Below are 72,089 nucleotides of genomic sequence, written 5' to 3' on the forward strand. Positions count from 1 at the left end.
CACTCCTCCACTTTTCTGTTGGGTCTAAGGAAGAAAGAGCCGGGAGGATGCTGGTAAGACTGTATAGTTCTTTCCCATATCAACTCAATTTTTTAATTTCTCTTTATATCGTCTCATTTTTTCCCCACCTGATATAGTGCTCCCAGAACCAGGATATCACTTGCAAGTGCAAAAGCAAGATGGTTCTTGCTTAAAGCAAAAATGTATAACTATGCCTTTGAATGTTTGTACCAAAATTCCCAAGGTCCTGATGGGATAAATGCTGCTTCATCTCAGACAAATAAGGATTGATGATGAATGCAAATATTCTGCCTTCAAGCAAGATAGTCCACATGTTCTATATTCAAGAAACCCCACCATGTACGGATAAAAGTGGAGTAGACTCACAGGGAGGTATTTAGCTAAACTAGTGTTGCTGCTGTCAGTCTAGACCAGTCCAGTGACTGATCCCAGTATGTCTTCCAAAGGGAAAAAGTGTGACTTTAAGTAAATAGAGGTGGGAATAGAGGATAAAAAAATGCATGAGTGGATTATGCAATAACAGAAATTTACTATAACATTAAACACTTTGAAAAAGGCTCAGAGTGAGACACTGCACAGTCTCTTATCTAAATTTATGCCAGATGTTCAAGAATGTGAAGCCATGTATTGTACTGAGCCACTCTTGTTTTTGAAATCAGACAAGATCACATGGAAACCTGCCTTAGTATCCTTGACTGGGAGATATTTTGTTCCTATGATATAATGATAAAGTGGACTAATTGCCAATGACAAAGGAAGATTCTAGTAATACATCAGGATCTTTTAACTCTTGTTTCTCAGGTTCCATCTACTGTACTGTGATTTGGTGGAACCTTTCCATTTTTGGTAAAATCAAAATATAGTGTAATGAGATTGATAGTTAAGTTTGGACTAACTGTGAGTATAATGCCATATGAAAAGTTAAGCAGGAAAGGCAAGCAGTACTAATGGTAAGGAAGTTCAGGAGTACAATTTTAATTGAAGTCGTCAGGGAAGGACTCATGGAGAAGTTATGAAGATGGCTAGGGAAAGACCATTCTACATCCAGAGTAAAGTATCTGTGGTCCTCAGGCAGGAGTTTGACCTGGGTGGTTTAAGGACAGGGAGAGAGAATGAGGGGAGGGGACAGAGGGGAGAATGAGGAAAATTTAGATTATGGCTGGCTGTAAATTCTACTGTGATATATTTGGCTTTTATTCTGAGCATGAGGAGATGGATTTGGGGCATGAGAGTAATAGGGTCTCACACCTTTTTAAAGAGTCTCTCGGGCTTCCATCCTTAGAAGTCAGGAGAGAGACTACGTTAGCAAGCTCTTGCAATAATTCAAAGGAGAAACATTGGTAATTTGAATGAGGATGATAATGGAAGAGGCTGGCATAAGTGGTTGGATGGCAAAGGTGAACTGACAGGATTTGTTGACAGAGGTGCTATGAAAGTAGGACAAGAAATAAGTTGAAGATGATGATTAAGGTATTTGGCTTAAGGAACCAGAAGGATTGAGTTATCATTTCTTTAGTGATAGGGGATACTCCTGCTGGAGAAGCAAGAGTGGGGAAAGTCTGGGTTTAGCTTGGAGCATATTAAAAATTGAAGAATCTTTTTTAGATATACAAGTTGAGATGTTGACTAAGGATTTGGATATTCAACAGAGAAGTCATAAAATAAATCTAGGCTAGAAGAAGAAATATGGATGTCATCAGTATAGACATGATTTTTAAAGGCAAAAAAGAGAGAGAGATCATCAAGAGTGTTAGTGAAGAAGAAAATATGGGAGATCCAGATGTTTGAGGTCTGGGGAGCTTCAGTGTTTAGAGTGTGCAGTTGCAAAAACAAAAATAGCAAAAGGGAATGAAAAGGTATAGATTTTTCTCATTATTAATATCATTTTAATTGACAAATACTAATTGTAAGTCAGGTGAGAGTATAATCAAAGTAAAGTGCCCTGGAATCTCCAGCAAAGCTGGGTTTCAAGGAGGAGGAGTCATCAAGGGGAAAAAAAGGCTGCTCAGAGGGAGGTAAAAGGACCAGTTTGGTTACCAGCTCAATAATCTCCTCAACTAGAGCAGTTATTAAAAAGCAATTTGGGGCCAGAATTACAGTTAACAATAGACACTTGCCTAGCATAACTGAGGCAGTGGGTTCAATTCCTAGTACCACCACAACAATAAAAACAAAACAAATTAAAAAAAAAAAACTTTCCTAAACCAAAGGCAAACTTGAAAATGTCAGACCTATAAAACCAGTACCTTCAAAGCAATTTTTGAAAGTATAGTTTATGATCCTAATATTCAGATGTGCAGCATAAGGCAAATAGAAATACAATTAATAATCTCCTTTGAAACTTATTTTATCTATTTCTTAAGTTACTAACTCTTGTACATACATTTGAATTAACTTTTTTTTTTCTTTTTTGTACTGGGGATTGAACTCAGGGGCACTCAACCATGAGCCAGATCCCCAGCCCTGTTTTGTATTTTAATTACACACAGGGTCTCAGTGAGTTCCTTAATGCCACACTGTAGCTTTGAACTCTCTATATTCCTGCCTCAGCCTCCCAAGCCACTGGGATTACAGGTGTACTCCCTTGTGCCTGAATTGAATTATCTTTTAATATTTTGGTACTGTTCCTTTAATGTTCTAATATCAAAACTTGCTGTGGGATTTTTACTTTAAAACTCCTTTTAGGATTATTTGATAAAGACTGAAATGGAGGGTTAGTGTAGAAACATTTATGTTGGTTTTACCATCTTATTAACTCCTAAGTCTTATTTAAACTATAAGAATGGCTTGTGTCCTTTATCACTAAAACAAGACATTTTATTTCAAAATACCATGATGTAGAACACAGCTCTATAATACTGTCATTAAAAATTTTCTGAGCTTTGCAAGTTATGTGCTCTTCAATATGTTCAGTTATTTCTACTCCAAATAACTCTCAGTTTCCTTGGACTGAGGGGTTTACAAAGATGCAAAACTTCTCATGTTAATTACAGTACCATCCCAGGCAAACCATCATAGTTATTTGGTCACTGAATACCCAAATTTCACTTCCTGTGTCTGTTTCCCCATCTGATTATATAACAGTTAAAAGCAAAGGCTCTGCATTCAGAAGACCTGGCTTTATTCCTTACTTTGATGAGTGACCTGGACAAATTGCTTTATTCATAGTATTAAATGGAAGATATTAAAAATGTCAGATCTTGGATATATACATGGGTAATGAGTTGCAATGAGTTGCAATGATGCAACTTCTTTTCCATGAAGAAGTTAAGGCTACTTGTACTCCTAAGCCTTAAGCAACTTGTGAAAACATGAAACATAGAAAGCGTGGAACTTCAATTAAATATGTGAAAGATCCCTACCTGAATTCATTAGTAACTGAAGTGTGGAACTCTCTTTGGAATTGTGGGGACTGGGAGTGACAGAATGTTGTGGGAACAGTTGTTCATTTTAAAACACAAATCAAATTTTAGATTGGAGTGGGTCATATACTGTGTAAGATCTAATCAAGACTAGCGGGCATAAAATCAGGTCATTGAATAACCTCCTCATTTATATACAAAGAAACTGAAATCCAGAAAGATTAACATCAAACCAGTTAGCAACAAAAGGAAACTTCAAACTTCTCAGGGGCCAATCATGGCCAGTCATGGATTTTTTTTAAGTTGTCAATGGACCTTTAGTGTATTTATTATTTGTGTATTCATTTATTTATTTATATGTAGTGCTGAGAATTAAACCCAGTGCCTCATATATGATAGGCAAGCACTCCAACACTGAGCTACACCCCGGCTCCAGTCAGGACTTCTTGATTTCCATATCCTTAGTGCATTAAGATTTCCTGACACATGATGTGTGCCAAATGAATGTATGTTTACTGACTGACTTACCGACTGACAGAATGAATGAATGGATGAATGATAGCAAAAAGTCAAAACAAAGGTCTCTTTGTTCTCATTTGATACTTTTTTGATTGGTTGTTCTATCAATCCATTGATCCAGAGACTTTCTCAATATGGCTCTGACCTATTTCTCTCCAACCCCCTCTTGAGATTGCATACAGAACACAAAGCATAGAGTAAAAATGAACACATTTAACAGGGGATAGGTTTTCTACTATAAGCAGGAAGTGATACTGAAAGCATAGGTATTGATAAAATGTTGATGGATGAAACAAAAAAAATTCAAAGATGTTTGGGATGTATGGAGAAGAGGAACCTCCCACTGTGTTGATATACTTCTACAAACATCTCATGTGGCTGCTGGATTCATTTCATTTATCTAGTCCTCCATGAAGTCCTTAACTTATATATTTTTTTCTTTTTCAAGAAGGAAAGATTTCTTTACAAACCCCCTGTATGATTTTCATGGTGTGCAAAGACGTATTAATGGAAAACTAAATTCTGAACGCAGTTCTGGGCCCTGGATAGAAGCCTACACTAGGAGCCAAAGGCAGCTTTATTCCTCAGCATGCCTAAATATACCTGTGTGGATTGAAAAAGTTGTCATTGAATTACTATTCATGCAGAAGAGAGAAAATTAAATGGGAGGCTATTTAAAGAAAATTACAACTAATAGAAACATCAGATTTACAAAGTCACTGCTCTGCTTCAGAAAGCCTTTAGTGTCTCTTAAGTCTTAAAGCACAGACCCCCTAATGGATTTGGATATGTTTCAATTTTAATTTCCATATTCTTGCTGCTTTGCTAGAGGGATAGAGAAATGGTTATGTGTAAGAGTTGTTTTCTTCTTTCTATAAATCATGACCCTAATATTCAGTGGTATAAATAAAACTAAGTAATCAGTAAAAGATTGTTTACAACACTCTATAATAATATCATTCTTGTCTATTGTAATAAAAAAGGGAAAATGTTATGCTCAAACTTAATATATTAAAGTAAGAAAATCAAAAGAGGCAATTTTTTTCCCCTCATTTCATGAAACATCCTGAACCCTATGGTTTACTATGCCATAACTAACATTTTGTATACAGAGTGCTTAGAATATTTCAGGATAAATTGTTGTCAAGGTAAATGCAACCTATTTTTTGTCATTTTACTATTGATTCTATAAATAATATTCTACCAAATGACATGCAAATACCTATGTCCAAATAACTGTTGTAAATTACCTTCAATGGCATGTATATTTCCAGTCAAAACCAACTGCTAAAGATTGAGAGCAAAGCCAGTCACCTAAAAATATAGCTGATTTGCTTCAATTATTAGGAATTGGGGAGATGGCTACCATAGGAGACTCAGGGGAACAGGCAAGGTGGTGAGTGGACTAGAGATGCAATATAGTAATGGAGCACACAAGATCTTTGGTCAGGAGAGATATTCCAATCCCATTTTCCACACTTTCTGGCTGTGTCACCTTGAACATGTGTCATTATTTCTCTGAGCCTCAGTTTCCTTGATAGAATTATTATGAATTGTAAACCAAGTAATAAATGGGAATCACTTAAAACTGTGTTGCTATATAGAAAATATTCAATAAAAGTTAGGTCTTGGATTAGTGTTAATGCTTCAGCTACTGCTATATTTTATAAATTAAATGCTTACAATATTTCCTCTACTAGCCCTGAAAAAAGATGTGGTTCGAAGTTTTCAAATTGGTGGGTTAAGTACTAAATGTCATTCTCAGTATGTGTCTTTGCCAGAATGTCTCTGGAAGTTTTATGACTGAAGGATTCAGATGGACTAAACCTGAAAAGTCATATCAAAAGGGGAAAATAAGGGCTGGGTTGTGGCTCAGTGGCAGAGCACTTACCTCTCATGCATGAAGACCAGGGTTCCATCCCCAGCACCACATAAACGTAAATAAATGAAAATAAAGATATTTTTAAAAAATTCTTTTATAAAGGGGGGTGGGTGGAGGATAGAGGCCAGAAGGATAGGCAGAAAACAGACATAGACTGGTTGGAAAGGTGAAGTTGAGGGAGGTCCCCGCTGGCTGGTCAATTGTGCTATTACAGGTTACCGGAGAGGCGAGAGTGTGTGTGTGTGCTGACAGAAAGAAAAGTGGAGGAGCCAATTGAGCACTGTCCTGCCAAGAGTTTACCTTGGAGGTTTCTCAGAATACAACTGTTCATGCCTAAGGCTGTCAAGACCAGTGATTCAGTAAACAAACTGCTACTGAGATGGTAGTCTGTGCCAGGAACTAAACTAGGCTCCTTTCCCCCAAGAACCCACCAGATAACAACATGATTCTCTTCAACTTCCACAAGGGAAGGGTGAATACGAAAAAACAAACACTGAAAGGAAACAAGTTGTCCTGAAAATGAGGCCTGCTGGTCGGTGATGATGGGTCTCAGCATGGGTGAAATTATGAGGGTCAAGGAGGCTGCTCTACCCCTTCTCATAGTACTAGCACTCATTTTAATTGCCAGATGCTTGTCTATCTACTTCACCGGACTCTGAGCCCCTGGAGGGCCCAGTCTGTGCTTGTTCAACATGACTTACCAACCAAAATAGCACTGAATCCTTCTGTAGTTTTCTTGGATTAGCCTCATTCTAATTAAATGTGTTTAATTTCCTTAACTAGGATTGGAAAAGTCACCAGCTTTAAAATGACAGTGACTATTAGTAGGATTGGCAAGAATGATATGAGTAGAGAGGTGAGAATATATAAAGATTTTACCAACATAAACTGGAAGAAATCTATAGGTGAATAAGGAATAGAGAAACCCAGGAATTCTGAAAGCAGAGAATTATCACCTTGTAATTGAAATATGAGAGTGGCTGTGTAGGATGTGTGTGCTCATTTATAATGCAAAGCAATAGAGAGAACATGCTGGAACTTCTTTCTCACTGGTTGTGTAATTAAAACAAATGAGTTTCCATTCACACTAATCCTGCCAGAGTTATTTCAGAAGGTTCTATTTAGAAGAGAAATGGCTATGTTAATGTTTTTCAAGCACTAAAAGATAAGAAAGAAGCATGCTTGCTTTCCCCAGTGATGATTGTTTCCTTAATAAAGGACCAAGGTTAAATTAAACAAAAGACAAAAGAAGAAAGAAAAAAAAAAGAAGAGTTCTAATTTTAAAAATCATTTGGCAAGTATACTATCATTTCCACACCAACATGCACACATGGTTAGTTAGCAACCCATTCAAGGAAAAGAAGAACATCATTCCCCTCCCCCACCAACTGAGAATGCACTCATTATTTTCTATCAGTTCTCTGTAGAAACTTGGATTTCTACAGAGCTCTTGTTCAAATGGCAAAAGTACAAGGGGTCCCAGAAGAATCTGAGACTTCTCAGGAAAGAATATCAAGAGAATATGCCCAAAGAAATATAGTCATAGGCCATAAATTCCAAAGCACAACCAGACCCCCTAAGGAATCAAGACATGAGATTTATTAAGAGGATAACTCTAATTGAAAGTCAGGTGTGTCATGCTTTTCTTCAACTCACTCAACAAATGAAAAGAAAAATTTAACTAACACCAAGCAATTACAAGTTCCAATAACATGATACCCAAGGATAATTGCATTTTGGAGATAGCAAAAATCATGAAATCTGAACATTTCATCATTCCAATTTTATAGTACAAAAGGCACATTGCTGGAGGACTCTTAAATTGAGGCCTTGCCCTGATCCATTATGGGAGCTTACTTATTTGTTACTTTTTATGCACTTCACTCTAGAGGGAAAGACTATATTTATCTATAATGCAATGCTAACGAATGCAAATGCCTCAAGACCATAAAATAATGCTTTGCTCAGACATCACAAGATAACTCCTAAAGGAGAAAGCAAATCAAAAAGATAAATAAATTCTAGTTCAGGGAAGCCTATACTGCAGCATATGTTTCATTTGTAAGAAACATAGACCAAAAGCCATAGGGCTGACACTGAAAGACAAGGAATTTAGGTTGGATATCAGAACGACTTCTTAACTGATAAAGGAAATGTAAAACAAAAAATCTTTAACCAAATTCTAAACTTGAAACTGCCCTCATGAAGAATACTGTTTACATGTAATAATCATAATTCAACACAAGGATGACAATATGCAATCTGCCCCTTAGAATACTTGCCTAAAAAAATATAATACTTTGCCTAAATTTGTGTGAGTTGTTTGATTCCTAGGAGTGTGTGTGTGTGTGTGTGTGTACATGTGTGGACATATTTTAAGATACATGTTAAGAAAATAGGAGGGAGGGTAGAAAGATGACTTCTTTTTTTCAAAAATGGTAGACCTACCTTTTGATAAGATCATATGTATAATCCTCAAAGCTGTTTCAGTCTCTACTATCTTTAGTCATTTACTCTAATTGGGAATGTGTATTTCTTTCTTCCTGTAAATCTCATTTTCTATTCCTTCCCTCTATGGACAAAGGAAAGAGAATCCCCAGCTTGGCTTCTCTTTACTTTAAGGGCAGAAACATTAGACCTGAACTAAGAAAACAAGATATGAAGGAAGAGAATAGGTACGGTTTAGCAATTAAATGATAGGTTCAGGTAAGGAGTTGGAAGTAGTTGATGAGAAGCACAGAAATAAAGAAGGAGTAGGTTCAAAGGAAAGCTAATGCTTTCAGCCTTGGACAAGAACACTAGATAATGAGATATTTTGCTGTATCAGTAACAATTGTATCTGGTTGGGGTCCAAAATGTCCTTTCCTTTCAGCTGTTCTTTATGTTATAATTATATTCATGAACCAACAAGATGTCCAAACCAAGGCAAAATATTTTATATTTTTTTCTTTAAAACCAGTAATATATGCCACATTTCTGCTTACATTTATTAAATATAAAAATAGGGACTGGGGTAATGGCTCGGTGGTAGAGCGTTGGGCCTAGCATGTGTGAGGCTGGGTTCAATCCTCAGAACCACATAAAAATAAATAAATAAAATAAAGGTATGTTTACATCTACAACTAAAAACCTTTTTCAAATAAATAAAAATAATTCACAGCAGATTCTACATTAATAAATATACCATTAAAAATATGTCATCCACTTTCAAAAAAACATATCCTGAATATTGAATTCTCTAAAAAGGGAAAAAAATATTGCTAAACTCAACAGGGATGAATTATCTCCACTTACACAAAGAAAGTTTCTGAATCTTAACTTCTCTGCAGCAATAGACTGAGAAGACTTCCAATAATACCTTATCTGAAAGTGTAGCACACACAATGACTACCCTGCAATGCTTGTAAGAACTGAAAATCTAATACCTAGCCAAGGATGTGATACTTCATTTGTTATACATAAAATTCTATGCAATGTGAATGTAACAATATTATACAATGAAAAGCAATTTTAGGAAAATCTAAGACAGTTCACTGGTTTTAAGATTCAGCATAACCTGGCTGCCATTCATTGGGAATATGATCAATACCATAGACTTTGCTCTGCTTTTCCCTCAGTGGTTATGATATCATGGCCCGTTGGTGATATATGCCATTAAAGGATCCTGTGTCTAGTTCTGTCTTCCCATAGTCTTTTCTGTCCAATAAATGGTATGAAACTCCTGCATATAATGCCATTATTTTAATTGCTCCTGCCAATGGGGATGATTTCCATCTTAAATGATTCAGGTAATGATTTCGTACTTGGCATGCAAAGGGGAGATAAGCTTCTTTTTGCCTTATATTTCTCACTTCAGTGAAGTGTCATGTAGATCTAAATTTGACTAAAGATATGTACAATGGCACTTAAAAATAGACATGTAATTTCCTGTACAGTGTAAAAGAAAATATTTCTCGAAATGTAATGGTAATAGCACTTTCTAAATTGGTAAAGGCAGTAGGGAGAAGGTTTCATTCTCAAACGATGAGAGTTGTCATAAGAATTTCCTTTATGGGCACTAATTAGAAGAGTTGATCAGGCAATATAAGAAGATATTTTGTTCTTGTCCAAAGAAGAATCTTTCGAAAGAGAAATCAGTGAGCAGAGAAAATTTAACACTTTCAAATAGCTTCACTCAAAAAATTCTGATGCTCACTTTACAATCAAATACATTTAAATGCATGAGGAAAGAAAAGTGAGAATTCCTAAACGTTATATTTAATTCTCGAATTCTAAGAGGGGAAAAAAAATACTTTTTTTGAAGTACCAAGAAGATATTTAGGGAACTCTTTTTTTTTTTTTTTTTTTTTTTTTTTTTTGCTTTAGGATACAATCATCCCTGGTATCCACAGGAAATTGGTTCCAGGACGACTAGCTGAGAATATTGAAATCTTCAGATCCTGAAGTCCCTTATATAAAATGACACAGTATCATAGTATTTACATATAACATATGAATATCTTCCAATACAATTTGTCACCTTTAGATTACTTATAAAAAGTAACATAATACAAATAGTTGTTACACTGTACTGTTTAGGGAATAGAAAAAGAAGGGCAGGGGAAAATTCTGATCATTTTCAATACTGGCACAATTTTTTCCCAAATAATTTCAATCTGTATTTGTTTTAATCTATGGTTGAGAAATCTGTGGCTATGGAGGGCTGAGTGTATGACTTTTTTGCCTTAAGACCACAAATTATTAAATGATTGTGAACTCTTTATATAGACAGGAATGTATACTAACTTTGAATCAGGAAATTTAATCTTAAAATAATAATTAATCTAACTGCCAGACCCATTATCCAGATAAAAATTTTGAAAACTTTCAGACTCTTAGTCCCACAGCCATCAAGACATTAGAAGTCAAAGTATTTTTCTCTTCTAAAATGTATTGTAGTCTCTATTGTAGTTTGAGAGAAACCTCATTATAAGCCTATATTCTGTAGTGTAGTGATTTATGCACACCTTCAATGGACAAAGGAACTGAGTGTTTACCTTCACATAAAGTGTCGAAAAGTGCCTGATTTAGTCAACCACAAAAATACTGTACTCTGTGACTTAGTTTTCTCTAACCTAAAATAAAGCTAATCAGACTTACTGCCTAAATGGGTTGTCATGAGAACTGCCTCATTTAGATGCCATGAAAACATTTGAACAATTTTACATAGTGACTTTCAGATAATATGCTCCTCTTACTACGTTAGCCTTAAAAACAATGTAAACTACATCAACATAAAATTATATTTGTATGTGTACAGATAAAATCACACAAATTATATTTCTTGAGCAGCCCCCATTTTTCTCATTTTCTATACCCCTATTCAAATTCCTATAGAGTTCAGGCAGTGAACTTGAATGAAAATCTTTCTGCCAGGTTTGATTTTTTTTTTCTGAAACTGACATTTTTTGCATATTAAACACATAGGGATGTCACCTATTTCCACAAGGAAAGATGTTTTTCTATTTTTGTTCTATGTGTTCCACTGAGAAATGACTTCCCTCCTCTTTCATATAGTACAAGAAAAGAATTAACAGTGCATATGCTGAGATGAAAAGGCAACTGGACTTGGCCTGAGTTGGAAGAGCTGGAGTGAGAGAGGATGGTGATGAATTGGATACACACATCAGCAAGGGTGCAGCCAGGACACAGCCCTCAGGATTGCAAACTCCCAAGGACATGAGCTTCCAGATCATCTGATATTTCTTTTTTTGAAAAAAAAAAGAATTATTATACACAAGTGGGATGCACTATGCCATATTTGTATGTGCATGTAACATAATTTTATAAAATTTATAATTTATATAATTTTATAAACCTCGTTGATTTTTCAATAGGTCAAGAATCTTATGTATAATTTTTGATATTTAAATATCTGCAACATATTCAAAATAGTCTTAAGACTTGTATTCTAAATGCAAGAAGAATTTAGAATAAATGTAACAAGGAACAATGATTTTAAAATTGAATTTATATGTGATCATTTAAAAATATTTCCCATTCTTATAGAACTAATGTATTTTTATGGTCTTCAACTGAGCTATTTTGAGTTTTAGTTAATATTTTCCTCCATCACATGCACACACACACACGCACACACACACCCCTATAAATTTTCACTAATATTATTTGGGGGAATATATATACAATGTTCATAATACAAATTGTGTTGTATGTCTCTGTGTGTGTGTCTGATGTATAAACACATACACTCACACTTTGCCCTTGATATATTTTATATTGTTTCAACTTCTTTTTACAAAAATAACCAAATATTCAGAAAAACTGCAAGAATAACTTCATAAAAACCACAAAGCCTCTCCTAGATACTGTCAAGCACCTCATAACTTTCCAGGCAGTGACAGACTGTATATTACAGTGCTACTACCATAAGATTGTAATGGAGCAGAAAAACTCTTATTGCTTAACAACACAGTAGCTCCATGCATTGCTGACGTGTGTTTTGTGATGCTGGTGTAAACAAACCAAGGCTAATGTGTTTATTTTTGTCTTAGTTCTTAATAAAACATTTAAACAATAAAAAGAAAATAAATAGAAAAAATGCTTATAGAATAAGAATGTTAAGAAGACAATACTTTTTGTACAGCTGCACAAGGTATTCATTCGTATGTTAAATGATACTGCAGAACAGTCAAATATTTAAAAGTTTTAAATGTTTATAAAATAAAAAAAAATTTACAGTAGAATAAAATTAATTTATTATTGAAGACAAGAAAATAATATTTAATAAATTAATACAGCATAAGGGCACAATTTATAAGGTCTACAGCAGTGTATAGCTCCATCCTCAGCCTTCACATATACTCACCCTCACCCCTCACACATCCAGGCCAACTTCCAATCCTGCAAGTCCCATTCATGGCCTGTGCCTAATAGAGCTGTACTATTTTTTTTTGTCTCTTATCCCATATTGTACTGTACATTTTCCATGTTTAGACACAAATATGTAACATGGTATTACAACTGCCTACCATGTAATATACCATGTAGTTCTGTAGCCCAGAAGCAACAGACTAAACCATATATCTCTGATGTGTAGTAAGCTAAACCATCTCTATTAATGTAAGTAGATTCTAAGATGTTTGCATAATGACAAAATCACCTAACTACAGATTTCTCAAAATACATCCCCATTGTTAAGTGGCATGTGATTGCATAATGGCGGTTATTTTACCATATTTGCTATATTTTTCCCTAATCCTTTGAAAGGAGTGCTAGCTATTATAAATCCACATTTCTCAATTTTTCACCACACATTTCCTCAGGATTTTTAAAAATCTCAGCATCAATCAGGCAAAGAAGATCCTTATTTTTAAAAAATCATGACTATTATTGTGTCATTTTTATGTTACACTTACCTGTGCATTATTTATATACTGATGCATGTAACAAGCAGTATTATGTGTTTTCAGTTTGATGATGTACTAGGCCCAGAAATTAAAATATCTCTCACCCAAAAAGCTCAGAATGTAGTGACAAGGACAGGCTTTATGTTATGAGACATCAGTATTATGAAATAGCAAAAAGAGGGCAATATGGAATTCCAGGAAATAACAGAAATTATAGGTAAAATCTAGTGGACAGAGTCTCAACTGAATCTGTTTTGAAAAGCACTTTAGCATCATGAGAGTTAAAAGTTGACATAAAGTTGGGCAATTGAAGAACTCAGATGTGCATATTCTAGTTCTAGGAGGAATGTGTTCCAAGGCTTGAGATCAAGATGACATAGCATGATATAGTCAGGACCTAGATGTAAGATCTTAGTGCACCCAAATGAGTCTTTATGAGCCAGGCGGAAGTCCAAGTACTGGCTAGTCATTTTAAACTACTTTCTGTATAGTTATGAATAAACACCAGAGTCTAGTGTAGAAAACATTCCAGTATTTTTGGAAGGAAGGGATGGATAAAGAATGTACACAATAGAATATTACTCAGCATTAAAAGAATAAATTATGGCATTTTTCAGGTAAACGAATAGAGTTGTAGAGTTGTGCTAAGCAAAGTAAACCAATCTCAGAAAACCAAAGGCCAAATGTTCTCTCTGATAAGTGAATGCTAATCCTTAACAGGGATGGAGTGGAATGGGAAAAATGAAGGTACTTTGATTAGGCAAAGGGGAGGGAGTGGAGGGAGGGTACATGGGGACAGGAAAGATGATGGAATGAGATAAACACCATTACCCTAGGTACATGTATGACTGCACATATGGTTTGACACTACATCATAAACATCCATAGAAATGTGAAGTTGTACTGCAATTGTGTGAAATGAATTAAAATTCATTCTGTTGTCATATATACCTAATTAAAATAAATAAATTAATTTTTAAAAAGCACATTAAAGACTTTTTTGTGCATTAAGGAATTTTAACACATTGGAAAGTTTGAAGCAGAAAATCAAAGCTTGGGACTCCAGGAAAGACCCACAAAACTGTACAGTTACTTCCCCTGAGGACACTTCAAGAACTATGTTGAATCAGCAGCTATACCCATGCACAGAACTCCATAGGATGGGCCTATGTATATTGTTGCAGAGATTCCCTGGATTCCATAACCTTACCTGTCAATGACAACAATTAAATATAGGTCAAAAGATAGACTCACCCTCATTTCTACCTTGCCATATTAAAAAAAAATGAATCTAACTGGCAAAATATTTTACTTCTAGAATCCCAGACACAAAAAAGTTTGGGAAATGCAGCCTTTTAGCTTTTTAATTTTTTTCACTAAAATGAGTGTAAAATGGAGATTAATATGTCAATAAAGTATATCAAGTAATATTCTCAACCACTCACATGTTCTATCTAGTTTCTTTTTTAACTGATTGTACTATATAGACCTCTGATTAAGTATTCAAAGGTAAAGACTGTAGCCCACAGTGTTTCCTTTTATTTTTTGTTCAGTTAAACTGCATCAAGTTCATGCAGAAAAATAAACCCATGATCTTGACCTTTAAACACAATCATGGAACAAACAATTTAATAATCCAGAAAATTCATTCACCCCCTAGTAAACTTAAATATATAACCTTTTATTTTGAAAGGTGACAAAGCATAAAAATGAGAATAAGAAACTCGTCACATTAACTTGAATTTTTAGTTAAAATAAATAAGTATTTACTGAAATAGAATTATTGACTGGTAGGAGTGTTACCACACCAATAATATGAATAATTCTTTATACATCTGTAAGACAAAATGTTACTCTCTGAGATACTGAGATTAATATTGGAAGCATCATTGCATATAAAAATAATTAATAAAGACCTTTGAAATTATGTTTCCAAACCTACCAGATTATCAATTTTCCTAAAATACCTACTTCAAGTGAAGATCTAATTTCTACTTTCATATTTGAAAACAGACACTATATGCCTACCTGTTAGTCTACTCCCTTTGTTTTACTATAGTAAACTATATCCCAAATTCTAGTCTCCAGTCCTACTACTGACTCTGGAGCTATTAAAATTATGTTTCTCTCCTCTTTGGATTATGAATTTTTAATATTTAAAGTCTGCAATCATATTATCCTTAGATATCCTCTGCTGCAAAATAAATAATTATCTGCAGTCATAGTTTTAGGATATCATGACATATTTAGTCAGAATATTTGAGAATATAGCTCAACTACATTTAGTGTAGGTAAAGCATGGACTACAAATTTTGGAGGTGACATCACATACAGCATTGCTTAGAATTAAGATTACTACCAAATAATGTACAGTATTTTTCAAAGGCACTGCTCTTAAGCCACATCTCTTTATATTACTCACATACAGCTATAGCATCTGTAAGTAAGTCTCAGAGTTTTATTACTATAAATATGAATTTACTGAACTGTATAAATCTTTAGCTTATTGATTTATAATCTCACAAAGACAAACTGCTATACTTTCAAGCAATGCATCCTAATCTCAGTCCTAAGAAATAAAAAATATAAAGAAAAAGAGTAATGGAAACAAACTTTATCTGTCTTGCATTGATCCAAAATATGTCAAATGTCTACCCTAATCAACTAAGGAGGTTCATTTATTACTAATTAAAACAAATTTTAAAAAATCAAGTATTTGGTTTTCTAAGCCACTGTTGGTGTAGATTAGGAAGAAAAGGTGGTGACCAAAGTCGAACATCAGCCAACTTATATGCAATAACAAACAACATATGCACTTACGCTGGCTCCTCTGATCTCCGTTACTTGCAGTAATACTCATAGCGTATCTTTTTAATTATTTGTTCTAGAATGTTTCCTATACTTATTATTGTTTTCACTATACTAAAACTCAGTGGATATCACTTTCTTGCTTTTCTTAAAAATAAGGATAATTGTTGCCGGTGTCCAATCTTACAACACTTATACCTGGCTCTATAATTTTTGAGTCCTTCATTACATGGGTGTTCAGTGATTTTCATTTACAAGTTTTTTTTTTTCAAGAAACTAGTGTGCAATTAATCTACTCCAAGCAAAATAGAACTCATTTCAAACAATTATGGGTACTTTTGCGCTCTCTTTAAAAACTTGGTTTAATTTCTCTATTACCAACAAACTTTCTATCTTTCTAAAGTATGAGGTTTATTCTATCCAACAAAGAGTAAAACGCTAGTAATAGTTACTTACAATATTTCAATTTTGTCATATTTTTCATGACTATTCCTAACCCCATACCTAGGCCTGACTTTTTCTTCTTCCAAATCCAAACACAGAAAAATCTCTATTCAAACTTCTTCTTTAAATCTTAGAGCAATTCGTTTGTTTTATCTGACCTTGTAGAAATGTCTTCCTGGAAGTCTGAAAATCAAGTCAGATTGACACATATCATCATAGCACCACAACTAGCATAAACTCCAATAAGACTTAACTGATTCTCCGTTTTGCAACTGATGCACAGAATTAAATCTAAAGGTGTAGCAGGCCACATCACTTCCTAAACTCCTAAGTTAACACATCACAACCACTGCAGGTCACTATAGTATACAAAAAAAAAATTGGTGGATTAGCTCCAACTGTATTTTTGTCACACTAGTTTCTTATAAAAAAGTTAGTATAGTACATAAAGGTATGGAGATACAATGGTCACAAAACAACAAAATTTTCCTAAACACCAGTGTATTATACCCAGGATGAATACAGGAGGATATTCTAAATCTCAGAAATCAAAACTGTATGAAATTTAACACATTAATGAAGTGTCATAAATAATATTAAGGTAAATAAATTTCCTTTATGCTCTCATTATCCTGAGAACTTTCTGGAAAACAATCAAAATGGCTACTCTCTCCCCCATGGTTAAAAATCTCTGCCAAATACTATAATAAACATATTAGGAATAAGTAAAAACCCTAGTTGATCAAGAGTCTTTATAATAACAAGCCTATTTAGTGCTCTTCACCTTGAAAAAAAACACAAAGCATTAGTATAAGATTAATGAGTCTGAAATTTTTAGCTTCATTAAAATGTTAGCAAACCCAATTTTTTTACATAGTCCCAGCAATTAGAATAAAAAAGGACTCTACAATTGATAATTTAGAAAAACTCAGTTCTATAACTAGATAAAATATTTCCAAGTCCTAAAATGTATTATGCAAGTTGTATGATTATTCATGCTAATACAATGGATACTGCAAACAATTGTGTGTACATTGCCTGACAGTTTAGGTCAGTATCCTTACATATATTTAGAGAGATCTGTGCTTGTCACAGTTTCTATTTATTTAATGTATAATCAAAATGAACCCAGATAACATAAGTACACATTGATACTCATTAAGATAGGATAGTTTGTTTTTATATTATGAACTTCAGAATATTATGACAAATTTTGTTGATATTTATAAGATAATAAAACTTGACTCTTTTTTATAATGCTCACCTTGAAAATTTTACCCAAATTACAATAGCATATAACTTACATATATTTAATGAAAAATTAGCTTTAATGAGTAGAGAACTTTTAATATTTCCAAGACTATTGTGTACACATAAGCTTAAGGAAATTGAATCAATTTAATATTATTGAATAGCAAGTTAGTTTTTTTATTGTTTTTTTGTTTTTTTAGGGAACTGATTTGTTGCTCACTCTGGTAAAAAAAAACAATAACTACTCCAATTTATTTGTATCCTATATTTTGAGGCATTATTTCAAATTCTCACAAGAATCTATAAGGATGGCATTAGTATCTCCTATTAATGACAGAACTTCTGAAACTTAAAAATGTAAGACACTTGCATAAGGTTAGTAATGATTTAAATGCATGATCAAAGTGAAGACATCATGCTATATACCATGATACCCTAGGTACAGCCCTAATCTAATGAATGAAAGGTCAGAATCTCATAGACTGACCATGTATTTCTAGTATAATTGCCTCATTTATTAGTTTTGTGTGTATCCATGTTGTCCATCAACAAGTAAACTCCTAAATTCTATAGACAGTATCACTTAAGTATTCTTTATTCTTCTCTGCACTAAGAACAATACTAAATATTGATTGGACATGTGATTAATGACTATATCTAAGAATCTATCTTTTTTCAATAAAATACAACAATTGTTTTCAATTTCCTTACAATTGCCTGGAGTTGATAAAAATGAGACTTTTGGGAAAATAATTATGTCAAATATGTGAAAAGAATTAAAATCACAATATTTTCCTTAGACATAAAAAAATATAGAGGTGGGGTAATTTTAAATACCAAGGGTATAATTAATAATAAAATACCTGGAAATGAAGAGTTGATATTTATTTAAATATCAAGGCTTTAGTCCACAGTCGTATGGCACTAAGAAATTTTGTGAATTTATTGCTTAACATACTCATTATTGTGTGAATTACCATAGCAGAAAATAAGAAAATAGAAATGACCCAAAAGTACAACTTGGTTCTGTTTAATAAATTGTGAAATGCTGTATACTAATTAAAATGAAGTTATAGAATTTTAAAGTGATAAATAATGCCCAAAGCCAGGCACATGCCTGTTACCCCAGAAGCTCGGGGGGCTGAGGCAGGAGGATCATAAGTTCAGAGCTAGTCTCAACAAAAGTGAAGCACTAAGCAACTCAGTGAGGCCCTGTCTCTAAATAAAATACAAAATAGGGCTGGTGATGTTGCTCAGTGGTCGAGTGCCTGTGAGTTCAATCATGGGTACCCAATAAATAAATGAATGAATAAATAAATAAGCCATGATCCAATTATATTATATATTGTACATGTGCAGGCACATGTGGGGCTGTGTGTGTGTGTGTGTGTGTGTGTGTGTGTGTGAAGATAGAAAAATGAAAACATCTCTATATCAGTTTTGACTTAGATTTCAGGACCATAAGCAGCAAATAATCTCACATTCCAAAGGCAGACACAGAGGTACAAGAGGAGTGAATTAATATTACCTTACTCTTAGAATCACATCCACTACTTCTGACTCCCAAGTATCACCAGCAGCTCATAATCTCCCCATGTGAAAGTTCTCCATGTTCTGCTCATTGAGGATGAGAATGGTTCGGAAAGACAAGTGAGACATCCTGCTATGTGATGCAGGAATTCAAGGAACAAATTTACACCCAAATAATTCTGAAGGGTCTAAGGCTGGCTGAAGCAGTTTATGGGCAAAATGTAGAGAGCTATTGGGGGAGGCAATTGCAATCCACAAAATTAGGGGGGGGGGTATATATTTTCTGTTGGCCTGTCTTGGGTCACATGAAAATTATTTGGCCTTGGTTGCTATAGATCTTGCCATTAATGGACACCTATTGCTGCATAGTAAGTCACTACAAAATTAGTAACATACTAAAATAAATATTTGTTTTTTGAGATCTGCAAGCTAGCTAGAGATCAACTTGAGGTCACCTGGAAAGTTGTGTTTTAAGCTATGGTGAAATTGAGTTCTAGGTCAATTCTGTTCCACATGTTTTCATTCCAAGGCTCAGGCTGAAGAGGTAGGAATGCCCAGTATTGGCAAATGGAATTAATATTCAGAAATATTCACTCTTCTTCACTTTGCCCATGGAAAGATCTTCTGCCTCATCAGTATAGGAATCTTCCCTGGAACTTCCTTCAACCAATGGGACATTAACAGTTTTTCAACACCAGAGGTCAAAAAGCATGACTCTATTCTTATGTCATTCCTCTGTGTGAGCTCTGAAAAGGACCTCATTGGGCTACCTTTCACCCCAAAGAGGTCAAGAGAATTGGAGAGCAAAATAAATTTAAAAAGAAAGGGAAAAACTTCTCTTGCTCACTTTTCCCACACAAAGTTTTTCCATGGAACAATTCTGAGTTGGGAATGAGGAAAGGCTACACTTAAAAAAAAAAAAAAAAAAAACTTGGTGGGGCCTGACATTTTGAATATGAAAATAATTGTCTGAGATGAATTTCCATGTGAATATTTCTTATTATCTAAGAATTAACAGAAGTCCTACTTCTATTAAAGATTTTACTGTACCTCTGAGGATTTTGAATAAGGAGGTAGGGAGGAGGGGAAAGGAGAAAAGGTCTTCTGATTTTACCTCATGAGTCCTGATTTTTCTATGAAACATTAATAGTTACACAGGTGTGTGTGTGTGTGTGTGTACACATGAGTGCACGCGCTAAAGAGGTAGGAAATGAGAGTAAAAATTTAATAGTGAAATTTTGTGGTTTTCATTATACACTTAATATAAACCAAGTCGTTATTACCTTATTAGCATAAAAACATACTTTTAAATTATGCAGTTCAGTAAAATTCTACACCCATCCTTTGTTTTACCCCAACATAAGCAATAATAAAACATATATTATAAACTACTTAAATTAAAAAAAAATAAACATTTTTTGGAAAAAGAAGACAGAAAATATTCTAACAACATTGACAATCTTTAATGTTATCCTGTGGCAACAGAAAACTCAGTCCTCAACATGAGGGTTGACTTGCATGCTCTATTGAGTGGCTTTTGTAGAATCTAATTAGGTATATGAAATATAAAAATAACTTTCTTACCAGTACTAAATTCTCAGGCTGTATACATCCCACAGGGTCCTTCTGAGACATGTGTTTTTACTGAGTAATGGTATTAAATGCACCAGATTACCTGGGATAAGAAAGGATTCCATTTGGTTTTTCAATAGCTAAGGCTGCTTTTGATTTTTACACATTTTTATTAGGGCATTACAGTTTCACATAATGGTAAAATTTGTTGTTACATATTGATTCATGCACAGAATATAATAATATAATTTGGCTAATATCACTTCCCTGCACATTCCCCCTTTGAGGTTGTTCTCTTTGTTGAAACCTAGTGGAGCAGTGGATAGGGCCTGGAAGCAAGGGTATGTGGGTCATTTACTATAGGGAGGAAGGCAATGCAGAAGATCTTGGGAATGTCCTTCCCTAAAGATGAGTTTAGGAGGCATTCAGGCAGCAGGGGCAGGGGAAGGTAGGAATAAACAGTGACAAGAAAAATCATGAAAAGAATAAAATGCCTTTACTCAACAATTTTTTTCTCAGATTGCCCTGCCAAAGAAGCCAAAATGAGGTATGTTACAATCTAGAGTATAAATCAGACTGTAACTGAGAGATTATGCGTAGAGAGTTGAGATGATTTAGAACTTCCTGTGATTTACCATTAGGAAAGAGGATATGGCTATATTCTGCAAAAGAGTGGGATCCACTATGGTAAAATATGACAACTGAAATGTCACTATATCCTCCACTCCCATGTTTTCAATGGCTGCTGCCACCTGAGACAAAGGCTGAAACAAGAAACACTGCTATGTCCGTGCCTGAACGGAAGCCATCAGATCCCAATCCAATACAATCCCTTTTTAGTACCAAATTTCTCTCCAATAAAATGTCCAGCTCATAAATAAATGAGAACTGTTCAAGTCAAAGCCATCCATAGTCTGTTCTACACAGCATTAACTTTAACAGGTTATTAAAACAAATGTCTCATTTCAGTACTATGCTCTGGCTAAGACCATAAGGGTAAAAGAAATGAAATCTTCTGACACTGTGAGGAGAAACAAAATCAAGTGAAGAACAGAATCAGAAGTGTTTCTTACCTTAATTTGAGATGTTTGCCTGAAAAAGTATATGACCATTTTGAGTACTACATTTTCATTTCAGCTCTCAAAAGTCATAAATCCTTGATTCTTGTTTAGATTGACTCTTACTTATCTTATGCCCTTTGTCACAAAGGGGAAAATATCTTTTTAAATCGTATTTACACTAACAGAGAGAGAACAAAATTTAAACTCCATTTGTGTGAGGGCCTCATTATCTTCATATGGAAACCATATTGCACATTTTACATGCTGAACAAATAATGAACAATAATAATAAACAATCAAAATATACTAATGGTTTTATTGACTTTCTCAGTGCTGTCAAATCTCAACTTTCTAGATAGATGTAAGAAACCTTGGCAAAGACAATCCATAAATAACGATCTTCTTGTAATGAAATCTTAACTGACTACTTTGTATTTCTTCATGGGTTCTTATATCAAGACAGCAAAGCTTGTCAGTTGTCACCCACACAGAGCAAACAGAGACTGCAGATGTTCATGGTGTTAATGAGCAATTACTCCTATGTCCTTGCCAGGTTTAAAGGAATTCAAAAATTTTGATGAAGGCTGCAAAGAACCAGCCTGGGTTCTTGGTAGAACTGCTTAAGAAAAATTTCATCCTGAGCCCAAGTATTTTCATGACCCAGTCTTCAGGCAGGCTTTCTGAAGCTCCTTTGTGGGGTCTCAGAAATCATAAGCACACACCCAGGTTTCTCCAGTGAAAGATCTTTGCATGGCTAAGTCTAAAACAAATAATACGTCAAAAATATGTTAAAATAGGGTTTACCAGAATGTCTGTTGCTGCCTATGGCATTCAATAACATCATTATTCACTGATTGAAGCCCAGAGAGCATTGAAATAATACAAAATGGTAACCCAGGAGATTTCCTGATTGGTATTCATTTTGAAGATACAGATGTGCATATATACAAACACACAAAAACACATGCTGTCATCAATATTCTGTTGTTACTCTTGAAACTATACAGCAAGGATGGCTTGAAAAGGGATATCACAAACTTTATTGTCATTTAAATGATTCAAAACTTATGTACTAAGTTAAAAAAATGTGCTAATTATTTACAAATATTAAGAAACACCTGAAACTTCTGAGAAAATTACATATAAGAAAAATAGAAATCTATGCTTAAGTATGGTCAAAATATACAGGGTATTATCAGCAACATGGAAGCCTATATTCAGAGAGATATATATTATCGGTCATTTTTAAAAATAAAATCATCAAGTTTTAAAAGCTATTAAGTAGTCTTTAAAAAGTAGGTAAAGAGACTAAATCAAAAGTTTACCCAACTCCAGAAATCAGTGAGCCAGGACCCCAGGTGGAATACCAGGTAGGATTAGTAGGTAAGAAAGAAAAATATGGCAAATCTATAAATTCTGGGAAAGGAAGAGTCAGAGGTCAGGCAAGTAATAGACATAAATATTAGAGTGGATTTCTTGATGTCATGTGCAACACTCAAGCATGTATACAGTTACAAATGACCTATTGGAGTGAACAAGGATACGTGCCCAGCAGTCCAGGCCAGCCCAATAAGATGTACAACATCAACTCAAAGGAAGGTATGGGATGTTGAGGAATATCAACATTTTTATTTGATAGTTTGAGATATTTCCAAATAAGTATCTGTGTCTTGGAAGACACAGGTATAATGAAGTGTCTTACTTGAAGATTTAGAAACTGCTATGGTTTGTCTCCACAAAATTAATGCTGTGTCTTGGTTCCAAATCATTGATGGTGGGAGGTAGAGCCTAGTAAGACGTATTTAGGTCACATAGTCAAAGTTCTAATGAATGGATTTATGCCTTTCTCATATGAGTGAGTTTTCTCTCTCTCTCTCTCTCAAAATTCAGTTACCGTGAAAGCAAATTGCTATGAAAAGAGTCTGACTTCCTTACTGCTCCTTCACAGACATGGACTTGCCCTTCTTTCCTCCATGAGTTGAAGCAGCATGAGGCCTTTACCAGATGCAGCAACCCATTCTTGAACTTCCTAGCCTCCAGAACTATGAACCAAAATAAACTCCTTTATAAGATACTCAGTTTCAGGTATTTTGTGATAACAACAAAAAATAAACGTAGAAAATTGGTACTGAGAAGTGGGATTTTGCTATAGCAATCCCTTTAGAGGAGTAAGCAGCTTTGGGGTTTGGTATTGGGAAAAGATTTAAACAGTTTTTAAGTCAATGCTGAAAAAAAGCCTAGAATGTCATCAATTAAGGGTCAAATTTTGGTCAAGGGGCAGAAGAAATCAGGACTAAGAAAATCTGGAATTTCTTAGTGAAAAAACAGTCATGATGAGAATACTGATAGAAAGATAAACACTGCAGCCATTTGGACAAGGCCTCAGTTGAAAAGGAGGAATATTTTGTGGGAACTAGAGTGAAAGCCATCCTTGTTATATAGTTGCAAAGAACTTGACTGCATTCTGTCCATGCCCTGAAGGTTTGTGGAAGGCAAAATTTAAGAGTGATGAACTAGGATTTCTGGTGCAAGAAATTGCTGAGCAAATTGTAGAAGTGGTTTGGTTGACATAAGGGAGAAAAGGGATGGCCTAAAGGCAGAATTTCAAATTAAAAGGGAAACACAGCATAAAATTTTGAAAATTCACTGCCCGGTCATGTAAAGAGCAAAAAAGAATGCTCAGGATGGCCAACCAATTGTTTTTTTGTTTTGTTTTTTGTTTGGTTTGGTTGTTTTTTTTTTTTTTTTTTTTTTTTTTTTTTTTTTTTTTTTAGAAGAGATAAATATGAACACAAAGGAATGCAAATGGTATTGATCAGACAATACAAATACAACCCATATAATACAATCAATATATCAAGAACTATGTAATGTTTTGAACAACCAACAATAAAAATTAAAAAAAAAAAAAAAACAAACAAATACAACCCAAGGCCATTTCCAAGATCTTTAAGGTTGTCTTTCCTATGGTAAACATAGAGCTCTGGGAGGGCAGGATGCTATGAAGGGACTGACCGGGGCATCTTACACTAGTGTGCTGACCAGGACCGCGTTGAGCCTCTGCTTCCTGCATCCTGGTCATGATACAATTTGCCCCAGAAGTGGATTAAATTGCTACTTAATAATGTGCAAGCAACAATCCTTAGATTCTAGTCAATGTGTGGTGCTATTCTGCAGGCACATAAGACATAGAGATATGGAGATCTTCTCTTTTCATACACACATGCTTGCCTTCCCATTTGCTGTGTGAATTCAAGCAGCACAGGGACTTCCCCAGATGGAGCTACCTGGTCTTGGACTTCAAGCCTCCATATCTGTAAACCAATGAGGCTTCACTTCTTTATGACTCTTCATATTTTGTTATAGCAATAGAAATTATACTAAGAGGGCTACATATTAAACAAACATACCAGTTGGCCATGGAAAGGTAGGAAGGCAGAAGTGTATTTTTCTGAATTATTTCTATTCTGATGGAGTATAAGCCATACTATATACTCCATCATATACCCCATACTATGTAAGTCATACATAGGGGGTCCTGATCCGCTAGGTCTGATGGATTTAAAAGAAGAAGTAAGATTTCTCTTGCTCTTGCTCTTGTGCACTAGTGCGCTCTCTCTCTCTCTCTCTCTCTCTCTCTCTCTCTCTCTCTCTCTCTCTCTCTCTCTCTCTTTCTCTCTCTCCACACACACACCCCTCATTCTCTCTCCCTCTCCCTATTATCTTCCTGTTCTGAAAGAAGAAAGACCATGGGAATACACAGCAAAAAGATGGCCATTATAAGCCAAGCAGAGATCCCTCCCAATACCTCAGTCAGATAAAAGTTGGATCTAATATATCCAGCCTCCAGAGTTGTGCCTCAGCAAACTAATACAGCTTATTTCTTGATAATCAGGGTGAAAGAAATTGATAACAATGCAGAGTAATTCCTAAGCCACATGGAATGAGGGAGAAATAAACAAGGCTATACAGGGATTGATACTAAATTGGAATACCACCATGAAGAGCCTGTAGTCACTACCTACATCACGACCAGAGACAGAAAGGCTTCTTTTTTTCTCTCCACCTCTCACTTTAATTACAGCCCATCTTCCTTCTCAGTTCCTCCATTCTATCTCCCTTCAATCTTATTTTCTCTTCTTTCATTTTTCTTTTTATTCTGTTTCTGTTGTCCTTTTCATTATTCCTTCAAATTATTAATACATGTCCAAATAAATTATTTATTTGATATATGTGTGTATGAACAAATGTATATATTTTATATATAATACTATATATATTGTATATAATGCTTAAATATAATTATATATATTTGTGCATATTTTGTCTCAACATGTAGTGATCCTGGCCTTATGGAATGACATGTGCAGGACAAAGTAGTAATTTGGATATAAAGTATAGGTGATTTGTAGAATAAAAGATGGAAATAGGAAAAGTTAGTTGGATGATTCACTAACACTTGCACAAACAATCCTGCATAATTCATTTAAACCAAGCTAAATGAATTTCCCAGCATACAAATCCAATGAACCTACTGTTGGGAATGTGCAAGAGTGTGTGTATGTTTGTATGTGTGTGTGCAGGCCAAATCAAATTTATGTAAGAATGGAAAAATGGAAATAATAACATCTTGTACAAAGATGACATAACCAAAGCACATATATTTCAAATTTATGTAAGAATGTAAAAATGGAAATAATAACATCTTGTACAAAGATGACATAACCAAAGCACATATATTTCTTACATAAACGTTGAGATCACAGAAAGCATTGTATGTGCACAATCATGTGAATGCTCAAGCAGATAAAGAAGCCAATGAGACAAGTCAGTTTTTTATGTATAGCTAAAATAATTGAGGATACAAATCTATTATTATATCCTGAATAATGCTCCATATTGTGAGGCAGTAGGGTTTCAGTTTTCAATTTCGACAAAACAGAAATTGTCAAGGTGTTTGCCTTGCAGGACTTATCCATAAGATTTGAAGCACAGTTTTAGCTTGAGGCCTTCCAACCCCATTTAGGACCTAGAATCCCTGTAAGAAGCAGCTGATCCCAAGTCATTATGCTAAATGATGCACATTAGCCATTCAGATGCACCTTGATAAATGTGAGTATTATTACATCTAACCTGACTACTCTCCTGTTGTCAAATTAAATGGTCCTGATAAAGACTGATGCATCTTTACAGTGTGTTTATTAAATAAGTTGCCCTTTTTAAAATGTGCTGATATTAACAAAAAATATAGTTCCCCAATAAAAACTCTTGATATTAATGGACATTTTGTGCATTCTTGAGGTCTTATTTGTCTACCAAATATAAAGTTATTTTTGCAACTCTTGAAGTTGACCTTTAAAGACCATTGCAACCTTCAAATCCTACTGCCTACAACAAATACTTAATTCAACTATTCAAGGCTGAAATGGTTAACCAAATTTACAAGTTTTGGAAGTTTTTCTACATCATAAAGTTTACCAGAGATACCATTGCATTGTGAATCAAATCAGCAGATCAGAATCAGAGTTTTATCGGTGTTGTTACAGGGAATATTCACTGTAGCCATTTAGACAATGTTATTAGAAGTCTAATGTCATAGGCTCTCAAGCAAATAATGAAGAATATCAAAGATGCTACTCCAAATAGAAGAATGAAAACCATGCCTAACTACTTAATATGTTTCATGATGATAACAATACCTACAACAAAGAAACAACACTTAAAAATCTGCAAAGAATTTTCATTTATTCTCTAACAATTTCTCATTAGGCAGACTTATTGCATTACCACCTCTCATTTCAGAGATAAGGAATGCAAATTTAGGGGCATGTATCCAGCAAGTCTAGAGAAAAGCAGAACAGAGTTATATGACTCCTGACCCAACATCTTCCCACCTTCAACAAACTTTGTTCTACACATAAGCAAAACTGCATATTAAGCTACGATACACTATACTTCTTTAATATGAATATTGATTAACTAAAATGCTCCAAAATAAAAAAAAAGAAAGTAGGGCTTTCTTATCCAATGGCATGAAAAGTCCTAGTCAGTATCTTTTTTAACTGAATGAGCTTTAGTCTCTGGGCTAACTCTTTTGCAATGTCGAAGAGTAAGTTGACAGTAATTGCTGTGGTTCAGGGCTATGTACAGGTATAATGCTTTGCTTAATGGTTTGCACAGTATAAGAATATTAATATTCATATCACTTTAACCAGCACTTAATTTTATTTTTCAGAGAGTAAGCCAATTTTCTGAAAATGTGGATCTATCATTAAATCCCTACTTTTCCCTATGTAGGAGGAAACAGAGTATGTGCTTATTATAAAAGTAATTGGAATACATCAACATAGTGTTTGTATTGCCATATTTAGAAAGTAAAAATTTATTTAAACTATACATTTATATGAATATACCTATTTATGTAGTAGGTGATGGCATTTGCTTTGTAATGATGGCATTTCTGATTTTTAAATTGAAACTGAAAAATATATATTTGCATTGTTTCTCTTGTGGGAGTCTTACAATCATTAAAAAACGTTTCATTTTTTGTCTTAGTGAAATGTGTTTTATTCTTATTTAATGAATGCTTAGAAATATTACTATTATACAAAGTATAATGAGGGATTCCACCTCACAGATGTGCGCTGGTATTACAACATACAAACTCGTCATCATACAGTATAACTTTAAAAAAGAGGATTGCATTGCAGTCTGTGCAACATTTTGATAAACAAATGCAGCAACAGAAGGTTATTTAAAGAAATTATTCTTTGGAGACAGGTGTGGTGACACACATCTGTGAACCAGTAGCTCAAGTGGTTGAGGCAGGAAAATCACAAATTTGAGGCCAGCCTCAGAAACTTAGAGAGGCTTTAAAGCAACTTGGTGAGACACTGTATCAAAATTTTTTTTTTTTTAAATAAGAAGGGCTGGAGGGCTGGGGATGTGGCCCAAGCGGTAGCACGCTCGCCTGGCATGCTTGCAGCCCGGGTTCGATCCTCAGCACCACATACAAAGATGTTGTGTCCGCTGATAACTAAAAAATAAATATTAAAAAAATTCTTTCTCTCTCTCTCTCTCTCTCTCTCTCTCTCTCTCTCTCTCTCTCTCTCTATCTCTCTCTCTCTCTCTCTAAAAAAAAAAGAAGGGCTGGAGATGTGGCTCAGTGGTTAAGAGCACCTTCAATTCATAACACCAGTAAATAAATACACACAAACACACACTCATATTTAATTATTTAATCTGTACACTTTAAACAAACTGATGATTTGAGAATAAATGAAAGCAAAATGGTTTTAAAAATTAATTTTTGGAATTTGCTAGGGGAAATCAATAATCAATTATAATAAGATCATTTTAATAATTTGCATACAATAACATAAAAAGCTGACATTTCAAGAATATCGTATCTGTTTCTGTAGGCCTGAAGTTTGGTCATACTTGCTTTTAATGATTTACAGTTTCTGTACTAGGCCACGGGTGTAAACTCATGCTGACCAATTTGATGATGTCCTAATGAAAATTTTGTCAGGAATTTTCTCCAGCATTCTCCACTGAGACCAAATCACCATGGGACCTTTTCATACAGAATCTTCCATTTCATCCTTTAATGTTCAGCTGTGCTTTTCATTTTGTTTAATTAATCCTAGAGAGGGCCTTATTTACCACTGCCACCTGAGAGAGAAGGTATGATGAGACAGTCTTTTACAGTCATTCTTGGCTCAGAATTCTCTTTTCAGTATTAGGAACATATGTGCACTGTTGGCGGCCTAAGATCACACCCATCTGCTCAGACGATGAGAAATCTGCAGGGAAGTTAGTTGCTTCCTTGCCTTAGGGTTTAAGTGTCATAAAATGATAGGTGTATATGAACAAGCTGTGGGACCCTTGACAATGCTTTCATTTCAACTGTTCCCAAAGGGCCCAAATGCCTCCTTCCACACTATTCCTCAACACTTGCAGAAATATACGGGGAAAGGGAACAAAACTCTGAGTGTTAGTTAGCAGGAAAAGAAATGCTATACAAATTTGATTAAATTTATTTAAATCCTAGAGATGACTTCAGGAAAAAAGTAAGCACCTGATGTAGAATTCCACTGTGAATATGCTCATCCTAAAAGGCCTTATCTTATGCAGGAATAGAATGGCAGAAAAAATAGTTCTCCATCCATGGTAGGAAATTGTCATAGAAATAGGTGGTCAATAGGTAGTAAAAAGATAATTATCATTGACTTCTTCAAAAGTAATTGAAAAAGTCTACCCAACCCCTAATCAACAGAAAAATAATAACAAGTAATTTTGGTATGTGTCTTGTACATTTGAGGAGCAATTTAAATACACAAAAATGTTCAATTACAATGCAATATGAATTAGACACTCTGTTAGATATAAAGGAAGTATGACTGCCATAATATACCCTGAAGCCAGTCCACTCCCCTGACCTCACACACTATCCAACATTTAAGCCAAATACCCATCTCTCCATTACTTCTAAATACCTCTTCATCAATTATTTTAACTCTACTATGAGGCAAGGACTGAAGAAATATCTTTCTCCATATATGTGTAATTTCATTTAATCTTCATATTGATCTTCTTACATAAGCATATTAGACTTTCTCAGAGCTCATAACTATAATTATTTTTGATGCTTATCCCCTCTAGATCCCACATCTGTACTGACAATTCTCCCACAGAAAGCAGGCAGAGACAAGATTAGAAATGCATGGTCAAGATGTAGAAAAATTCAGATTTGTTGCCAAAAGCCACCCAAATGCAGACCTTGATCTATTAAAATCTCTTGAACATATATATATATATATAATCATTTAATATAGTTTATATGGAATTCAGATGAACTACCACGGTGCTGGGGATGTAGGGACTAGAGTAGGCGTTGGGAACAGAATCAAATACTTGAACTCAGTAGCAGTAATAGGACAGTGCACAATATGATAGTTTCAGATTCTTTCTCAGTGGAAAAAAAAAATGTGTCCTTAGGTGTTACAGAACAAATACAACAACTAGGTAATCCATGAACATTTGTAGTTCTACCACATCTCCTTAATTCTTTTTTTTTAAATTCTGATATGTGTAAATGTTATATTTTGATGTTGAGGATGGTGGGGGATATCGGATTACGGGATTAACAAGTATTATTTCCTTCCTCCAACAATATGTATATAAGAAACTGGTCAAATATCCTGATAATAATTCTTCCACTTATACCATGAGCTCTTTGAAGAAGGAATAGCACTAATAATGCATCTCAGTAATCTAACTGAGAGTGGATAGAGTCTAAAGGAAAGCACAGCCAGCGGAGACAGAACAGTCAAGAGCACATGTATTACAGAGGAGATATCAGTAAAATGATGTTACCACCTCCATGTGCAAGAAAGAAAAATATCCCTAAATTTGGGCAAAGGGATAAATGTTGGTGGTATTAATTGAGTTAGATATTTCAAGAGGGGAAGAAGATATAAGAGAGAAACTTAAGAGTTCTATTTGACTCTTATATTTAAAGTACCATGAAATACGTTCACAAAAAAAGAACTTTGACAGGACCAATGAACTGAATGAGCCAATGCTCTTTGGGATCTTGCTTTTTTCTAAAAGAAATGAAAGCACTTTCCTGTCAGGCATTAGTAGATTTTTAAAAAAACATCCTTAGAAAGGCAGCCACACAGCAGTGCTAGGACCTCCTAATTTGCCAGCCGACAGACCAGTGCTTCTAATTAGGCAGTTTTAAAGACAGTTACTGCTAAGTCTTACTTATTTAAATTCCAAGGAGTAAGTAAGAACTTGTTTTTGTTGTTAGCATTAACTTCCTGGCTTCCCAGCCAGGAGTCACTACAAAAAGAAACCCAGAGAAGAGAGCATTGCCCACTGTTCACGCTGACAACTTGTGGACACTGTCAGAGACTGCAGAACAATTTTAGAAGCCAGAAATATGGTTTCAGTTGATGAAAAGATGCTTCACATGCAAAAGAATATTTTGTGACTATTGGGGGTTCAATTACAGTGCAGGAGAAATATAAATGTATGAACCAGGATCGATCAGTCAATCAATCAATCAATAACTCCCCTTCTCCCCACCTCTTCCCGTAATGCTGATATTTTATCCCTAATCACTAAAAACGATGTCACCAGTTAAAAATAACCTGCTACTCTGGGAAGCTGAAAGGGTAGGCATGAGTTTTATATGAGACAGAAGCAGCGGTGGGGGCATGTGCTCCTTGAAAGACTGATACATTTGATGCCAAAATGACAAATGCCATTGAATCAATACCACCAGAGATATAAGGAAGAGTGAGGAGAAACCCAGAGTGCTACAAGGATATAGTCATGTGCATTAAACGCTTCCACTTAGACTTGAAAACTCTAGGGTCTGAACAAAAGCAAAAGCCAGCATGAGGGCTGAAGTAGCATGAAATGAAAATCAGGCAGCTCTTCATTTCCCCTTCTTGTGCAAATCTTCCAGGGCTGAAATAACAAAATGCCACAGAAATTCATTTTTCATAGTTCTAGTGGCCGAAAGTCCAAAATCCAGGTATTGATTTTTCTTGAAGCCTGTCTCCATGGCTCTCATATGGCCACCTTCTTACTGTGTCTTCATGTAGCCTTTTTTGTCCCCCAGCAGGCTTCCCTGTTGTATTTCCATCTTATTTTTAAGGTCACTACTCCTGCTGGATTTGGGGCCTACCTTTATTACCACATTTAGCCTTAATTTTCTCCTTAAAGGCCCTGCCTTGAAATAATAGTTGCATTCTCCCCTGGAAGGAAACAGGGGTCCTTAGAGGAATGTTTTATTCCAGGCTTGGATCAGAATAAAACAGGATCTTCCTTTATGCCAGAAAGTTAAGTACCTAAAGGTGATTAAGACCTGTCTAAAGGACAAAGAGGTGAGCTTGGAGGCCAAATCATTACCAATTTGATCACTGAATAAATAATAATTGTAAACGATTTTAATCCATTGCATAAAATAGAAAACCAGAGTTCATGCAGACAGAAAAGAGGAAAATAATGTGAAAATTTGATGAAGAACAAGATATTTACATAGACTCAAATTACCTCCCCTTGAAATATTCACTAATTACCACGGGACCAATAGTAATTTACAATGGAGAAGACTGGAAGTAGCACCTTAATTAACTGATCAATATGAACAACATCAATAATGGGACAGATTAATGCCAGAAGCCACCTGATGAGGTGTAAGGAGAAGAACACCGTATCACTCCTGTGATTGTCCTGCTAAGATGTATGAGTTGAATCTACTCATGAGACCATCCAGTCAGAACCTATTGAGAGACATTTTGAGATAATGTGTTTGTACTTTTTAAAGGTGTCAAAATAAAGAAATTGGAGCAAAGGTTGAGGAACTGTTCCAGATGATAGGAGACTAAAGAAACATAACAAATGCATTGCATGATTCTGAACTGGATCCTTTTACTGTAAAGACTATTTGTGGTCTTTACAAATAGATCCTGAAACTTAGATGTTAGCAATGCATCAGTACTAACTTACTGATTTTGATGGTTGCACTGTGGTCCTGTAGGAAAATGTCTTTGCTTGAAGAAAAACATACTAAAATATTCAGACTTGATGGGTTGATGGGGCACAAGTTGGCAATTTCAAATAATTCAGGGGGAAAAGAATGTGCACAGTGCTTCCAGATATATTTTTTTTTTAAGTTTTAGGTTGTTTTAAAAATTGATGGAAACAAAGGACAAAATATATAAGCTACAGTTACAGAAAGAAGACAAGTATAGGAAAGTGAACAGGAATTACTGATAAAGGGCAGGAGAAATCTCTCAGGGTTGATAGAAATGCCTTATTTCTTAAATGGAGTATGGATACTTGGGTGTATACATTTGTCAAAACCTATCAAACTCTATGCTTAAAATCTATGCACATGGCTGCATTGTACCTTAATGAAGCAATAAGCATACAAAAAAATGAGGGCAGTGAGTTCAGGCAACTCATTCAAACTGCTTGGTTTAGAAATAGAGAAAAGAAATGAGGCTTAGCTAGAGCAGATTCCAGAATCAAAGAGAAGAGCTTTCCTTTTGTTTATTTTCTTTTGTTTTGTCTCTAAATATGGCTTTGGAACAAGTGACTAAAGCATATGAATTACCTGAGCATGCTGAAGAAAAAAGCAGGACAGGGAAAGAGGCTGAAACTAGAGAAAAAAGAGAAGTTCCCAGTCACAAACAGGGTAGATAGCACAGCACAGCCCTGAGGAGAGGGGAGTGCAGGATCTGGTCAGAGGTGCACCTCATTCCTGGGACCCCAAGAAAGGAATTTTTGGATTGGCTAACTTCACTTAGCATTATCTTCTCTAACTCCATCCATTTACCTGCAAATGCTATGATTTTATTCTCTTTCATTCCTAATATTCCATTGTGTATAGATGGCACATTTTTTTTTATCCATTCATCTATTGAAGGGCATCTAGGTTGGTCGCATAGTTTAGCTATTGTGAATTGTGCTTCTATAAACACAATTGTGTCCCTGTAGCATGCTGTTTTCTTTGATACAAGGAGGCTGATTCATAGTGGGATAGGGAGCGGGAGCATGGGAGGAATAGATGAACTCTGGATAGGGCAGAGGGATTGGAGGGGAAGGGAGGGGGCATGGGGTTATTAATGATGGTGGAATGTGATGATCCTTATTATCCAAAGTACAGGTATGAGACATGAATTGGTGTGAATATACTGTGTATACAACCAGAGATATGAAAAATTGTGCTCTATAAGTATATTAAGAATTGTAATGCATTGTGCTGTCATATATAAATTTTTTTAAAAAAGAAAGAAAGAAAGGGAATTTAGGCTGTGAGAAGAACTAGAAGCTGAAAGTCCTCTAACTGGATATTCCTAGTTTTCTTTTGAAATACTATTTGGGGTCATCTGTTGAATACTGAGAGTTTTAAATGGCTAAAAGGGTTTTCAAGGTGGTGAAGCTTAAAATTTCAGTATAGGGACCAGGATAAGAATCTGCTTAGGCATTCTAATTATGTGATGGGAACACTGTGGCTTTACTCACTAATCCAGACTTCAACTAGAAGAAAAGATAATTTCCTTAAATCTGTCCTTAGTCTGATTATGCAGGCTCAATCATCTTAATCCCTTAAGTCTACCTCATGGAATAACAATTTGCTCAAGAAGGAAGGATGTAAAGAAAATAGGGCAGTAGGCTTGAAAGAAATGCATGGTGTCCTGACCCACTCAGAAACCTCAATGTTAGGTGATTCATCTGTAATAAATGTGTTGATGTCAAGCTTTTTGTATTTTCTAGCTTAACAGCATTAGAAGGTTTAGAAGGTGTGGAAATTTCTTCTGAAAGGGCAGAGGGAGACAACTTTGATGGTTGTTTATAGGCTGCTTACATAGTTCACTAGCTGGTGACATGTTTTGTTCTTTTTAAAAATTTTTTTGGTACCAAATTTGCTAGGATGTTGTCTATTACATTGATTTTTATTAATAGCTTTACTATTTTAATTAGAATTCAAAGTTCAGAACTACTTCTTAAATAGCAAGGCAGAATGTGAATACAGAAAATGGGATTTTTTTTTGTCCAAGACTGAATCAAAAATAAAGCTGGGTAGCCTGTCTTCATGTGTGTCTCTCACTTTCTGTTCAGGACTGTTTCTCTCATTGCTCCATAGGAACTGGGTTATAATCCACCCAAGTAATTTCCATCCTATAACCCTGTGTCACCTGTTAACTATCTTTAGTAGTCTATTTTGACTAAAATTTAGAATATCATATGCAACTAATATAGACTAATTACAATTCTAATCCAAAAGGATTACTTTTTTCTACAATTTAACTATAACAGTATTTCTTCCATTCAGGCAGTATGTTTCCCCAATAGAAAAAATAAATTGGCAAGTATATTTAATTTCACTGTTTTTATGAAGGAAATAATAAGAGAAGGGTGCTTATTTTCTGATGTGAATTCTAGCAGATTACTCAATAATATCACTGGAAAAGATGTGTATTAAAATTGCATTAAGAACTAATTTAAGTAATGAGAATTGAGTCCTTTCCTTTAGGTGCAAATTTCCCCATAGGTGCAATTGATGAAATTGTTTTATTTGTGAGCTGTTTTGTTTTTGTGGCATGATTTAGTTGAGTTGGAGAACATCAGGCAATCACTTTTTATAGTCAGCTTGGAAACCAAACATTTTTGTTCCAAATCTTAGAAAATACACGAAATTGAGAAAAACAGGGTGTTTTTTTTGTTTTGTTTTTCAATATCATTGGATCTAGAGTCTTATACTGCTAATCATTCTATAACCCTCAAGCCATATGTGATGCACAGAATATTTCACACTGCTTTCTGCTAAGTCACTTTATGGAGTCAAAAAACTTTCTTTGGACTGTGATATGAGTTGACCTGGAAAATAGAAGATTTTAAAACAGTCATCTCAACAGACACAGATGGACTCACACAGAGGCAAGTAGGAGGAATTCATGAAGCCAGCTGTCTAGAAATGAATGACAGATTCTCCTTGACTGATCTCTCCTTCAACCTAAAATAGTACTCCTCAGACTGTGACTTTTATTTCTCTGTTTCGATAAATTTACTTTAAAATTTGACCATGAAGAAAGTGTCATTGTACATTACATTAATGAGGTGGGATTCCTCAGTGGTTTCTTGGGGACACTGACGGTAAATAAAGGAACGTGATCTTCAGATATTTAGGAGAGCCAATATGTTATGAAAAACAGAACATGAGATTTAGAGCCAGCCACAGTCCCATACTAAACTTTGGCACTTAAAAGTTTTATAATCTCAGGTTCCTCATTTGTTCTATAAAGGCAATATGAACTGTCCAAAGATGCTATTAAGAATCAGTAATGTGATGCATGAAAAAATAATTAGCCTATTTGTGGTACCCAATAGCAGGCACCTTTTAGTCACTTATTGCAGGCCCAATTCATCTTATCCCTTAGGTTCTATTGTTTTGCCTTAGACAACAAATGAAAGATGAAACAAGTGAATTTTAGTGAGTTCCATTAATCAGCTAAAATAAGCAATTTCATGTTGAAAGTATTTAATAGGTAAATCCATAAATGAAAAATAAATGCCATAATCTTATTCATTCACAAGAAAAAAACTGACAGAATGAATATTCCAAATACAAGATGGATGAATTCAGAGATGAATCCACTGAAAAAGAAATTATGAAAACTACCCCATTCACAATAGCCTCAAACAAACAAACAAACCAACCAAAAAAACATTTTGGAATAGGCTTTATGATGTTGAGATATATTCCTGTTATCTCTAGTTTTTCTAGTGTTTTGAACATGTAAAGTTGCTGTACTCTGTCAAATGCTTTTTCTGCATCTATTGAGATGATCATATGATTATTTTCCTCATAGAAACAAGAAAAGCAATCATGAAATTTATCTGGAGAAATAAGAGACCCAGAATAGCTAAAGCAATCCTTAGAAGAAAGAGTAAAGCAGGTGGCGTTGCTATACCAGACCTTAAACTATAATAAAGAGCAATAGTAACAAAAACAGACTAGTAGACCAATGGTACAGAATAGAGGACACAGAGACTAACCCACAAAATTATATCTTATATTAGCAATGGTGCCAAAAACATGCATTAGAGAAAAGACAGCCTCTTCAAGAGATGGTGCTGGGAAAACTTAAAATCCATATGCAACAAAATAAAATTAAACCTCTGTCTCTCACCATGCAGAAAACTCAACTCAAAATGGATCAAGGACCTAGAATTAAACCAGAGACTCTGTGTCTAATAGAAGAAAAAGTAGGCCCTAATCTTCATCATGTGGAATTAGGCCAAAACTTCCTTAATAAGACTCCTATAGCTCAAAATCAATAAATGGGATGGAATCAAACTAAAAAGTTTATTCTCAGCAAAAGAAACAAACTGTGAGGCAAATAGAGAGCCTTCATCCTGGGAGCAAATTTTTAACCCTCACACATCAGATAGAGCACTAATCTCTAGGGTATATAAAGAAATCAAAAAGCTAAGTACCAAAAAAACAAATAATCCAATCAATAAATGGGCCAAGGACCTGAACAGACACTTCTCAGAAGAGGATATACAATCAATCAACAAATATATGAAAAAATGCTCATCATCTCTGGCAATTAGAGAAATGCAATCTACACTACTCTAAGATATCATCTCACTCCAGTCAGAATGGCAGCTATTATGCATACAAACAACAATAAGTGTTGGCAAGGATATGGGGAAAAAGGTACACTCATACATTGCTAGTGGGACTGCAAATTGGAGCAGCCAATATGGAAAGCAGTATGGAGATTCCTTGGAAATCTGGAAATGGAACCACTATTTGACCCAGATATCCCTCTCCTCTTGGTCTATACCCAAAAGACTTAAAAACAGCGTACTACAGGGACAGGGCCACATCAATGTTTATAGCAGCACAATTCACAATAGCTAAACTGTGGAGCCAACCTAAATACCCTTCAGTGGATGAATGGATAAACAAATTTGGCATAAATACACAGTGGAATTTTACTAAGCAATAAAAGAGAATAAAATCATGGCATTTTCAGGTAAATGGATTACATTGGAGAAGATAATGCTACGTGAAGCTAGCCAATCCCCCCCAAAAAACAATGCAGAACATTTTCTCAGATATAAGGAGGCTGACTCATAGTGGGGTAGGTAGGAGGAGCATGGGAGGAAAAGATGACTTCTAGATAGGGCACAGGGGTGGGAGAGAAAGGGAGGGGCAGGGGATTAACAAGTTTGGTGGAATGTGATAGAGACATCATTATCCAAAGTACATGTATCAAGACACAAATTGGTGTCAATACACTTTATATACAACCAGAGATATGAAAAACTGTGCTGTATATGTGAATTGTAATTCATTCTGTTATCATTTACTTTTTTAAAAATCAGTAAAAAAAAGAAAACTACAGAATACTAAAGAAAGTGTACCTTTAAAGATGAAGAGATCTCCCATGCTCTTGGACAGGCAGAATTAACATTGTCAAAATGGCCATACTACCAAAAGCACTAGACAGATTTAATGCAAACCCTATTGAAATCCCAATGACATTTTTCATAGAAATAGAAAAAGCAATCATGAATTTCATTTGAGAAAACAACAGACACAGAACTAGTCAAAGCAACACTTAGCAAGAAAAGTGAAACAAGAGGCATCACAATACCAGAACTTAAATTATACTACAGAGCCATAGTAACAAAATCAGCATGGTATCAGCATGAAAACAGACATGTAGACTAATGGTATAGAATAGAAGACCCAGAGACAAACCCACCTAAATACAGTTATCTCATACTAGACAAAGGCACCAAAAACATACATTGGAGAGAAAATAGCCTCTTCAACAAATGGTGCTAGGAAAACTGGAAATCGATATATAGAGAATAAAATTAAACCTATATTTCTCATTCTGCACAAAACTCAAAGTGGATCAAGGATTTGGACACTAGAACAGGACACTGTAGCTAACAGAAGAAAAAGTTGAACCATACCTTCACCATGTCGATCTAGGAACTGATTTCCTTAACAGCATTCCTAAAGCATAAGAAGTAAAATCAAGAATGAGTAAATGAGATAGAATCAAACTAAAAAGCTTCTTCACAGCAAAGGAAACAATCAATAACATGAAAAAAGAGCCTCCAGAATGGGAGAAAACTTTTACCACATGCATATCAGATATAGAATTAATTTTTAAGATACATAAAAAATGTAATGCCAAAAAAACAAATAAATAAAATAACCCAATCAATAAATGGGCTAAGGCTCTACACAGACATTTCATAGAAAAAATACAATCAGTCAACATATATATGAAAAAATATTCAACATCTCTAGCAATTAGAAAATGCAAATCAAAACTAAATTAAGATTTCATCTCACTCCAGTCAGAATGGCAATTATCAAGAGTAAAAACAATAGTAAATGTTGTTGAGGGTGTGGAGAAAAAGGTACACTCATATATTGCTGGTAGAACTACAAATTGGGGCAACCACTCTGGAAAACAGTATAGAGATTACTCATAAAACTTGGAATGGAACCACCATTTGCCCCAGTTATCTCACTCCTCTGTTTATACACAAAGGACTTAAAATCAGCATATTACAGTGACGCAGCCATGTCAATGTTTATAGCAGCACAATTCACAATAGCTTAAATATGGAACCAAGCTAGGTATCCTTCAACAGATAAATAGATAAAAAAATGTGGTATATGTACACAATGAAATATTACTCAGCCTTAAAGAAGAATGAAATTATGTCATTTGCCAGTAAATGGATGCAGTTGGAGAAAATTATGCTAAGTGAAATAAGCCAATCCCCAAAACAAAGGATGAGTATTTTCTCTGGTTGCTAATTCACAATGGGGGGAGGATTGGCTAGGGAAGAATAGAGGTACTTTGGATTAGACAGAGGGGAGTGAAGAGAAGGGAGGTATATGGGGGTAGGAAGGATAATAGAATGAATTGGACATTATTACCCTATGTGTATACAGGATTACATGACCAGTGTAACTTTACATCATATACAATGAAAAGAATGAGAAGTTACGCTCCATTTATGTATGATAGGTAAAAAAGCATTCTACTATCATGCATAACTAATTAGAACAAATAAAAAATTGTAAAAGGCTATTATTTGTTTTCATAATCTCAGTGCTGCTCCAGTCATATTTAAGTTGTTGGAAAATTGTGGAACAAATTCCTTTTTTGATTTTTTCTTGGCTCCTATTTTATTAAAAAAGAGGACCTTTACAGTAATAACATTTAGATATGAAGATGGGTCTTACAGATCTCTTATCAACCAAACTCTTGACTTCAGAGATAACTAAGCTAAGGCCTGGAGACACAAAATGACTTGCACATGATCCTAACATCAGAGCCAAGATTAGAAATCAAGTCACAGATACTTCTACACAGTTTTCTTTATTCTACATCACCCTGCATAAATCAAACCTAAGTATCACTACATCTTTGCTTTGATGCTTAAAAAGAGTTTCTGTGGTGAGCTTTTTTATGGAACAAAAGATATCTTGGATGAATGAAACTCATCTTGTGAAAGAATTTGTGCTTCATTCAGTCGAATTTTACAGGAAATTAGTAAATTTAACATTGCCCCTTGTCACAGAATCTATGAATTATTCTAACATAAATACTAGAATCTTACAAAATTATAGGTAATAACCACATGTGCTTTCCAAGGCTATAGAAAATGGCTCTCTTGAAAGAGATAGAAAAACTATTCTTCAAAGAAAGTTTCTTTTTTGAGGGTGTATTAAAACATTCAAATGCATTTTTCTCCTTCAAAGGCAGAATGGTTTAACCTCAGAACAAAGTAACTGGATGATCTTTGCAAAGTGTTTAACTGTCTTGTGTCTAAGTTTCCACCTCTGTTCACATTTGGATACTGGCAGTAATTACACAGTTATAGGAATTAGTTGGAATACTACTTGTAAAGAAAGGCAGCATAAAATGAGAATAAATTCTATTGTTGCTCTCTGATTATCATCATTATTACACCTAATCAAAACCAGATAAAATTCTCAGATAGCTATATTATATTCTAACTTCTTACTGCCTTACACTTCATGAGGATGACTCCCCCAACTCGAGACCCTCTGTCATCTAATTAAATGGTGAAAGGCAATTTTTTAAAAATCTTAAACAACTTGTATTCTTTTTGCATCTCTACGTGCCATTGGACTCGATGCTTCAAAAAAAAAAAAGACAGTTAACAAAAATTCACAATTGCTTTAAGTATTTGAATTACTTCCTAATCTTCTTTTTATGGATTTCCAAACTTCATTTGGAAATCAAAGTAAACATAAGAATAAAAAATTTGTTAAATATTGGAATAAAATATAAATGAATTTAATTGAGAATATCCCTGAGAGTATTCTATAGGCAAAAGATTGCATGCAACTTCTTGGTTTGTTATAAGAAAAATAATACAATGAATCAGAAAGATCTTTTTTGCATTCTTCATCACCTTAGAATAAGACCACATATAAACAGACCTCCATAAATATTGTCAAATTTATGGATAAAAAAATAAAATCAATGTAAGAAATTTAAGTTGCCAGTCAAATATTTGCAACTGTAACATTTCTTAATTGTATTTTTTCCTTATGCATCTTCATTGCCAAAATTCAAATGGATGAGACTTGTTTCCTTACCAAGACTAAAATGTGTATACAATTCTTTGACACCTCCAAGTGGACAATTATTGTATATAGCATCCATATCCCTGTACCTGATTACCCTGAAGGCTCTGCTAAAAAAGTTCACTTTTCAATGTATCAGTACAAATTTGGAAGACTGGACAAGCAACTTATTTCTCAAACACAGTACTTACCTTCTCTTGGAAAAATATATTCTCAAAATTTAAGTTTTTCTACAAGTAGCCAAAAATCATGGCTGCAATTATATAAAAACTATGTGATCACAGAATGCACATCAAATATTATTTTAATTTTGTGGATTCATTTCATGATCAATTTCGAACTTCTACACTCAAAGCTGCAATTAGAACTGATTTTTTTCCAATAGCATTGCCTAAATCAGAATGATAGACAATTTTTAAAAAACTAATGAATACTAGAAAACTTCAGAATAAATACTATTAATATAAATATGAATTATATTTGTTCCATGATAGATATAAGCTAAATTTAATTACAGAAATACCAACCAAAAGCATAATTTACAAATATACTTTAGGTGTTAAAATGGAAAGAAAGCTACTTTTTAAAAGTTAGACATTTGAAATGGGTTAAATAAAGTTTGTTTTAAAATAATGCCTGTAAATTAATAGTGGATTATTTTTCTTCATAGACTAATAGAAGAAATTTTAGACATTTCCTGAAAGTTCTCCAATTTTCACCAACTCAAACTGAAAAAAAGATAAGTCTCTTAAATCACTGTTAAAAATTCTTGGGGCTGGGATTGTGGCTCAGTGGTAGAGTGCTCATCTAGCAAGGCCCTGGGTTTGATCCTCAGCACCACATAAGAATAAATAAATAAAATAAAGGTATTGTTTCCAACTACTTACAAAAAATAAAAAATGTTAAAAAAAATTCTTAAAATCTACTGCCCCCCAAAAAATGTTTTCTCTGATAAATTCAGACTAATGTCTTTATTGATCTTAAGAACATTTAATACATTGATCTTAAGAAAATTTCTTATTATAGAATGCAAAGACCCAGAGTCCAAAGACCCAACAACCAGGCGGTATAGTGTCTATGGGAAAGAGAAAATGGATGTCTCAGCCCAAGAAGAGACAGTGATTTGACTCTTCTTCTGCCTTTCTGGTCTCTTAGGATCTTCAATAAATTTGATGATACCACCCATATTAATAAAGACAGGACTTTTCTTAGTCTACTGCCTCAAATGTTCCCACTGTCTTCAAGGGATGTTTAATAGCAACAATATCAGGGACTTTTTATCATACATAGTGATCAAATCATTCCCCAGGAATAACAGAACAAATTAAAGAGTATCACCTCGTTTCAGAATGAGGAAACACAAGACAAAATGCTGCTTTCCAATTAAATAATAGAAAAAGTTATCTTATTGTTCCTATCATATATTTCTCACTGTAGAAAAAATAGCCTGATCTTCAGGAGATCAAAATGAAGAGCAAATATATTCAGAGTTGGATATATCACTTCTAATCAAAAGTTTTCCTTGAACCCATAGCAAAGTCTGAATTGTCAAAACAATAGCATACTATTTGTCATTGAGTAGAGAGAGTTGTATTCAGTCTAAATAAAGGAGAGAAAAGTCCATGTGCCCTTTCAAAGTGTTCAATGGACAGTACATATTATATAATAATGCCATACATATTCATAATAGATTATAAAACTGTACACCTCATAATCTTTGATAAAACTGAGAGAAATTCCTCTATTGGCAACACATAAGAAAGTAAAATATGGGTTTCTTTGGATAGCAAGCTAGTAACACACAAACCTCTATGCTGCCTGTGGGTACCATTCTCTGTTTCCAGAAATTCAGCTCTTACAAACTGCTGGCTTATGTGCACCTGTGAAATTGAGTGTGCACCCAATTCAACCTCCTTGGACAAAATGAAACACTAAGAATGATAAGAAAGTTATGTGAATTTGTAAGAGACACACGTATACTGTTGAAATCCAATAGAAATATTTTAACCACTGGCCTGAATCCAATCTGCACAGTAATTTAATAGACTATCAACCACAAATTCAATCCATGAGGCAAGTAAATGGGTACCCAAAGCAATAGGTAATTTTCTTGGAATGGGATTGGTAGAATCAAACTAATCTATGTGAAAAAGGAAGCTGCCTGGCAATATCATATAGTCAAAATCTTCAATAAGAAAGTGTAACCAATCATATCTTATGATATATTGCTTTGGGAAATAATGTGATAAATCCCATAAGACCTTTCAGATATTTTTAAACCATCAAGAATTTCTTCTTATCTCTCACTCTCCCTCTCCCCAACACTCCTCTCCTTCTCCCTCTTTTTCTTTTCCTAGAGCATCTAAATCATTCTATGTCTACAAATTTCATTGGATCAGAACTTGAAGCCAGAGTTTTTTAAGAGTCATGCATTTGTACACACTTAAATAATTATTTTTATTCAAAGCAACTTATAGCAATTTGTATCAATTGGACACTATTTTAGAATTTAATTTTTAGGAATTATTTTCAAAATAAAGAGTCATAGAAAGAAATGAATAACATGCAAAAAGTCATGCAAAGAAATTAATCCCATGATTTTATTATCATAATTTAGAGAACATAAATCCAGAGAATTGTGATTAGTCCCATTCTAACTCTGCAAAATAGAAGTATTTGGGTTAGATATAAAAAAATATTATAAGAGAACAATATAGATAAACTTCTGTAGAAAGAAATCATAGAAAGACTCAAGACCACAATGAACTCTCTTGTTAAAGATGTTCTGGAATTGTCAAAGAAAGAAGTAAACTGAATTGTATGGATCTTCTTTCTAGATGAAAATCACATTCTTTTGTATCACATATATATTATATGAAAATACTGCCCACCATCTTTATTGGTAAAATGTGCTATTTTCTTCCAACCTTATAATGTCATGAATATAAATGCCCTCTAACATTCTTTCTATCAATGGTTGCCCAGATTTTTAAAAAGTGTAAAATAGAATATCCTATAACTTTTGTTTACATGGGTCTAATCTTATCATTAAAGACACTAGATTGCTAACAGGACCAAATGAAGTGGAAAATAACTTCAAAAATCCAACATCATATTTTATTCATTTATTTAAGCAACAAATATGTATTGATAAGTTATGTGATAGTATATACTAAGTACTGTGATGCAGAATTTGTTAAAAGAGAGAGCAGCTTCTGCCTTCATAGATTTTATATTGAGAGGCAAACTTTAAATTAAGCTACATAAATGAACATACAATTAAATATTGTGATAAAGCCTATAATGAAAAGTTAAAGAACTTTGATATAGGAAAAAAGGAAGATCAAATTTAGATTTAAAAAATAAATGTTTAATCTGAGTACTATAATCTTACTTCTCAGATAAATATCCACTTTAGCAGAGAAAGCTATGTATAATGTGGGAAAAATCATACCATTTTTAAAAGATTGAAAGGTGGGCAGCAGGCAATAGTTTTAGTAATGTGGAGAATAGGAGATATGAGGCTGGAGAAGTGGGTGAAGGCTTGAAGCATACAGGGCCTGTTAAGAGATTGTTAAAAGAAAAACTTTCAACAAATTAAATTAACAGAGGTTATCTGAACAAAGAACAATCAATGAATCAGGCAGCATTCAAAAGCAGAACAGGTTATGTACAGTAATCTTTTATAGACCAAACAAAATAGAGAAATCATTTAATTGGCTAGAGTTAGGCATTACCTTTATTTGGACATGGGGTGATAAGACATGGTCTGATCAGTTGGTTCTCTGTGATTGAAAGAAAGTTGACACTTAAGTTGATTTATGTTCATGATTTTGTTCTTTTTTCCTCACATGCAATGGGAAACCATTGAAGTGATTTAAGAAAGGGAAAGACATGGCCAAACTTGATTTATAAAAAGTTCTTCCTACTCCAAGGAGTGGAGAAGAGGGAAGGGAAGTGTGTGAATGGATTATGGGAAACCAAGAATGGTCATGGAACTATTGCAGGAGTTTATCTCTGACTTATTTTCAAGTAGGATTTGACTAGAGACAGTAAAGAGAGAAAGAGGTAGAGAGCTCTGAAACACATCTTGTGTATTATAGTGTAAATTCGATGTCACCAAATAAATAAATATCACTTGCTTCCTCTTGACATAAGGTAAAACTTTGGGAATAACTTTACAAAAAATAATTTAAATGAAATATTTTACAGTAATAGTTGAGAAAAAAAAAACAGAACAGGGCAGCTGAGTTTGTAAAACTAATTACATGTTTACCTACTATTGGAGCTCTCTAATCCCTAGATTAACATCTGATGAAGACAGGTTCATGTCAAAGGTGTCAACTGTGATTAGTATCCCACTAGGTGGGATTAAGTTCAGAATTTACTGATTCACAGAGATTTTACTTTTATGTAGTTATTGTAATCTAAAGGCTTAGGGGAATAGCAGCAAAGAGAACATACTTAGTTCGATAAAAGGTAAGACAAAACAAATTATTTATTCATAGGTAAATACACATAAATATGACAAAGAAAATCATTAAGCAGGATTTCTAGTGTTTTCTAAAGTACTTGTCCTTGAATGTGACTAGGGATTTGGATACATTAAACTGAACACAGTTATGTGCAAATGCCCATATCAATAAAAGCTAAAAAGGTTTGAGAGATGTTAAACATGCTCCTTGGGGGTAAGCTAATTAGTAAACTAGAGAGTCTTAAAACTCTCAAGTGCCATCTTTGAACTGAAGAAGACATCTACTAATGAAGTCTCCAGTGGGCTAAAAGTCTAGATTTGGCAGTATGTATGTTTCTGTATTTGAATTTCAACTATGTTGATGCATTAAAGCAATACAAGGTTTGCAAAAGTAGGATGAAAATGTTCATAGCACCATGAGCTGAAAGCATTTCATTTTTAATTTCTTGGTTATAATTAATTCATATAGAAAATCAGTCACAACTGAACTAGCTGATGAACAGAAAGGGAAAAGGTAACATTTTTTGGCACATTAATATATTTGGTTGGACTTACAATAAATGATAAAAGAAGGGTAGATATTGGAGTGGAGACATGATAAATTAAAGTCTCTGATTCTTTTAAATATTGTAAAAATAAAAGAAGTAAATTTTGCCCTTTTAAGAAGCTTAGTAGACTAAAAATATCAGTCTTATGACCAAAGTCACACAATTATTTCAAATGAAATGTTTTAAAGCTGCATAATCAAAGTAGACATTTTATTTGGAAATCTGTACAGATCAATAATTGTCTTTGTAATTACAGCTTAATTTGAGATCAATGTAAACTATGATTAAAGTTCAGCACATCAGTTCAGTGTACATAATTGAAAGACCTATAACTGAAAACCTTAGAGGACCTGAATTCAAGTTTCAGCTCTGTCACTAGCTGTGTTTTTGAGCAAGTCTCGTTGTCTCTCTGGATGTGGATGGTCTTTGTAAAATTAAGAGCACAAAGGAAATGTTTTACCTGTTTTAGCACTAAGACCTCTTTCAGTGCTATAATTACATGATTTTGACTTTGATCTGACTCACACACAAGATCTTTGAGCTAAATGTTGTGAACTGGTTACTCAGGTACTACCCTTAATTTTTACAAAAGGATAAAGATTGTGCCAGTAACTGGGTAACACTTATTACTTAACACCAAACTATGATTTATTCTCCTTCCTGGATAAGTCATTTGCTCTGAGAGCTGTGTTTTCTGCACCCCATTACAATGTGTCAGTGTTTTCTTTCTTTCTTTTTTTTTTTTCAGCAGAGACTCTCCAGAGATTGAGTAGATTTCAGGGACCAGAAAATTTTGCAAACAATCCTATCTTGGACTAACCTTAGAACAGGCTCATGACATGCAGGAAACAGGCAGGAGCAAAAGTTTAATGGACAAACAGAATGCCTTGTTCTGAGGACACAAGGAAGCTCTCATACTGCATATCTAGAGTTTGAAAAAAAAAGAAATAGATTATCAAGACAGAGGCACAATTCAAAAAGAAAAGAAGAGAATTTTCACCAATCCTGACTGAGTTAAGTTAGACCAGCACAGCACAACAGAGCGTGACACAGTGTGCTCTTACTATATCCACACCTAGTCTGAAAGATTTCAATAACCCTCTTCCAAATTATTGCAAAATTCTTGATCAAGACCCAACATGCTTCCCTTCTCTTTCCTACTCTATGTAAGGGCAGAAAAGTAAGGAAAGAAAAAAAGGAGAAGAATGGAGGGAAGGCAGGAAGGCATGAAGGAAGGCAGGAAGGAAGGAAGGAAGGAAGGAAGGAAGGAAGGAAGGTAGGAAGGAAGGAAGGAAGGAAGGAAGGAAGGAAGGAAGGAAGGAAGGAAGGAAGGAAGGAAAAGCAAAGGAGAAGGCAAGGGAGGAGAGAGGGAAGGAGGGAGGGTGTAGCAGAGTTTTTCCTGCTGTGATTAATATACCCAACCCGCATATTTATAGAGGAGCAAAAATTTATTAGAGAGCTCACAATTTCAGAAGTCTTAGTCAATAGAAGGCTTAAAGTGAGGCAGAACACCATAGTGGAAGAGTGTGTCAGAGGGAAGCAGCTCCCATGGTGATCAGAAGGCAGAGAGATTCTGCTCTTCAGATGCAAATAGATACCCCAAAGCCATGCCCTAATTCTCACCTCCTCCAGCCACACCCTATCACTTCAGTTACCACTCAGATAACCCCTATCAAGGGATAGATTAAGATTCTCACGACCAATCATTTTTCCTCTGAACCTTCTTGCATTGTCTCACATGTGAGCTTTTGGGGGACACCACATCTAAACCATAACAGAGGGAATGGGGAAGGAAGGAAAGAAAGAAGGAAACAAACTTTCTTAGTCTCCTTAACGTCACCATGTCATCTGGGTGCAGAGCTGACGACGAAGAAGAAAGACAGGAGAGCAATGAGTGATAAATATCAGTTAGGCTGTTTTCTGAAAACTTTGGGAACAGCAGTCATTAGATGTTTGCTTGGTACCTGGGAAACCTGTATCTTCCACATTCATTTTGCTTCTATTGTTACCTTTGCTTTATCTTTGCTCTACCTTTATAGATCTATCTTTACTTATTTTGTAAACTCCCTATAGGACTGCACTGACCACTGGCATGCAACATTTTATTGCTGCTGTTGTCCTTTGGAATTTTAATATATCTTGTTTTATTTGTCTGTACACAGAAAGTAGTGTGATTTATAAAAAACAGAAAATTCTATCTCTTACTAGCTAATATTTTCCTGGATAGTTGTAAGTTAAGTCCATAATTCCATCTGAAAATCAGTCCATTAGAAAATGATCTAGGTTTTGTTGTTCCCGGCTTTTAAAATCAAAATGTCCCTAGGGCCTTAAGCTGAGCTAGACATCATTGGCACTTCAAGTTGAATATAAAGTTGTTAAATTGAATTGTCACCTTCTAACACTTTTCTTATGCTATTTATACTGAAGGGACAGGAGTTTCATGGAGGGAGCCTGAAGGGTGATATACAAGCAAGAGACATGGACAGGAAGTGCTGGCATATATAGTGACTTTAATAAACAAGAATCCTGTAGCATGGAAACACAGAGACCCTGGGGGGCAAAAAATGGTGAAGAGACAGAGAAATGGTAAATATTTTATGCTTTGAAATTTTGCCTCCAACTGGCTCTGTGTCCCACTGTATTTACCATTAAAACCTTCCTCTAACTTATATTATTTTTTCCCTTCATGACTAGTATTTCTTGAGGTCATAAGTTGATTCTATCTGAAGATCTGTGATATTTTATCAGTGCTTAGGGCATTGAGGAATCTTGGGATGAAGTGCAAACATTGATAAAAATAGTAGAATTATCAGGGAGAGAGAAGTTTTTAAATAACATTTTTTTCAGTATAGGTAGGATGAAGAAAAGCATTGATTAATAGTTCAAACACTGAAGAAAGATCAGGAGAAGAAAGGAAAATAAACGAATGTGGGTCGAGTGAAATAGCTGATGGGGTTAAATTAATCAAAAAACAAGGTAGTAAGAACAGTAGTAATTTGTTCTTGGAAGAGAAATGATGCTATAGTAAGGGTGGAGCTTAATGTAGTAGAAAGATACCAACACAGAGGAGAAAAATAAAGAAATTAAAGGAGTGAAGATATTGGATTACAGATAGAAAAGAAATTCCTTATATGTATTTTTTTGAATGAGAGAAAGTTTAGGATGTTCTTAAGGAAAGATGGTGGGTAGACAAAGAGATGGCATGAATAGAGGATCTTTTAAATGTGTCTTTCATCATTTTTCCTCAAGAAAAAAATTCTAAAATTTTCAGTTGTCTTTGTTCTGCACAATTATAGGATTTTGTTTTATTCATATTTCTCTGTGTCAAACACAACAACTACTTATAGACAGAGGTGAGACTGCTGTTAATATTTTCTAATTACTTTTTGTTTTTTATTTATTTATTTATTTATTTATTTATTTTTATCTTACTCAAACTGGCCTGAAACTCAGCAGGTGGTTGGGATTTCAGTCCTTGCCACCATGAAGACTGCTTTTAATATTAAAGGTCCAGCCATATCTCACTTTGAGGAAAAGTTAGAAATGTCATTTTTTTTTCAGAGTTAATTCTAACAGGAAAAAAATGCACAATGGAAATGTTTTGTTGTAGGTAATACTAAATTGCAGTAGACAAAATATTTAACAAAATGTTTTTTAGAAAAGTAACAAGGTAACCAGTCAGTGATTGTTAAGACATACTGCCCCAAAGTGAGAAAACCTTACTGTACAAATGTCACACATTCACAGTCCAATAGAACTCTATTAGCCTATGATGTATGACATATTTCAAAAACTAAATAGTAATCTAAACATATCCTGTTTCTACTTATTATTTATCTAGCCCAAACCTCTTGTGATTAATCTAAATTGTCAACTTGAATGTATTAAGAGATGCTTCAGGTTAAGAAGCTTCTAGGCATGACAATTTTTAGGTAGTAGCTAGCAATGAGGAGTGAAATGCAGGCAAGGTCACAAGTGTTCTTTAAATTACTTTGGGATCCTTCTTTAAACTGCTTCCAAAGTAGACAAGAAAGCAAAATGTGGTAGTTAATTTGTAGAAAATAAACTGAAACAAAGAAGCTAATGGGAAGATACTTCAAGAGGAAAGGATTAATGCTACTAACTCTTGACAGGGTCCACTGAGGTTGGTGTAAAGCTAGGAATTATGGCTAAAGGCGTCTCCATTTGTCTGGGAAGGAAGATTCCTTTAGTAGAGCAGGCACACTAAGATAACTTCTGACCAGCAATTGACCATGGTGCCAGTGCCCATATTAACATGGGATTGACTTGTAGATGAAGCCCGCCCCCCACCCCGCCCCTAAATAGGATGGCCACCATGACAGTTTCAGAGAGGAACTACTAAGGTAAAAAAATTCCACCACCCAACATGAAGGAAGAGTTGAACACCTGATTGGCAAAGAGTATAAAAGGTGGTAAACAACAAACAGTAATAAAATTTGGAGACAGCATTCTTCTTTGTGGTTCTCTGATTGGAGACAGCCCACTCTCTCTCTTGAGAGTGATTTTTGCTTAAGCCTCACTTTACTTTTACTTTATTTTCACCTCACTTTCATTTCTAATGAAGTTCTCTTGCATGACTTTTATGTCTGAATTTAAACCTTCTTTCATCAGAAGACAAGAACCCAGGTTTGGAGTTTCAGCTCCCTGCTTTCCTGAGACAACAACGAGAGTTTTTCTAGGTATGATTGACATGTGAAACAGCAAACTGGCGGGGAGCCACTATGTGGATAGCATAGTTCAATAGGTTTGGGGCCTAGATGGAACAAAAAGTTTGGATGAACCAGGAAGCAGTGGAAGATGAAAAGTTGATTCTTCTTGAGCAGGTTTTTCCATTGCTGTTGTGAGAGCTTGAGGACATCATTCAGCTTCTTCACTCTTCCAAAGTGGATTCTCACTCATGTCTCTCCATGTAGTTTTCAGGTCTTTGGTTCCAGAGTAGGGATGCAGAGTTGATCCCTCTTATTCTAAGGCTCCAGTTTCTTAGACTGAGCAACTAATGGTTTCTACAGTTCTTCAGCTTGCTAATGGCTACTGTGGGATTATCCAGCTTCTTACTGTATAGCCAATCTGATAAATCCCATACATGTCCTGCTGGTTCTCTTCCTCTAGGGACCACTGACTAATACAGATTTTTTTTTTTTATACCAGGAGTTGTTCTAAAGAAACAGAATTATAAGGATGAATTTCCTTAGTTGGTTTTGTGGTTTCTAGAATTGGCTGCTTAAATTGGTTAGATCTAAAGTTGTTAAATTCTCTCCTGCTGGTAGTATGGAGAGCATTGATAATCCATGGCACAATTTTTTAAGAGAGATTTGCAAAATGATTGCATTCAATGGCCCTAATTCACTACTGTAAGAAGCAAGGAGTTTAGTGACTCTATACGGGATACTTTTAAACATTTTTTTAAAAAACTAAGGAATATAATGAAGTAAATTAGTTGATTCTGGATTCACTGGACAAAGTAACAAAGGACAAAGAATAACTTCAGATTCACATAAGCAATCTAAAATCTTCTCAGTGTGCTCTGAAGGAGAATCTTAATACTTGCAGTCATAGAGGTGAGGTTGCCCAAACCCAAACCCAAACCCTAATTCTGCTATTGGCTAAATTAAGACACAATTTTAACTCTCAGCCTCAAAGGGTATCTGCAGTTAAATTGGGGGCACTGCTTGGAAAAACATGAGATCCTCTAAATTTGGATGGGAATGTATAGGAAAATGCTAAATAGGCTGGGAACTCCTACATTGAGTGAGTTGAGTTGCCACCCTTAATAGTATCAGCAGCACCTTTATCCCTATCCTGTGATATTGGCTTCTTCACTTTCCCATGAAGGAACTAATCCTATATTGCCCATGGAAGCACTAATGTTTTTCATGATGCAGTATGAAAATGCTGATATTCCTCAGGACCCATCCTTACCACCCACTTTTGCTTTCAGTTTTATACCTAGATTCAAGTTTAAGCAGGCTCCTAGAGGTGAGATAAACAGTGTGGTCCATGAGGATACACACTATACTCCAAAGGAAGTTCTTGAAAGTTCTAATTTATACAAGTAGAGGTCTGGAAAACACGTATTAAATGTGGGGATAACGATGAAAGGAAGATAAAATTAGACCAGGTTTAATTTATTGATATGGACCCATTAAGCAGAGACTCTTAATTTAATGTAGAAGCTCACAGTGCTAAAAAAATACTAATAGTTTGGATGATTGACTGAAGTATGGGTCAAAAAGATGGCCTACTATGAATGAGCTGGAGATACCTGACACCTCATGGTTTACTGTTGATGAAGGGATTGAGGCTTGGAGACACTGGAATGCTTAAGAGAACATGCCATGTATAATCTTCTCCTCCACATTAGGTGGATCCAAAAGCTATGCCCTTCAACAATACCATAAGAAACAGATTTGTGAGAGGAACACCAGTATCCTTGAAGATCTCTGTCATTGCTTTTCTCTATATGTGATACCTCGCTTTGGGAGCCATAGTAAATCAATTGGAAAACTTAAATATAGCGAGAATAATTAGATCCTGGAGAGGGAGGGACCAAGTGGTGGCACTCTATCCCAAAGATAAGGTGGTAATACCTACCATAATGGGCAGCAAAAGAGAAACAACCAACTCATGTAGAGCTATGGCGTTGGTTAATCAACCATGATGTTTTCCAGAAGACAAATAGATGGAAAATCCACTAGATTTTTACTTGACTTACATAAGCAGAAAACTTCCGGGGTAAATGTACAAAAGTCTGCCTTAGATCACAACAGCAGAGAATCATGGCCTCTCAGCCAATTCCTAGACTTGGGCCAGTAAACAGAACCTCTTGAATGAAAGGGAGACCAAGTTCCCTTTGTAAGGACCCTGGTATAGTACCAAAATATTTTACTGCTAATCTTTCTCCCATCTTTTCCCAAAGGGAGATAAGGTCTTTTTCCAGGGTAACTACACATTGAGAGAAAAATAATGATCAGAACTCTTAGAGACTCCTAGACAGAGGTTTTGATAGTGATAGTGATTTGATAGTGATTCTGGGAGATCCAAAATGTCATTATGGCCCTCCAGAAAACATAAGGGCTTATGGGGATAAGGTGAGTAACAGAGTTTTGGCTAAGGTCAAATTCGAAATATATAGAGTGGATCCCTAGACAATTCTGTGATTACTTTGTCAGTACCACAATGCATAATTGGGATATATATACTTGTCACAACTCACATATTGGTTCCCTAATCTGTGAAGTGAGGGCTATTATGATGGAAAAAGCCAAATGGAAGCCATTAGAGTTGCTTATACCTGGAAACACACTAAATCAGAAACAATACCACATCCCTGGAGGATTTGCAGAGATTAGTGCCATTATCAAGGACCTGAAGGATGCAGGGATTGTAATTCCCAATACAACCCAATTCAGTTCTCATTTTTAACCTGTGCAGAAGACAGATTGGTCTTGGAGAATGATAGATGATTATAATAAGCTTAATTAGGATGTGATTTCAATTGCAGCTGTGGTACCAGATGTGGTCACTCTGCTTGAGCAGATTAACACATCTTCTGGTGTCTGGTATGCAGCTATTGATCTGTCAAATACTATTTTATTCATACCTGTTCATAAGGCCCACCAGAAGCAATTTGCTTTCAACTGGCAAGGCCAGCAGTATACCTTTACTGTCCTTCCTCAGGGGTATATAAACTCTCTAGCTCTGCGTTATAATTTAGTTTGCAGAATACTTAATTGCCTTTTTCTTCCACAGAGTATCATACTAGTCCATTAGGTTGATGACGCTATGCTGATTGGACCAACTGAGCAAGAGGTGGCAACCACTCTGGACTTGCTGGTGAAGCATTTGTGCTTCAGAGGATGGAAATAAAAGAAAATTCCAAGGTATTCAGATTCAGTAAAATTTCTAGGGGTTCAGTGATGTGGGGCCTACAAAGATATCCTTTATAAGGTAAAGGATAAGTTGTTGCATCTGGCCCCTCATATAAACAGGACAGAAACACAATGCCTGGTGGGATTATTTGGATTTGGGAGGCAACACATCTGCCATTTGAATGTGTTACACTGGTCCATATGTCGAGTAACTCAAAAAACAGCTAGTTTTGAGTGGGGCCCAGAATAGGTGAAATCTGTAACAAGTCCAGGTTGTTGAGCAATATGACGGACTATACCCAAAGGTACTTGAGGTGTCAGTGGCATATAGGGATGCTCTCTGGAGTCCTTGGCAGGCCCCCATAGGTGAATCTCAGAGGAGGTCACTGGGAGTTTGGGGCAGGGTCACACCATTATCTACAAAACAACTGCTCTCCTTTTGAAAAACAGCTCTTGCACTTGTACTGAGCCTTAGTGGAAACTGAATGCTTGACCCTAGGCCACCAAGTTACTATGTGACCTGAGCTGCCCATCATCAACTGAGTTTGATCTAACCCACCAAACCATAAAGTTGGACATGAAGCATTCTATCACCAAGTAGAAGTGATATGTGATTGGACCTGGGTGGTTCTTGAAGGCATGAGTAGGTTGCATGAAATAGTGGCCAAAATACTCATGATTCCTGTTCATGCTACAATGCCTCCTGTCTCTCAACATGAACCTATGATTTCATCTGATCAGTTGTCAGAGGAAGAGAAGATTAGGACCTGGTTTACAGTTGGTTCTGCATGATATGTGAATACCACCTAAAAGTGAACTGCTACATCACTGCAGCCCCTTTCTGGCACAGTGATAAAGAGAAATCTTCAAAATGGACAAAACATTCATCAGTGCACGTGGTAATATATTTCAATTGGAAGAAAAAATGGCCAGAAGTCTAACTGTATGCCTATCCCTGAACTGTTACCAATGGTTTGGTTTGATGGTCAGGGACCAGGAAAAAACATGACTGGAAAAATGGTGACAAATATAAGTGGGGAAGAGGTTTATGGATAAACTTCTCTGAATGAGCCAAAGATGTAAAGTTGTTTGTGTTCCATGTAAATGCTCACCAACAGGTAACCTCAGCAGAGAACTTTTTTAAAAAAAATTATTAAAATATTAAATATATTATTAGTTGTTGATGGACCTTTATTTAATTAATTTATTTATTTATATGTGGCACTGAGAATTGAACCCTTGCTAGGCAAGCACTCTACCACTGAGCCACAGCCACAGCCAGAGGAGAACTTTAAAATTCAAGTGGATAGGATGACCCAGTCTATGAATAGTAATAAATTCTTTTTCTAGCCACCCCTGTCATTTCCCAATGGGTTCATGAACAAAGTGGCCATGGTGGCAGCAATGGTAGTTATGCTTGGGTTCAGCAACATGGCCTTCCACCCACTCAGACACACCTGGCTATAGCCACTGCTGCAGGCCCAATTTGCCAGCAGCAGATACTGACACTAAAACGCTGAAATGGCATCATTCCTCACGGAGATCAGCCAGCAACCTGGTGGCAGGTTGATTATATTGGACTACTTCCACCAAGGAAGGGGTAACTATTTTATCCTTACCGTAGTAAACATTTATTCCAGATATGAATTTGCCTTTCCTGAATGAAATACTTCAGCCAAAACCACTTTCCATGGACTTACAGAATGCCTTATCCAACATCATTTGTATTCTACACAGCATTGCTTCTGACCAAGAACTCACTTCACAAAGAAGTGTGGCATGGGCGTATGCTCATGAGATTCACTGGCCTTACCATGTCCCTCAAAATACTGAAGCAGCGGTTTGATAGAACAGTGGAATAGTCTTTTGAATATGCAGTTCAGTGTCACTAGGTGGCAATACCTTGCACAGGTGAAGCAAGATTCTCCAGATGGTTGTATAGGCTCTAAATCAGCATCCACTATATACTAGGGCCTTCTCTATAGCTAGAATTCATGGAACTAGAAATCACAGGGTGGAAAAGAGAATGGTACCACTCACCATTTTCCCTAGTGACCCACTTGCAACATTTTTCCTTCTGGTTCCCACAACTTTATGCTCTGCTGGCCTAGACATTTTAGTTCTAAAGGGAGGAAATGCTTCTACCAGGAAGAACAAAAATGAGATGACTCCCTTGCCACTTTGGGCTCCTCATGCCTCTGAGTTAACAGGCTAAGAAGAGAGTTATGGTGTTGGTGAGGGCTACCAAGGGGAAATTGGACTATTACACTATAATAGAAGTAAGGAACAGTTTACCTGAAATGGAAGAGATCTGTTTCTTGGTATTACCATGTCTTGTCATTAATGTCAATGGGAAACTACAATAACCTAATCCAGGCAGGATGGCAAATGTCTTAGACTGTGTGGAATGAAGGTGTGGATCATCTCTCCACATAAAGAACTAAAGCCTGCTAAGGTGCTTGCTGAAGGCAGAGGGAATACAGAATCTGTTGTAGAAGAAAGTAGTTATATACAGTTACAGAAATGAGAATTGTAATTGTCCTGAGTATTTCTTTACCATTTGTTAAGAATATGTTTGTGCAGATATACTTGTGCATTAAGTGAACATGTTTATTCACTCCCCTCTTTTATTCCTTTATTATGTTATAAAATATTGATTGACTTAATGTTAATACTTTAAGGGGTATTAAATATACATTATAGTAGCTAAGTTGTGTAATGTCAGAAAGGCATCACTTGAAAGTTGTTTTGACTCTTAGTCTAAGGAAGAAAATAATGTAGTTTTGGTTATATGAAGAATAGTTATATGTCGTATTAGATATAATTGTGACCTTGTTATTGTTTTTTTGTTGTTGTTGTGATTGAACTCAGGGGCACTGTACCACTAAGCCACATCCCCAGCCCTATTCTGTAATCCTCCTGCCTCAGCCTCTGGGTCACTGGGATTACAGGAGTATGCCACTCCACCATGCTGGATTTTTTTGGAGATTAAGCATGATGTGAAGACTCATGTTAGGTATAAAGCTGATAAGAGTGTGAATAAGTTAGGATAGTTAATAGGTCCCAATTGAGACTTTTGTAAATATAAAGGCCCCTCTTTATGGTTAACCTATAAAATCATTCCAAACATGTTAGCCAAGACTTAGACCTGGAACTGTGGGAAACATTGGAATTGGAGGAAGTCCTAAACAGAGGTTACAGGAAATTTCAAACTCAAGGGCTAACAGGACACAATCAATTAGAAGGCCACAGGCTGTACCAATAGCCTTGACACTTTTCTAACACCTAGTTAACATAGATTTTGAATAACAGCCTTGGTACTTTTCTAATATCTGCTTAGCATAAATTTTGACCAATAGCATTGGAACTTTGCCAAGACCTGATTAGCACAGATATTGATCAATGCCCCTAGACAGTAGATACATAAACCTTTACACTAATACATTTTAGGGTTAACCCCTACTGGGTTCCCTCTCACCCTGCAGGAGCTCTATTTCTTTTCTTCCCACTTAAATAAGTCCTTCTCTGTACACTCTTGTCTTCCATTGTTGTCCATGAATTTCAGTCTTCAAATTTGCAAGACAAGAAATGGGACAAAAATTGGCAATGAGCTACTGGGGTCTGCTGCAATATTAGAAGGAATAGCCCACCATTGAATGCTGCAACACACCACTTGATAGGAGTGGAGAAGAATTTGATTTTGACAGCTATGACCCTTGGAGCTGACTCTGACAGGCATCTTCTGCTGTGATTAGCTATTAAAATGGGCTTTCCTGGCTAGAGAGCATTAAAACTTATACAGACTCCCACCAGCAGAAGCAGAAAATTTAGTTTCATCTCAAACTTTGGTTTAAGGTGAACTTGTGATGGTTAATCTGAATTGCAAACTTGATTGGATTAAGAGATGCCTAAGGTTAAGAGGCTTCTGAGTGTGGCAATGAGGGTGTTCCTAGGAACATTTGGCATATGGGACAGCAGACAGATGAGAACACCTACCCTAAATATGGGTAACACAGTCCAAGAAACTAGAAACCTGGATGGAGCCAAAAGGTGGAAAATTAGGAAACAACAACAAATACAATCATGACTGTTCTTGAGCAGGTGCTTCCATTGCTGTTGTGATGGTCTGAGGACATCCAGTTCCTTCTCTCTTCCAGAGTGAACCCTTACTTGTGACTCTCCGGGGAGTTTCCAGGTCTTTGGCCAAAGATTGAAGCTGCATTGTTTTTCCCTCTTATTCTGAGGCTCCAGCTTCTTGGATTGAGCAGCTAACTAATGGTTTCTCCAGTTTTCCAGCCGACACATGGCCACTATCAGACTATCTAACTCCTAACTGTATAAGCTAATCTAATAAATCACATGTATGTGTGTATGTATATGTGTGTGTATATGTATATACATATACATTAATATATATATACACATATATACACACATATATATATGTTTATTCTGTTGCTCTAAAAAACCCTGACACACTCCATTTTTTCTTAAGAATTCATTTTCTGTTCATCTTTAGCCTTCAAAGTATAAGCCAAATTCCCATTTTTCTCTCTTATCCCTTGCACTTATTTAGCTCTCATTCTCTTGAATGCCAGAGAAATGCCAGTATAGTTTTCTCCTACAAAAGCTTTAGACTTTACCCTTCTCCAGTTTTAAGTAAAATCACTTTCCTCAAAATCTTCTAATCACTCATTCCATTTTTAAATAATTCCAGGTCACCAGTGAATGAAAAATTGATGAGACTTTGCTACCATGGCAGGGCCACAAGTTTATTACTTCAGCCTTCTTCCTTTGGACTCATACTGCTTTTCTTTCACTATTTTCTAAAAAAAAAAGTTCCCTACCTTCCTTTCTCCAAGACCACCAAAGAACACTTATTTTCTCCCAAAAGTGCTTTTTCCTAATAGGTTTCTTTAATCTCCTTCTTCTGAGCTTCTGGCAAGTCTTCATTCCCAGGCCAGTTTCCTCTCCAACACTTATATGTAAGTTATTCTTCTCAACTAAATGCTACCTTGGCCTGTGCAGTGTAGTGTAAAGTATATAGGAAGGTGGGGTGATCACAGATTAAACATTACCTTACTGGAATTCAGAGAGAATGAGAGGATAAAAGGAAAAATACCATGAGGAACTTCAGGAAAAAGAAAATATTAGGAAATTATTGGAGACCTAAGAAAAGAAAAACCTTACTTACATACTCAGACTAGTAAGAGGAAAGACCCCTAGCTATAAGAAACAAAGAAATTGATAGAGAAAGGAACTGAATATATGCCAGGGAGAAAAGAGAAAATGAAAAAAAAGATGCAAATCAAATGTGCATTTTTAGGAAAACACTTTGTTAGAAGAAATAAAAAGGCTATTTTTGAGGTCCCAAAATAAAAGATTTCAAGTAAGACAAATTTATTCTTCTGATGCCAGCCAGTATTTTGTCTCGAATATTCTAGTACAACAAATAACAAAATATGTAACATTTTTGTACTGAACTAAACAATTTAAATGCATTTTTATCTTCTTATAATGTCCCAGTGGAACAGATAATAATAACTTCATTTAACAAATGAGTCAATGCAAGCTTCAGGAAGTTGAATAATTTATATAAGGTTATTCAACAACTACTGAGGAGAACTGAGATTCAAACCCCCGTATATCTAGCACCAATGTCCTTCCTTTTCACCACTTGCTACTTAAAACTATAACTCAATTTTATCAGATGAAATTAACATAATAATTATATATAGCAAAACATTATGCTCAAGTTTAAATTGATATTGCAAGATAAGTTTCCCACATATATTACCTCTTTTAAAACTGCTAAAGCTCTAATATTTGAATTGAATAAATAATAAATAATGTAAACTACATTTTGCTAGAATATTTTATATAATAATTAAAATCTATGTGTACATGTTACTGCTTATCGAATTCTAGCCAGTATCCTAGTAAGGGTTTTATTATATAAGCCCTATAATTTTTTTGTGTGTATGTATGTGTGTGAGGGGTGCTGAGAAATGAACCCAGGATCTTGTGCATGCAAGGCAAGCATTCTATCAACTAAGCTATATCCCCAACCCTCAGTTTACACAATTTTTACAAAATTAAAACTACCAATTTTAAGTGCACAATTCAATAATTTTTGACATATGTACATACTCGTGTAATTATCAGCAAATCAAAAAAAAATTTTTTTAACCAGAAGTTATCTTACATCCCTTTATCATTGATTCTCATCTCATCCTGGCAATTAATGTTTTCAGACACAATAGCTGTGTCTTCTCTGTGGCTCAGTACATACTGTCATAAGCTAAGTTTTATTAGTTAAGTTTTACAGCTACAGATTTTCATTTGTGAATCATATAATGTGTGGCCTTCTGTGACTGTATCACTCTTCCGGATGTACATTGCCATCTTGTATTACTCATCTTGAAATCTTAACAACTTTCTTTTCACACGTTTTATTTCATAATTTTATAATAGACACTGAATGACAATAAATTCTCTTAAGATTTTTAATTGGAAAATATTACTTCAACCTTATTTTGAAGGATTATTTCACTGGAAAAGAATATGACTTTATTTTATTTTTCTTCAGAATTTTAGATATACTACTTTAATATCTTCATGTTTCCATAATCTGATAAGAAGGCAGGCATTAATCTTATGATACTTTTCTAAGATGTTATGGTTTGGATGTCATGCATCCCCCAAAAGCTAATGTGTGGGACAACGCAAGAAGGCTTAGAGGAGAAATGTTTGTGTTATGAGAGCCTAAACCAATCAGTGAATTAATCTCCTGACATGTATTAACTAAGTGGTAGCTGAAGGCAGATAGAATGTGGCTGGAAGAGGTGGGTCATTGGGGGTATATATTTTGCATCTGATGAGTAAGTAGAGTCTCTCTCTGTCTCTCTCTCCCATATTTCAGAGGAAATAAACATTTCCTCCTCTAAAATTGTTCTTGTCAGATCTTTAAGTTGCTACAGCAAAAATGCTGAGTAAAACAGATGTAATATATTATTGTCATCTGGTTACTTTCAAGATTTTCTCTTTTTCTTAGCTATTTGATGGTGATGTGTCTTTGTATGACTATATGTATTTATGTGTGTTTGTGTGTGTGTGTCTGTGTGTGTGTGTGTGTGAGAGAGAGAGAGAGAGAGAGCATATGTGCATGTGTGTATTCAGCTTGCATATGGCTCTTCAAGCTTTGTGGATTTGTAAATTTCCATCAAATTTGGAACGTTTTAGACCTTTGTTTCTTCAAATATTTCCCTATTTGTTTTCTCTATTCTCTTCCTTTTTGTGATTTCAATTACACGTATGTGGAGTCACTTCATATTTTCTATAGATTGTTAAAATTTTATTTTTCTTTGTTTCTATTTCTACTTCAAATCAAGCATATCTTTTGTTGAATGATATTTAAATTCACTGATTCTTCTGTCATCTGTAATCTGCTTTTGATCTAATCTAGTGATTTTAATTTCATTAATTCTACTTTTCTACCTTATAATCAATATTTCTAAATTAATTTTTATTTATCTGTTGAGATTTTCTGTTTTGTCATTAATGTCATATTTTGTTTAATACTTTGCATATAGTTTCTTTTGAATTTTTTAATAGATTTGTATGCTTTGCAGTCTAGTTCTCCCAAATCCAACATCTGGATTCCCTTGGAGTCAGTTTATCTTGTCTGCCTTTATTTTTCTGCATATTTTTCATGTTTGGCTTTTCTCTGGATGTCTAAATTTCATTAAAAACAATACTTTACAAAAAATAAATTGTAGTGACTCAGAATTCTAGCCTGTGTTTTAATGGTAATTAGGCAGTTAATTTGTCTAAAATCAAATTGCACACTATGTTGCCACCTTCCTGCTGTCCATTCCCCTCCATCCTCCAGGCCCAGCAGTATCCAGCTGCTCACACACCTGCTTTGTTCTAATTCCTTCCCGCTGATGCACTGTTATCCTGGATTTTTATAGATTACCCCATGCCTGTCAAGCTTGTTGGTCAGCTGAAGATTTAGACAGATATGAGGCTTATGTTCTTTGTCTCTCCCTTGCTTCCAGGATATCTCCCAATATCCAGTTTCTCTCTCCTGGTTATGGGTCCTATATTCTGACACCTCAGTCCTTTTGGTGATTGAACTAAAAATGGATAAGGAATGTAGTCAGTTAAGACAAATTTAAAATTCAGAGGTCTGATTCTGAGATACCTTATGTTTTCAGAGGACATAATCATGTGCCATATTACGACATTCAGTCAATGACAAGAGTACATACACGAAAGTAGCCCAATAAGAGTGAATTGGAGTTGAAAAGTTCTTATTGCTTAGTAACATCATAGTCATCCTTATCATAGTGCAATGCAGTATTCAAAGTCATTGTGTATGCATTTTTCAAGTCTTTGCATTAAACAAACCTACTGCAGTACCAGGCATGTTGCATAGTAAATGCAATTATGTATAATATATAATTCAGGATAACGTAATTAACAACTATTTTACTAGTGCACATATTTCCTATACTATTTGTATTATTTTAGAGTATACTCCTAATTATTTTTTTTTAAATAGCATGCTGTGTGATGCCAGGAGCACCATTATACATCTTGTTTTTAATATGTCTTTTAGTGCGTCATTTTCTCTTGTCCTGATTTAATCCCATGCTGTTTTGTTCATTGTGGCTCCAAAGTACACAAAAATATGCTGCTAGTTTTGCCAATAAAGAGCAATACAAGCTAGGTGTGTAGTTGGCTTCATAATCTATGTTTGTGTAAATATAATCTATGATGTTCATACAATGACAAAATTACCTAAGGATACATTCCTCAAAATGTATCCTGATCATTAAGCAGTGCATGACTGTACTTATCTCTGGTCTCTGGCTCCTCTACAATCATACCTTCTGAAGTTTTCCCTGTACATGATTTATTTGGCTGTCAGTCACCTATTTGGATACTTCATGTTCATAATTTGAGTCTCCTTGCTTCTCCATATTTCTCAGGATTTCTTCTTTAAATTTCTAGCTGCTTCTCCAGTCCGTAATTCTGGTTTCTGGCACATTTAGCCAGTTTCCAATTTGGATAGTAATAGCCTTGGAAGAGAAAGGCACAGACTTCAGGCTAGAATTAACCGAGAACTTTCTTAGCCTTCTAATTGTATTTTTATGAGTTTATGAATTTAACTGTCCTGTGGCTTCTGTTTTTTTTCCTTTCTCATGTGTTCCAGTGTCTTTATGTTTACATTTTATTCATATGACCATCTCATTCCCATCCTTTCTGAGGTTCTATGATTATGCCTGGTAGAAACAAATCTAACAAAATTCTCAAAATACTGACTATGATTATTTGTGGTATACTTGAATTTGGGTTGAAATGTCTATTCTCATGGTAAATCAACTTTACTATATTCATCTTTTGGTATATAACTGTTTTGTCGGGTGTTTTGAGTGTGCTTATTATAAGTCATAATTACACAGGTATTCTGACATAAATGTAAAATCACAAAAATGAAACAACCAACACCTGAAAAACTCACATAGTAGACTCCCTTGTGTCAAAATGCATCCAATGCAACTAACTAAACAAAATAGGGAATGGGAGTAAGGTTCCTATATCAATACAGGTGTGATGAGAGGAATAATGAGGCAATCTTAATTAGTAAAATTATTTAGGAGGCAAAGGATCAATAATTATTGGCTGGTACAACACTATTTTTCAACCTCTGACATTATGAAAATGAACATAAGATCATAAAGCCTCGGTGTTCTATGAAGCAATTAGGAATTATACAGAAATGGACTTCTATTCATATTGGACACTTTTGCTAAGACTTGACCCTTTTCTTCTATAAGAATAATTATCAACAATCCCCTGATCCAGCCTGAAGCCAAGTATTAGAGATCAGAATGTGGCAACCTCAGTGCCCCACCTCTACCATCTCTTATACCAGTGAACCTGTCAGCTTACTTTGACATGTTCTTGAGAAACATCTCATCCATAAGACCCTTCTGCAGTGGTTGAGGACAGGAAAGGCAGGCTACAGCTGTTTTCCCTTTCCGTACTCTGAGTGAAGTATAAATTGGCTTCTTGTTGTGTTTTAAGAGTTTAAATGTCAAGAGTGTTTAATTTGATCTGCTTTACATATGTTAAGAAGGGAATTAGATCGCTATTGAGGCTTGAGTGCCAAGACTTTTCATTAGTGACTTAAGCCTAACTTAGTTGTGTCTTTTTTTTAATGATTATAAGTAATTTTGGAGTAATGAAATTTCTATTAACATAATAATGTAAAATATAAACAGGTTCTAATGATACATGCTGAGGTATTTCTTTCTCTGATCCTTTGAACACACTTTGCTCAGGAGGCCATCTTTGGGCTAAAGAGGGCAGAACAGTTCTGGAAAAGCAATAAGGAAAATGAGAAGTCAGGAAAATTGATTAGACTAAGAAAGTGCATGGAGATACAGAAAAGAGATTCCTCTTGGAAGCTGAGGAGGTAGGTAGGTTAAAAGAATCAGCTGGGCTACAATGAGGAAGTTGTAAGGGAAGGGACCAGTGAGTTTAGGATTTTTATTTGGAAGGAAACAAGAAGATAAGCAAAGAGGAAAGGTGAAATTTTGGCAGCTTCACTAAAAAAAAAAAAAAAAAAAGAAAGAAAAAAAAAAGAAACATTCCAAAGAAGTATTTAGAGATTCTACAAAACATATAATGTTTTGTAAAATCTCATTCCCATCCATTATATGTTTTGTAGAATTCCATTATATGTTTTGTAGAGATTCTATAAAACATATAATCCCCCCTTCAAAACCCTCAGAGTTCTCCCAAAATACAGCATTTCTCTTCAAATTTTTAGAATTGACTATATTTTTATTGCTACAACATGCTGTGGTTGTTTTTAGTGTTAAGAGAAAAACAATATTTAACACAGAGTAAAAAACGACTTTAATTGTATGAGAATAACACTTCAGAGACTCATAGAATTTAGATATAGGGTGATTTCCCAGCTGCACCACTGTTGATCCAAGCTGTTCCTTTCAATGTTACACTCAGGTTGTTGAAGTTGGCAGACAAGCCAGAGAAAGGCACAAGCCATAATTGGATTGTCCTTGTAGTACCACATCAAGGTAGAGAAAAATCATAAGAATTACTCTGAGACTGAAAGAATACCTGATCTGTAACTGGATATAACAAATAGAAGAGACTCTTAGAACTATGTGAGATTGCCAGACTGTAAAATTCTAAGAAGCTCCCTCATGAGGTTACAGGATGAAAATTAGTATTTAAGCTACAGCTACAGACACATAATTTATTGAAACATTTGAGTCTTTCTTCGAAGAAAAAGGTCTGTGGCGGGCACAATTGAATAGTTTTAGGGCCCTTTCCTAGACTTGGAGGCTAACATGTGATTCACTGTTGCTTAGAGACCTCACAGGTCTGATAAAGAAACTTCTCCCTAAGAAACTAGAGGAGATTTCAGAAATTAAGTTCCAGAGCTTGGAAAAGAGAATATGCTACTGAAATACAACAGTGACCGTTCTCAGATACTGAGACTCAACAGAGAATAAGAGGGGTACTATGGTATTACATCAAGAATAGTATGAAGATTTGAAGTTATAGATTTCCATTTCCTTGATTAAATGCCCTAGAGCTCTAAAAAGAATCCAAAACTAGTCAGGGAGTTCATGGTATTAATTTATAAAAAATGTGCCAGTAGATGGGGGAAAATATTCAGCATAGTGTTGCGATTTGAGGATTTTAATAGTAGACTACATGGTTATAACAGGAGCACAAATTAGAGAGACAAAATGATGATATCAAACTAATAAAATTTAAAAAAAAACAGTTAAAGACAAAAGTTGTTGAGAAAACTAAGATTTTTTTTTCCAGAATCCAGAGGTCACCTGTATTCTCAATTCACTTAACTTGGTAAAAGTAAATAAAGATAATAAAAAAGAGGTTGCTATGGCAGCCTTCAGGGATAGAGCCAAATAATGGACTTCAGGCCAGCGGTGCCAAAATACTCATGAGGGACTAGGAAAGCAGATATAGAAAAAAAAAAAAAAGTATATACAAAGAAAGAATTCCGAATGTAGAGATCTTTATTGGCATAGAAAAAAAGCATTTCCTTATTTTCTATCAAGAGATCTTCAGAACCAGCCTGGAGACAATTTATTAACTATGTCTCCTAATTTATCTCCTGTTTATAGGAGTTGGTTTTCAATAGCATCTCTCCGGCCATTTAGCACTAATCTCCTGGTGCACATCATAACCCAGATGTGGAGACAGATGCTCTTAACAGGCCTAACCAAGGATTTTGGGAAGTAGCAGCAACACCTGTGCTTATTTCCATTACAGTAAAGACAACCTTTTGTTAGCATATTAGACTTCAGAAGAAAAGTAATCAGTGAAAACATCAATTCACTTTTCTAATTGCATACGAAACACTTTTGTGTACACAGCCAGGTTGAATCAGAAATAACAAGAGCAAAAGCAAGTGCAGTGCAAATGTGTGATATTGAACCCAGTGGAAGGAGTAAAGCATCAAAGGATTAATATTTGAATGACATAGTATATGTTCTAGACTTTTTTGATAAAGTGCAACATAGAGAAAAATTTAATAAGATATGTCTTACACTTTTTTCTTCAAGCTAATGTCTTATGAAAGTTCTTTAGTTAGTTAATTGAGACTTTCCGCTATAGGTCCCTTGCCAAGCTGGACAGAACTGTGGGAAAGATATAAAGAAGGTAGTAGGAAACACTAAATTGAGCTCCCTGAAAAGAATATATCAATAACCGGAGAATATATCTGAAAAGAGGTAAAAAGAAGTAACTAGAGGAGATTTATAGAATATGTGAAATTCTATGATGAAAAAATCATCATGGGTTTACTGCATTTTAGTTTTCTTTTGCTTAGAAGGAAAATTATGATAGGATAGAAATATTTTCAGTTTCTGTGAAAAGTAGAAGTTCGAGGAGAGAGGCATGACTTCTCCCCTTTTAAGTCTCAAATGCCCTCTACTTTTAGAGTTCTGCTCTGTCCCGTCCATTCTATCTAATGTAGCACACCAAAGCTCTTTCCACCTACTCCCTCCCAATCATATCAATTGTTTATAAACTTTATAGCATTTGTTTTGGCAATTTGTAATTAATAACATTTATGTTCTCATTTATGGTTTGTCTCTCCCAATAGGATTTAAATTTCACAAGGTCAAGATTATTTTCTGTCTCGTTGACACTATTCACAACTCTACCTCCATTCCTGGCCCATTGTGGATATCTGAGATTACAGAAGTGAAAGTCTGACTAAATAAATCAATGAGTGAATTAATATGGATTTTCTAGAAAATGTCGCTCTTTTATGTACAATGTCACCTTCTAAATCTATTTTGCTCTGATTTCATTGGTGTAAACAAATACATAGAGAAAACAAACACAGTCATGATTTAAAATTGTTCATGCGCCCTCCATTCTGTAAGTGGAAATAACCAATGCTGTGTCTTTGACCAAGAAGTATGACAAATAAAATAAAAATATTTCAAAATTAACAAAAATGAGGGCAAAATATTACTGTCATTTAATAAAATAAATATATACCTCATGTTCACATTTAATTTTTTCATGAAAAAAATAGTTCCTTGAAGAGCTTAACAGTTTGTGTTAAAAAACTTTCTTTCCTTCAGATGTAGTACATAAGAGAGTTCTTCCAAATTACTCTGAGTCTTTTGACTCTATATCAATAAAACATGAAACTTCATTCTCCCTACAGTTATATGGCTAATTGATACTTTAATCATTGTAATTGAGTTATCACCACTCCATTCATGTAATGAGGTAGAAAATTTTACTGTAATCAACTCTTCCTCACAGAACTACATATGAATGGAAAACTAAGTACACATTATTGTTTTTCTTTAACTTCTTATTTGCCAAGTGAATTCCATAATGCAATTAGGCAATCTTGTGTCTACAGATTTAAGTTTTTCATTTAAATAAATCTCCATTCCCCAGTATTGCCCACATCAGGTATAGGACATACTTTCATCTATCTCTCAGGTTATCTCTTACTACACTTTTTCAAATCCCTGGTATATCATATATGTGCAAGTAAATTACCTATTATTAGTTCACTTTATAAAATTTCACATCTAGCACTTTTCACTATTCCAGTGGTAGTATTTGAGATCATATCCTTGTTGAAAATTATTAGGAACACTGAAAAGCTGTACTAACTGGTTTTGTTACTTATGTTTAGAAAGCGCTCAGACTGTGGGCCAAGGTGCTCTGGAGTGAAAGTTTAAAACATTTTGGGTCACAAAACTCTTGGTAAAGAAATCTTGTATGTGTAGTCATAACATATGTATTATTCCTACATATGTGATGTTCCTGTTTTAACATCTCTCACAAAGTATAATACATAATGTACATTTTTTAATCACAATAGAAGCTTAAGAGGTATAGTAAAAATAAATAGCTGGTCTAATATTTTCTTTGTGAAGTATATAGAACCACAGATTTCTGAGAATTCCAAGATGGTGGACTAGAGGGAGGCCGAGTTCTGTGTAGCTCTGGGACCTGGGATTCAAGTAATGGGAATACTGTTTCTCTGCAAGTTATTGGAGGACCCCCGACAGCAGCTCCGATGCAGCAATCCCGGCTTCCATGCCCACACAGGAGCTCCAGCCCCAAAGGAAATCCTTGGGGTGCAGACTCCCATCAGAGAATAGTAAGTGCTATACCCCACTTCCAGAAGCTCTGCCCCTGAGACCCTCCCACCCTTATAACCTTTACCACCCTGAAGGTGGAGATACCAGCAAATAACAGACAACCCCATCTATTGGTTGATAGATATCTTCAGGAAAGACACAGAACTCCAACAAAAACAATCCTTGTATTTTCCTTTGATATTTTTATTTCTTTCCTCTCTCTTTTTTCTTTTCTCTCTCTCTATTCTGCCATGCTGACATCCTCAACATTTGTGAAACCAAGTACTTTTCATGGATTAGGCTACTGAGGACTGGAATGTCCGAACAGTATATTATATTTGTATTGTATATTATTTTATCTCCTATATTTATATTTTTATTTTTCTTAATTTTTATGTTTGTTTGTTTTTTATACTCTCTCTATTATCTTCCCACTTACTTGTCTCCCCAAAATCACTTCTTTTCTTTTCTCCTCCTACTAGCCAACTTTTTTATATTCCTTTTTCACTCTCCGTAAGAACTATTAACTCTATATCCTCACCTCCTACCGCTTCAATATCTTATCCTACACCCCACCCCTAGTTCTCTCTTTCCACCATCAGAAACTATAAACACTTTTGCAAATCTACTGTTTATATTGTAGATAATAATTGAACTCACCATTTCTGTATATTGTGGCAAAAACATAAATATCTTAATAGTAACAATTTGGTTTAAAGCTGTATATTGTTTGTTTTGGAATCTGTTAATATTGTCCTCCCCCTTAAAGGAGAGGTATTAGAACCCTGCAGGGACACTATAAGCATACAGGGTAAAAACTGTAACACCTCAGATCCTCAGTGCTAGAAGGGAAGACATGAACAACATGAAAAAAAAGTGGGAGAAGAAACATTCAAACAAACCAAAATGCTACATTATTAGAATCCATGGCCAGCACAGCAGAAGAAATGACAGAGAAGGAATTCAGGATGTACATAATTAAAATATTCTGTGAATTAAAGGATGATATAAGAGAGCAAATACAGACATCAAAAAAATGATTTCAATAAAGAGCCACATAAGCAAATACAAGAAGCAAAAGTGATTACTTCAAAAAGGAGACAAAGGGTCTGAAATAAAAACAAACAGAAATTGTTGAAATGAGGGAAACAATAAACTAAATTAAAAACTCAATAGAAAACATCACCAACAGATTAGATCACTTGGAAGACAGAACATCAGACAAGGAAGACAAAATTATAATCTTGAAAATAAAATTGACCACACAGCAAAGATGGTAAGAAACCATGAACAGAACATTCAAGAATTATGGGATAACGTGGAAAAAAACAAATTTAAGAATTATTCAGATAGAGGAAGTCATAGAGTTACAAACCAAAGGAATGAACAATCTACTCAATGAAATAATATCAGAAAATTTTCCAAACATGAAGAATGAATTGGAAAATCAAATACAAGAGGTTTACAGGACACCAAATGTACAAAATCATGACAGATCTACACCAATGCACATTATAATGAAAATGTGTAGCATACAGAATAAGGAGAGAATTTTAAAAGCCATAAGAGAAAGAAATCAGATTACATAGATGGGAAAACCAATTAGGATCTCTACATATTTCTCAACCCAGACTCTGAAAGCTAGAAGATCCTGGAAGAATACATACCAAGCTCTGAAAAAAAAAAATGAATGCCGATCAAGAATCTTATGTCCAGAAAAATGAAGCTTTAGATTTGATGACAAAATAAAAACTTTCAATGATAACAAAAGTTAAAAGAATTTATAATTAGAAAACCTACTCTAAAGAACATCCTTGGCAAAATATTTCATGAGGAGAAAATAAAAAAAACAATAATGAAAATCAGAAAAGGGAGGTATTACACTAAAGGAAAAACCAACCAAAGGAGAAACCAAGTCAAGTTAAATACCAAAAATAAGTATAAATGAATTCATGTCTCAAAAATAACCCTGAATGTTACTGAACTAAACTCACCAATCAAAAGACATAGACTGGTAGACTGAATTTTCAAAAAAGAGACCAAACAATATGCTGCCTTCAAGAGACTCATCTCATAGGGAAAGATATCCACAGACTGAAGGCAAAGGGAAGGGAATAAACATATCACTCACATGTACTGCAAAACAAGCAGGGGTTTCCATCCTCACAGCAAATAAAGTCCACTTCAATCCAAAGTTAAACAAAAGGGGTAAATAAGGATATTACATACTCCTTAAGGGAACCATACATCAACAAGATATAACAATTACATATGCCCCAAATAATGGAGCATCTATATTTATCAAACCAACTTTTCTCAATTCCAAGAGTCAAATAGACCATAACACAATAATTCTGGGTGACTTTAATACACCACTTTCACCACTGGATAGATCTTCCAAACAAAAGCTAAAAATGGAAACTATAGAACTCAAT

The sequence above is a fragment of the Urocitellus parryii genome, chromosome 8 (genome assembly GCF_045843805.1).
Source record: "Urocitellus parryii isolate mUroPar1 chromosome 8, mUroPar1.hap1, whole genome shotgun sequence".
NCBI classification, from domain to species: Eukaryota; Metazoa; Chordata; class Mammalia; order Rodentia; family Sciuridae; genus Urocitellus; species Urocitellus parryii.